This window comes from Bombina bombina, chromosome 2, assembly GCF_027579735.1.
Source record: "Bombina bombina isolate aBomBom1 chromosome 2, aBomBom1.pri, whole genome shotgun sequence".
Taxonomy (NCBI): Eukaryota; Metazoa; Chordata; class Amphibia; order Anura; family Bombinatoridae; genus Bombina; species Bombina bombina.
In genome coordinates this window covers 739,129,038-739,201,126 of record NC_069500.1, presented here as the reverse complement: position 1 = coordinate 739,201,126, position 72,089 = coordinate 739,129,038, and the positions used below count along the sequence as shown (strand labels likewise).

General features: G+C 39.5%; 1 protein-coding gene across 1 annotated transcript; it reads left to right on the top strand.

The window, feature by feature from the left end:
• Positions 1 to 41,673: 41,673 nt before the first annotated feature.
• On the top strand, positions 41,674 to 70,727 carry ATP5F1D (ATP synthase F1 subunit delta). Its single transcript, XM_053702809.1, has 5 exons — positions 41,674 to 41,859; positions 42,369 to 42,522; positions 66,825 to 66,913; positions 67,107 to 67,233; positions 70,650 to 70,727. Exons 1-4 carry the CDS (start codon positions 41,737 to 41,739, stop codon positions 67,227 to 67,229), a joined length of 489 nt encoding a protein of 162 aa, XP_053558784.1. The 5' UTR covers positions 41,674 to 41,736; the 3' UTR covers positions 67,230 to 67,233; positions 70,650 to 70,727.
• Positions 70,728 to 72,089: the final 1,362 nt, after the last annotated feature.

The window sequence follows — 72,089 nt, the reverse complement described above, 5'->3', positions numbered from 1 at the left end:
ACTGAGGATGTTGGATCACAGGAACTAATCCTTGCCCTGGTTAACCCTACAACTCTGCTGCTGCATGCTGAATTAAGGTAAACGGGCAAGGCTTTAAATGGCAATTAAAGGGACAGTCTACTCCAGAATGTTTATTGTTTAAAAAGATAGATAATCCCTTTATTACCCATTCCCCGGTTTTGCATAAACAACATGGTTATATTTATATACTCTTTACCTCTGTGATTACCTTTTATTTAAGCCTCTGCAGACTGCCCCTTTATTTCAGTTCTTTTGACAGACTTGCATTTTAGCCAATCAGTGCCCTCTCATAAGTATCTCCATGGGTGTGACCACAATGTTATCTATATGGCACACATGAACTAACGCCATTTAGCTGCAAAAAACTGTCAAACAAATTCAGATAAGAAGGCGGCCTTCAAGGGTTTAGAAATTAGCATATGAGCCAACATAATTTGGCTTTCAACTAAGAATACCAAGAGAACAACGTAAATTTGATGATAAAAGTAAATTGGACAATTGTTTAAAATGACATGCCCTATCTGAATCATAAAAGTTTAATTTTGACTAGACTGTCCCTTTAAATATAGTAGAATCACATAACCCTCAAATGCACATTTCAAAGACTGCTTTATTTGCCTGCCTACTGTATCATGTGACAGCCATTAGCCAATTCCAGACTCATATGCGTATACAATGCAAACTCTTGCAAATGCTCAGTAAGGTCTGGTGCCTCAGAAAATGTGTATATAAAAATACTGAGAACAAATTTCTAATGGACGTAAATAGTTTAAAACTGCTTGCTCTATATGAATCATGAAAGTTTTATTCTGACTTTAGTATACTGCTTCTTGTGGCAATCAAGGGGTTAAATCATTGCTGTAAGCAGTGGCAGTACTAGGGGAGTGCTGAGGAGATGGAATGCTCCCCATACATTATTGTAACATACCAATAGAATAGAACAGTTAAATCATCACTTCTTTCTGGCTCATATTTATAATGCATAGAGACTTTTTACATTTATCTGACACCCAGGGAATCTTAAAAGACTGGACATTTAAATGTACAGTATTTTTTTGTAGATTTTACTGGACAGCCTATTAAAATACTGGACAGTCCAATTGGATACTGGACAACAGGCAACCCTTTGTTAAAACACTGCTGCATATGTTTTACATAGCAATAATTCCCCACACAAGACAAGCAAGGGTGGCATAAAGAGAGATGAAAAATGCAGAGTGGGGGGCATCTCTGGGCAGAACATTGAATGGATGCAATATCAGTTGCTCTGTGTAGATCATTGATAAATTGCCTATTATAAGCGAATTGTTACATAGTAACATAGTAGATGAGGTTGAAAAAAGACTGAAGTCCATCGAGTTCAACCTATACAAATTTAAAATACCATTTAATACTAGCAATAATATCCATGAATTTTGTTTCTAGACAGAAATGTAGCCAAACAATTTTTAAATGTATCTAGGGTATTGGGATTCACTACCTCCTTTGGTAATGAGTTCCACAATTGTATTGCTCTTACATTGAAAAAACATTTCCGTTGCAGGAGATTAAATATCCTTTCCTCCAACCTTAAATTGTGACCTCTTGTGACAATTTTATTGGAATAAACAGAGCTTCTGCCATCTCTGTATATGGGCCTTGAATATATTTATACAAAGTAATCATGTCACCTCTCAAGCGACTTTTTTCTAAAGAAAACAGAAACAGTTTGGCTAGCCTCTCCTCATAGCTTAAATTCTCCATTCCCCTTATTAGCTTTGTGGCCCTTCTCTGAACTTTTTCTAGTTCTGCAATATCTTTTTTTGTGATCGGTCCCCAGAACTGCACTCCATACTCAAGGTGAGGTCTTACCAGGTATTTATATAGGGACAGAATTATGCTTTCCTACCTTGAATCAATGCCTCTTTTAATACATGCTAGTATCTTATTAGCCTTAGAAGCCACTGCCCTGCATTGTGCACCCATCTTTAGTTTCTTATCTATTACTACTCCTAAATCCCTTTCCTCCTCTGTTTGGCTAAGTCTTGTCCCATTTAAATAATATGTTGCCTGCTTATTTTCACTTCCAAAATGTAGAACCTTGCATTTTCCCGTATTTAATCTCATTTTACATTTACCTGCCCATACTTCTAATTTTTGCAAATCCCTTTGTAACCAAAGTTCATCCTGCTCTGACCTAATGACCTTACTTAACTTAGTATCATCTGCAAAAATAGAGATGTCGCTATTTAATCCTTGCTCCAAGTAATTTATAAAAATATTAAAAAGAACAGGGCCCAGTACTGATCCCTGGGGGACTCCACTGATTACCTAGTCCAATCTGAGTATGATCCATTCACTACTACTTGTTGCTCCCTATCTTTTATCCAGTTATTTATCCATGAGCTAATATTTTCAGATATTCCCAGTCCCTTAATTGTGTGCATTAATCTCTCATGTGGCACTGTTTCAAATTCCTTTGCAAAATCTAAGTATATCACATCAACTGATTCCCCTTTATCTATATTTTTACTTCCTTCCTCATAGAATCTAAATAAATTAGTTTGACATGATCTATTTCTCATAAACCCATGCTGATTTGAACTCAATATCTTGTTTACACAAATGTGCTAATCAATATAATCCATTATAATCCATTCAAAAATCTTCCCCACTATTGATGTCCGACTAACTGGTCTTTAGCTTCCTAGATCATCCCTGCTTCCCTTTTTGAAGAGTGGCACCACATCAGCTTTATGCCAATACTGGGGTACCATGCCTGAGGATAATGAGTGTATTCCATCTGGGCCTGGTGTTTTATTTACCTTAATATTATCCATTTTTTAATTACCTACACCAGATATCTGAAATTTGCAGACTATACTGAGTTGAATGATATATTATTATTGTGGGTTCTACCTCTGCTAACTGGTCCAGAGCATTGAGGTCTAAGGCAGCCCCTAAGATGAGAGGCTCTCAACACTACTATCCCCCAACTTCGTTAGAGAGTAGACAGGGTAAGCAGTGCACTGACACTGACAAAAGTAATACTTGAATCCACTGGAGATATGGCAACTACTATGCACAATTTACAAGAAGCAATATGTGCACTGTTGGAAAATAATTTTATTAGGCTGCACCAGCTAATGGACCAGTGCTTTACTGCGATGTTGATTTGGGAACAGTTGGTACTGTGTGTGACAGGGAGACAGGTAGTGTGAGGGGGCTGCATTCCGCTTAGCTGCACACTTTGCAAGAGTCTCTCAAGGAAGTGGCCTCTTCTACGAGTAGCTTTCAATCTTTGCTATTAGAGTCTTGGTGAGACTTAAGAGGCATTTTTTCATCTTGTTACAAAATGCTATGAAAAGCCTTATCTTTTCAGATAAAGATGATGAATCTATGTCTGCATCCTTTATTTTGTTTATGAGACTTTCCTACCTGGATACCAACCACAGCCATAAACCTTCAGATACATTGAGAGATGGAGGACTTCTTCCAAGATTATATTTCTAAAAATCCTCAGAATTTAAAGTTAGTTTTTTTAATTTAGACCCTTATTTAACTCTGTGACTCTTACTGTCAGTGGGAACTTTTGTTCTCCAGTACTTTAGTTGGGTTAGATTATTCTTTTATGATCTTTTTACGAACTGTGGGCCGGATTATGAATGGAGCGCTATCTCAAATTTGCCCGTTTATGGCGCATGTTAAATAATAAACTATTACAAGTGGCTGGTTAATGTGACCGCAAGATCGCAATTTCACTTTGCGCTTAGTGCAATTAACCAGAGGTCAGGCCTCTGGTTCAAAATTTTAAAATGCCTCAATTGCCTCCAAAATAAAGAGTACAGTACATTAACATTGAAAATAAAGATGAGCATTTTTTTTTAAACTGCACAAAGCAGTTATAAGGGGTTAAAGTAAAGGGATGTGAGGTGTTTGAAGAAAAAAAAAGGCACATAAAGTGCCTTTACATGGAGGTCAATGGGGAACTGTGTTTTTACTATAAATATATATGTATATGCTTATATACAAGTATATTTATGTGTTAATATGTGTATATACACATCTGTGTAAATATTTTATGATATATTTTCATGTGGCAACACTGAAGGGAATGACACTTTGCTACAATGTAAAGTAGTGAGTGTACAGCCTGTATAACAGTGTAAATTTGCTGTCCCCTCAAAATAACTCAACACACAGCCATTAATTAATGTCTAAACCGTTGGCAACAAAAGTGAGTACACCCCTAAGTGGAAATGTCCAAATTGGGCCCAAAGTGTCAATATTAATACATTATTTTCCAGCACTGCCTCAACCCTCTTGGGCATGGAGTTCACCAGAGCTTCACAGGCTGCCACTGGAGTCCTCTTCCACTCCTCCATGATGACATCATGGAGCTGGTGGATGTTAGAGACCTTGCGCTCCCTTACCTTCCATTTGAGGATGCCACACAGATGCTCAATAGGGTTTATGTCTGGAGACATGCTTGGCCAGTCCATCACCTTTACCCTCAGCTTTTTTAGAAAGGCAGTGGTCGTCTTGGAGGGGTATTTGGGGTTGTTATCATGTTGGAATACTGCCCTGCGGCCTAGTCTCTGAAGGGAGGGGATCATGCTCTGCTTCCGTATGTCACAGTACATGTTGGCATTCATGGTTCCCTCAATGAACTCTAGCTCTCCAGTGCCAGCAGCACTCATGCAGGCCCAGACCATGACACTCCCACCGCCATGCTTGACTGTAGGCAAGACACACTTGTTTTTGTACTCCTCACCTGGTTGCCACCACACACCCTTGACACCATCTGAACCAAATAAGTTTATCTTGGTCACATCGGACCACAGGACATGGTTCCTGTTATCCATGTCCTTAGTCTGCTTGTCTTCAGAAAACTATTTGTGGGCTTTTTTGTGCATCATCTTTAGAAGAGGCTTCCTTCTGGAACGACAGCCATGAAGAACAATTTGATGCAGTGTGCGGCATATGGTCTGAGCACTGACAGACTGACCCTCCACCCCTTCAACCTCTGCAGCAATGCTGGCAGCACTCATACGTCTATTTCCCAAAGACAACCTCTGGGTATGACGCTGAGCATGTGCACTCAACTTCTTTGGTCGACCATGGCGAGGCCTGTTCTGAGTGGAACCTGTCCTGTGAAACCGCTGTATGGTCTTGCCTACTGTGCTGCAGCTCAGTTTCAGGGTCTTGGCAATCTACTTATAGCCTAGGCCATCTTTATGTAGAGCAACAATTCTTTTTTTCAGATCCTCAGATAGTTCTTTGCCATGAGGTGCCATGTTGAACTTCCAGTGACAAGTATGAGAGAGTGTGGGAGTGATAACACCAAATTTTACACACCTGCTCCCCATTCACACCTGAGACCTTGTAACACTAACGAATCACATGACACCGGCGAGGGAAAATGGCTAATTGGGCCCAATTTCGACATTTCCACTTAGACATTAAAGGCTGTGTGTTGAGTTATTTTGAGGGGACAGCAAATGTACACTGTTATACAGGCTGTACACTCACTACTTTACATTGTTGCAAAGTGTCATTTCTTCAGTGTTGTCACATGAATAGATATAATAAAATATTTACAAAAATGTAAGGGGTGTACTCACTTTTGTGAGATACTGTATATATATTTATTCATTGGTGCCCAACGCTGCGCGATTTGCCCTCTGTGCTGCACTAGGTGGTTTATTGTGTCTGTCGGCATGAACACAAGGCTCCCATTAAAGCCAAAGAAAGCACGCTCTTGTGAGCGCTTGACTTCTGGGCAATGCCAATGTGAGGTCACGTTCGTATTGATTGCACCGCACTTGTAATAACAGTGCACATTTACGTGCACTGGTATTACTGAGCGGAGCGCAAATATTGCGCTCACGTAAACGCAATATTGCGCTTCACTCATTATCTGGCCCTGTATCTTTTATTACATTAATATACTGCAAAGTGTATGGCTATATCTGCAATTAGATCTACTTTGGAGGTATCTTAATATTTTGATATGTTTATGATATATTGGAGATGTGCAAACTGCTCACTCATTAATTGTGATAAAGCCTGGTGTATTGTTGATAAGGGTAATAGTATATATCTCTTGCAGGGCTCATATATAATGAGTGTTGATTTTATTTCAGACACCCCAAGTCCATAGTATGTTATATGTGCAGAGTTTTCCTATAGACGGCATGCTTACCCTGGTAATTACATCTTTACATAAAATATTGCACACAAAAGTTATAAGGGCTCAAAGATATGAGGTCTCAGCTGTTAGAAAAAAAGGCAGGCAAATGGCTTTAAAATTGAGATACATACATATACATCTCTAAAGATACATATGTATGTATATGTATTTACAGACATATATGCACATATAAACACATAAATAAATATGCACACATATATAGACATAAATTGAAGTGTATTGGAGCCCTTTGCAGTTAAGTAGATGAAAACATGTAAAAGCATATTTATGCAATATTTATTTGTAATAAAATGTTATACTGTGTATTTACTGTAAAAAAATTCACACTCCAATGTTCTGCCCATAAGGGAATATGTACTATATATTTATTCCTATATAAATATATATATATATATATATACTGTATATCTGTATATATCTATACCTATATATAATCATCTATATATATAGGTATAAATATATATTGTACCAAGATACTATCAGATATACCGGTATGTAGAAATATTTAATTATGAATAAATGGAACATATTCTGTTATTTGAAGAGCATAGGAATGTTAAATATTCATATTTTCATGTTGGGTTAGCACAAATGAGAATAAGCAATCGTGCTTGCACAAGAGTGTGGTGTGAGGTTTTTTTCACTTTTTTTTTATCCATTGACTTCTACAGGGGAATACGTGAACGCGCACTCGATATTCTAACTTCGGATTTTTGCGCTCGTGGGGTTAGCTTGCAACTCATAATACGAGCACAACCTGACAAGCGCAAAAATCCCCTGACTTTCGAATTAAGGGTGTTGACTATTTAGCAAAAATGCAAATGAGCTTTTTTACCAGGCGCAACAGAGACTTGGGCCCCAATTTATCAAGGTCTGTCGGACCTGATCCGACAGTGCGGATCAGGTCCGACAGACCTCGCTGAATACGGCGAGCAATACGCTCGCCGTATTCAGCATTGCACCAGCAGCTCACAAGAGCTGCTGGTGCAATGCCGCCCCCTGCAAACTCGCGGCCAATAGGCCGCCAGCAGGGGGGTGTCAATCAACCCGATCGTACTCGATCGGGTTGATTTCCGGCGATGTCTGTCTGCCTGCTCAGAGCAGGCGGACAGGTTATGGAGCAGCGGTCTTTGTGATCGCTGCTTCATAACTGCTGTTTCTGGTGAGCCTGCAGGCTCGCCAGAAACAAGGGGAATCAAGCTCCATTCGGAGCTTGATAGATATGCCCCCATAAGGTCTACTGGGATATTTGGGACGCCTGGCTCAATAGATAAGCTGTCTATTTTAAGATAACATATAATTATTAATCTCTTTTTTTTCTTCTTTTTCCCCTTTTCCTTTCTTTCCTTTTTCTCTCACACGCACCCAGGGAGATGTTGGATTAATGATCCATGTTAATTATTTTATTGGAAATGGGTTACGTTACTACTAGTGTTTAATATATTTTTTTGTGATACTAAATATACTATTTCTCTTAAATAACAGCTATTTACAGTAGTAATCACAAGTACAGGTTATTTGTACTTTCTTTGCATATGTAAGTTTACTATACTCTCTGTTTTCACATTCTGATGGACTTTATATGCCATGATTATTTGTTTTCTTTTTCTGATGGGCATTACTGATTAACAGCCCGTATATTAAAAAGGACAGTACAGACTTGGGTGGCCCTACACCGTGGGTCATTCCTAGCAATCTATCTCAATGAGCCTTTTTTTACTTATGTGGCAATGTTGAGTGAATGCAACTCAGTTTTTTTTGTTTCATTATTTTGCTTCTGTTTAAGAGAATGATTCATGTATTTATTTTCTGAATCTGTAATAAGTCATACGAGACAATGATTTCATCATTGATGATGTTTAATTGTGACATGTCAATGTAATCTGATAAAATAAAAAATAAATCAATTAAAAAAAATAATAATAATATACAAAACAAAAACATGCAGAATTTGATTATATGGCATTATTTATTCACCTGCATAGGGATATAGGGTGTTCTAATTACATGCTCAGACATAAAAGTGTGCATATATATAATAATATGCACAGCTGTAATGAGATGTAACAGTATATAAACAGATGCAGTATATAGAATGGTATACAGGGACAAAACACTTGTTTACATAAAATACATATTAATAAGTGTATTCTGTATCCACCTCACCAGTAACTACTTGTTCTGCTTTCTACTCTACATTAGTTATCCTTGAAATTGGAAGAGTGGGAGTAAAGCCACAAACTCTGCTCACACCTCCGCATTGTGTGCTTCACATACTAAGAGCCTGCTCAGAACAGCACACACATCTCATGTCAGGAGCTAGACCATTAGAAGAATACAGGGCAGAGTCCATGCTGCTGAGTCATTCCACCTGTGGGCTCGGACTACTCTGTGGTTAAACAGTGCTCTGCCTGACACTCTTTAAGTTCCAGATTTTTATTCTGCATATGAGGCATATTAAAGGGACATGCTAATGTAAACATTTGCATACTAATGTATTACAGCATGACATTTTTGCATTAGTGAATAATGCTAACTATGCACTAGGGTGCACTAGAGCGATATCGGCCTCACTAAGCCTTCCCTGTTTTACCATGGACTTGTAATATCAAATTGCAAGCTCATATAGGGTTAATATTTTTGTTGTTGTTCTTTATTAACAATGGTCATTGCATACATACCAAATATATAGGTGTTCCATGGGAGTAACCGTTATTATAATGGGGAAACTTTGCAGGTATGTTCTAAAGTTCTAAACAATTCATGCTGGTTTAGGGGAACAGTTTAACACATACCTATCTCACCATCATTTCAGTATTGAGATGAGTGATTGTAAGAAATCTACTACATTTAAAGCTAGATTATAAGTGAGGCACAAATTGTTTTGCGCAAGCGTTATCGTGTTTTGTGCGATCAGTTTAAATTACGCTTATATTACAATTCTTACCGCAAAACTAAAAAGTTGCACAAAACACATCCATAATTCATTACAAAGTACAGTTACACTCATAATAGTTTAACACATACCTATCTCACCATCATTTCAGTATTGAGATGAGTGATTATAAGAAATCTACTACATAGAATATGTTCTATGTATTTTTAAATAGATATTCCTATATATCTGTATATATCTATACCTATATATATATATATATATATATATATATATATATATATATATATATATATATGTATATATATATATACATATGTATATATATATATATATATATACACTGCTCAAAAAAATAAAGGGAACACTTAAACAACACAATGTATCTCCAAGTCAATCACACTTCTGTGAAATCAAACTGTCCACTTAGGAAGCAACACTGAGTGACAATCAATTTCACATGCTGTTGTGCAAATGGGATAGACAACAGGTGGAAATTATAGGCAATTAGCAAGACACCCCCAATAAAGGAGTGGTTCTGCAGGTGGTGACCACAGACCACTTCTCAGTTCCTATGCTTTCTGGCTGATGTTATGGTCACTTTTGAATGCTGGTGGTGCTTGCACTCTAGTGGTAGCATGAGACGGAGTCTACAACCCACACAAGTGGCTCAGGTAGTGCAGCTCATCCAGGATGGCACATCAGTGCGAGCTGTGGCAAGAAGGATTGCTGTGTCTGTCAGCGTAGTGTCCAGAGCATGGAGGCGCTACCAGGAGACAGGCCAGTACATCAGGAGACATGGAGGAGGCCGTAGGAGGGCAACAACCCAGCAGCAGGACCGCTACCTCCGCCTTTGTGCAAGGAGGAACAGGAGGAGCACTGCCAGAGCCCTGCAAAATGACCTCCAGCAGGCCACAAATGTGCATGTGTCTGCTCAAACGGTCAGAAACAGACTCCATGAGGGTGGTATGAGGACCCAACGTCAACAGGTGGGGGTTGTGCTTACAGTCCAACACCGTGCAGGACGTTTGACATTTGCCAGAGAACACCAAGATTGGCAAATTCGCCACTGGCGCCCTGTGCTCTTCACAGATGAAAGCAGGGGCACACTGAGCACATTTGACAGACGTGACAGTCTGGAGACGCCGTGGAGAACGTTCTGCTGCCTGCAACATCCTCCAGCATGGCCAGTTTGGCAGTGGGTCAGTAATGGTGTGGGGTGGCATTTCTTTGAGGGGCCGAACAGCCCTCCATGTGCTCGCCAGAGGTAGCCTGACTGCCATTAGGTATCAAGATGAGATCCTCAGACCCCTTGTGAGACCATATGCTGGTGCGGTTGGCCCTGGGTTCCTCCTAATGCAAGACAATGCTAGACCTCATGTGGCTGGAGTGTGTCAGCAGTTCCTGCAAGATGAAGGCATTGATGCTATGGACTGGCCCTCCCGTTCCCCAGACCTGAATCCAATTGAGCACATCTGGGACATCATGTCTCGCTCCATCCACCAACTTCACTTTGCACCACAGACTGTCCAGGAGTTGGTGGATGCTTTAGTCCAGGTCTGGGAGGAGATCCCTCAGGAGACCATCCGCCACCTCATCAGGAGCATGCACAGGCGTTGTAGGGAGGTCATACAGGCACGTGGAGGCCACACACACTACTGAGCCTCATTTTGACTTGTTTTAAGGACATTACATCAAAGTTGGATCTGCCTGTAGTGTGTTTTTCCACTTTAATTTTGAGTGTGACTCCAAATCCAGACCTCCATGGGTTGAAAATTTTGATTTCCATTTTTTAATTTTTGTGTGATTTTGTTGTCAGCACATTCAACTATGTAAAGAACAAAGTATTTAATTAGAATATTTTATTCATTCAGATCTAGGATGTGTTATTTTAGTGTTCCCTTTATTTTTTTGAGTAGTGTATATATATATATATAGGTATACATTTATATATTACCAAAATGCCATCATATATATATAGAACTATGTATTTTTTAATAAATAGAACATATTCTGCACTGTGCAGAACATTGGAATGTGAAATATTCATATTTTCATGTCGGGTTAGCGCATATGAGAATATGAGTTTGGGTTAGCGGGTGTTTTTTTCTCCATTGACTTCTACTGGGGGAAGAGGATATATTTTCCACGACAGTCCAGTTGCGCTAGAAGTAACCCGTTTGTGTGCGTCGGGTTAGCGCGAGAGCGCAAACATTTTATTTTCAACTCATAATACAAGTGCAACCCGACAAGCTCAAAAAGGTTACTTCTAGCACAATTAGCGATCTAATGCTCCATTTGTAATCTAGCCCAATATGTTTTTTAATCCCTTTATAGCCCATATGAATATGAAATGGCCTGGAGTGGAACAGAACAACCCAGGCAATATATTAATGTCCCATACAAAAACATTTTTCCTGAAAAGAAAAACTCAAAACATAAAAACATATTTTATTAAATGACAAACTTAGTTAAAAGTGACCATCCCTTTTAATATAATAATATACGATACTATTGTACATGACAATGCATATTTTGTCAAGGAGATGTGGTAAACACTGAGGGCTGGCAAAACCTTGCCGGTCTATCCAGTCTCCCGGAATAGAATTTAACCCTGGTCGCGTTCTTCTTAAAAGGGGTGCCGATCCAGCAGGGTGCAAGGGATCAAGTTGCCCTTTTAGTATGTTGTCAGCAATTTGATGAGGCACCTGGGGATACCACGTGTTTGGGAGTTCTACCTTCTGGGAGGAATGGGGACAGTTTAAAGGGACAGTTTACTTAAAAATGTTCACCCTTTAAATTTGTTCCCAATGATCCACTTTACCTGCTGGAGTGTATTACATTATTTACAAGTATTTCCATTAACCTTATATTGGCATATGAAATAGATTATTTAGCCTGTGGTATCCCCACCCATCCTGAAAGTTTTTGGCCTCAAGGCCAAGCTGTATAAACATAGCCAGTATAAGAAATTACACTCCCAGTGGGTTATAGAAGAGATAAGGTAATAAAATGTTAATTTTCCATTGTTCTCTCCAAGTACTGGTGATTGGTTTATGGACAGATATAAGATAAATAAGCAGATATATGTATACAATGTGATACAGTAATGAGATCTGATTATATCTACAAGCTCAACCCATTTTATTAGGTTGTGGTTTTATAACACAAAATCAGCTAATTCATATACACAAATAAGTCTTAAAAAAGCAAATCTCATACATTTTATACTCTGCAGCTGGTAAAAAAAGTTATTGGAAACACATTAAGGGAAAAACTATTTTATAGTATACTGTCCCTTTACGATGCGCCGGACCGGAATTGAAGTGTCCCCCTGTCAGGATTCTATAAGCTCTGTTTGTACTAAAATGCAAATCGCACAGCAGGGACGCCGCTGGTGACTCCCTTGCTACCCTCTGCCTGGGACTGAACCAGGTTAAGAGTGCAGTATGCTATGTCTGTGCCTCTTGAGGATGTTTACTTTCAGGGGTTTATGCAGGAATATTATCAGCAGTAAGTCTGTCTCCCAGCTCCTCCCTCCATGGATTCTAACCAATCAGGGAGCTGCTCTCTCACAATATATTGAATAACCTATGCCAAGTTCACACCTTGCTTTTGCATTGAAGTTCATCCTGTACCTGTTTCCTGTTTGTTGCTGGACTTCCTGCTGGTGACATTGCCTGTGTTTGGAAACTTGCTGACTGCCTTGGAAGTTTGGACTGTTCAGACCTTGTTTCTACATATGGTACAGTTAGTACTACTGCTTTGACTTTCCTTGTTGCAGTTTCCCAGATCCTGTACCTTATTGCCTGCTGTGCCTTTGTGTTTAACCTGTCTCCCTCACTGACTTTGCTGCTGCTTGCAGCTTGAATTCTGCACATTGTATTTCTTCAATCAGCCCAGGAACGGGCATTTCCTTTACTTTGCCAAGGAGTGGCATTTACTTTAACACAGAAGCTGGCATTACTTTTGCTTCGCCCAGGAGCGGCATATCCTTTGTTTAGCCCAGAACTGTGTACTACTGTCTTTGGCCCTGAAGTGGGCTTTTCAGTACCTAGTTCCTGAAACCAAGCATCTCTACTGTGATACCTGTGTATGCTTATCATGTTCCTGAAAACCAAGCATTTCTACTGTGATACCTGTGTATGCTTGCCTTGTTCTTGAAACCAAGCATCTCTACTGTGATACCTGTGTATGCTTATCATGTTCCTGAAAACCAAGCATTTCTACTGTGATACCTGTGTATGATTGCCTTGTTCTTGAAACCAAGCATCTCTACTGTGATACCTGTATAACCTTCTCCTAATAAACAGGACTGTTGTATATATATATATGTATATATAAGTCTCCAGTCTATTGCTATGCAAACTACCTACTTCCCTGCTAACGCTGCCACAGGGCTCCACCCTGATAAAGAGACCGGAATCAAGACACCCCCAATATTAAAAGGGTGAAGGAACTCAGTTCAGGAGGAGTTAGCTGGCGGGCTAGGGGGAGTAGGCTGCACTTTGTTTAGGATATACAGCCACCAGTGCAATATGTTTGAATCAGCAAAGTGCAGATTGTGAGCAGGATAGCGGCCATGTTTGTCTCGCCAGCTATACATTGTCTGAGATAGTTAGCATAAGTATTTGGAGTGTGCCTCTACGGAAACTATTTTTAGTCTCAGTGAGCGCAAGTGTCTGAGCCATGTAGGCGCACTTCAAATAGGGCCCCCCACTGGCCGCAGTAAAAGGCCTATGAGGGGTGATGTGGGTGGTGACATCATGCTCCTATTGACTTCTATGGGAGAGACATTGCTACTCAGCAACACTGCTCGCCAATGCACCTTTTCTTTGAAAATGTCGATGTTTTGAATACCGGGCCTATATGTTACAGTTAAATTTGGCCGGAGCCAAACAAGATTTTTCTCAAAAAGTAGCCCCAACTACAACAACTTCAACTTAATGCATTTCAATAGAACAATTTGGAATAAGTAACCAAGTTTTCCTGTATGAAAATAATTTTGTGTCACAAACTTTGAACTAGTGTTGCATACATTGCGCATCCCTTTATATGATACAGTTAAAGGATCACTAAATACAATAGAATTTAATAATTGACTAATAAACAATAAAAAGACAATGGAATAGCACTTACTGAAATGGACAGTAGAATGTTTCCTGGCAAATCCCCCCCCCCCAGTACCATGTGACAGCCATCAGCCAATCATAAAATGCATATAAGTATGTACTGCGTAGTAGGAGCTGGAGCCTCAGAAAGTGTGTAAATAAAAATAATGTGCATCAAAAAGTACAACCTTCAAGTCAATGCATTTCAAAAGGACAATTGTGAATTTTAAACTCAAGGCATTTCAATAGGACAATTGTGAATAAGTAACCAAGTTTTCCTGTATGAAAATCATCTTGGCTCACAAATGTTGTCCTTCTTTTGTATACATAGGGTATATCTCTAAATGAAACAGTTAAATTTGGCCTGAGCCAAACAAGATTTTTTCTCAAAAAGTTGTCCCAAATATACTAACATCTGCCAACATTAGCTGAATGCAATTCAATGGCCCTGGTGATAGAAAGTGCCACGAGGCAGCAAGCTATTCAAATGGGATTTGTCACGATATCAAGAAAGCTGGCAAAATATTAAAAAGCGCCGACAGTACTGTTTAAGGGCAGCATTGCCGAGAGGCTTCTTACCGTAAATTTCAGTGGTTGGCGATGCTCCCCTGGTACAGGCGAGATATTGAAAGCAGCATTGCCACCTACATGGAAGGTGTAATGTAAATAATCCCTTAAAACAGTTTTGTATTGTATGACAATACAATTTACGTGTCAACAGAAACTCAACCTCTGTTCGTACACTACAATAGGGAATTAAACATATTAATAATACACCTATAGGAGCTGGGGGGTTGTGGGTATGTGAAATATGTATATACATTGTTTAATGTATATGTATTGTATAATCTTAGAATATGCATGTAAACTGTAAACATGAATGTACTAATCTTATATTGTGTCTTTGGCATGTATTTTTATTACTTATTTCAAGATTGTGATTGTGCTTTATCAATATTCATATTTAGAATATACTGCGAACGTGCATTCGCGATTGCATTATTCATATTTCACAATATTGTGATCATGATTGCGCAATTGTTTTACTTATAATATTGTGATCACACTGTAGCATACTTGTTCTATAATAATGTTAATATACACTCACCGGCCACTTTATTAGGTACACCTTGCTAGTACTGGGTTGGACCCTCTTTTGCCTTCAGAACTGCCTTAATTCTTTGTGGCATAGATTCAACAAGGTGTTGGAAACATTCCTCAGAGGTTTTGGTCCATATTGACATGATAGCATCACAGACTTGCTGCAGATTTGTCGGCTGCACATCCATGATGCAAATCTCCCTTTCCACCACATCCCAAAGGTGCTCTATTGGATTGAGATCTGGGGACTGTGGAGGCCAATGGAGTACAGTGCTCAAGAAACCAGTTTGAGATGATTTGAGCTTTGTGACATGGTGCATTATCTTGTTGGAAGTAGCGATCAAAAGATGGGTACACTGTAGTCATAAAGGGATTGACATGGTCAGCAACAATACTCAGGTAGGCCGTGGTGTTTAAACGCTGCTCAATTGGTACTAAGGAGCCCAAAGTGTGTCAAGAAAATATTCCCCACACCATTACACCACGACCAGCCTGAACCATTGATACAAGCCAGGATGAACTATTGCTTTTATGTTGTTTAAACAAAATTCTGACCCTTCCATCTGAATGTTGTAGCTGAAATCGAGACTCATCAGATCAGGAAACGTTTTTCCAATCTTCTATTGTCCAAGTTTGGGCAACCTGCATGAATTGTAGCCTCAGTTACCTGTTCTTAGCGGACAGCACCCAGTATGGTCATCTGCTACTGTAGCCCATCTGCATCAAGGTTTGACATGTTGTGCGTTCAGAGATGGTATTCTGTATACCTTGGTTGTAACAAGTTGTTATTTGAGTTACTGTTGCCTTTCTATCATCTCGACCAGTCTGCCCATTCAGCTGTTTTTGAAACACTCAGACCAGCCTGTCTGGCACCAACAACCATGCCACGTTCAAAGTCACTTAAAATCCCCTTTTTTCCTCATTGTGAAGCTTGGTTTGAACTTCAGCAAGTCATCTTCACCACATCTAGATACCTGAATGCATTGAGTTGCTGCCATGTGATTGGCTGGTTAGCAATTTGTTTTACCAAGCAACTGAACAGGTGTACCTAATACATTGGCCAATGAGTGTATATCTATAGATATATATTAAAGGGACAGGAAAACCTAAATTTTTCTTTCATGACTTAGATAAAGCATACAATTGTAAACATTTTTCTAATTTACTTCTGCTATCAATTTTGCTTTATTCTCTTGGTATCCTTTTGTGAAGGAGCAGCAATGCACTACTGGGAATTAGAAGAACACATTGGTAAGCCAATCACAACAGGGAAATATGTGTAAGACACCAATCAGCAGCTAGTTCCCAGCTCCTGAGCCTATCTAGATATGCTTTTCAACAAAGGATACCAAGAGAATGAAGCAAATTAGATAAAATAATTCAATTGGAAAGTTGTTTAAAAATGAATACTCTATCTAAATCATGAAAGAAAAAAATTGTGTTTCATGTCCCATTAATATAGAACACATTTGCTACAGTGCGATCGTAATATAAGTAAAACACAATTGCGCAATCGTGATCGCAATATTATGAAATATGAATATTACAATCGCGATAACGCTATTTCAATATTGTGAAATATGAATATTGTGATTGCAAATGCACATTCTCAATATAATGTAAATATTAATATTGTGAATGCGCAATCACAATCTTAAAATAAGTAAAAATACACGCCTAAGGACACAATAGAAGATTAGTACAATCATGTTTATTGTTTACATACATATTGTAACATTATACTATAGAATCCCCCAGCACCTTTTAATAGAAAAGCTTTTTTTGTCTTAATTAACAAATTAATAAAGGCATTCCGTTGGAGTTTACTGGTCGTTCCATTGGAGTAACCAGTATTTTATTGGGGAAACATTGTTGTGAGTTTCTAATATTCAAAGCAGTGGCAATATTTCCCAGTGTGACAAATCTAGTGAATATACAGTGAAACTTAATTTACATCTGCATAATTTGAAGTGTTGCTACACATAAAACTCTTTTTATTTTTGCAAACGCACAGTCTATTTTGTGTAAACATGCTTTAAAGAAAGACCCCCTCCCCTCCTGCCGTCTACCTCGCAGCTCATTGGTGATGTTGGTGGACATTTACTATCCCACATTATATCCTAAGAGAGACACATTGTCAGCAAATCGAGGTTCATCCCACTTTTTTTAGGCTATATTAATATGTAATCAAGCTGTCCTGTATTAAAACCATCTTGGCTCAAAAATCTTGACTATAGTACCATAGTACAACCTATATAAATCGTAATTTACTTACAATAAAAGCTCCAGTTGAGCTTATATTAATCCAATTAAAAAGGTGAACCATTTAACAAAAGCAATCATATCCCTTAATTCTGTTTCTAGCCAGAATTCTATCTAAACCACTTTTAAATGTATCCTTTGTATATATTGGGTATCCCTCTATAGTATACACTTAGGGGCCGATTTATCAAGGCCCGAATGCAGCTGTTTCCGTGCGAGCCTTCAGGCTCCCCAGAAACAGGATTTAACTTAACTCCTTAACTCGTCTGCCAACTCTGAGGCGGCAGACAGCAATCCGCCTGATTGGCCGCAAATGTGCAGGGGGCGGCATTGCACAAGCATTTCACGAGTAATGCTTATACGCTGTCAAAGTCCAGGTAAATGGGAAAACAGCACCACTTATACGCTGTCGGCATTTATCGATGTGTGGCGGACATGATCCACTACAGCGGATCATGCCGCCTGCACATTGTTAAATCGGTCCCTCAAATTTGACTCAAACCAAGAAAATTGTTTTGCAAAAAGTGTCACGAAACAAGCCACCTTCAGCTCAGTGTATTTTAATGAAATATTTCTGAATAAAAGGAATAACTTTCATGTAAAAAGACCGTCTTGAGTCACAAAACGTGACCTTATTTTGAACGTTAGGCATTACTCTATATAATACCGTTTAATTTGTTCTGAGCCAAACAAGAGTTTTCTAAAAAAGTACCCCCAAATTTAACACCTTAAACTCAATGCATGTCAATACAATTCTGAATAAGTAACCAAGTTTTCCTTTATGAAAATCATCTTGTCTCACAAGTCTTGAAGTTGTCTTGCATACATTTACCATCCCTTTATATGATGCAGTTAGATTTGGCCAGAGACAAACAAGATTTTTCTCAAAAGTAGCTTCTTTTGTATTCATTGGGAATCCCTCTATATGGTGCAATATTAGCAAACAAGACTTTTCTCCTAAGGTGTGTTCAGAGTGGGAGATTTGGAGCCTCTTTACACAAAAAAACCAACCTATAGGCAACACTTGGTCAAGATTTGTAAGCTAAGATGCTTTTAATACAGTAAATCTTGCTAAATTATTAGAAATGTATGGATCTTTATGGTGGGAGATTTGAAGACTATAGACAAAACAAGGTTAAAGGGACAGTATATACACCAAGTTTCATATAACTGCATGCAATATACACTACTATAAAGAAGAATACTCACAGATACTGACATAAAAATCCAAATTAAAACCTTTTAAAAACTTACTCAGAAGCTCCCAATTTAGCACTGTTGATGAGGTTAGGCTGGGACGCCCACTGAAATGGGCTGAGAAAACAGACACTCCCCCCCCCCTACATATGAAACGACCCATTAGACAAACAGGAGCCAGCAGTAATCTGTAGACGTCAGTATACATCTAAAACTTTGGGGCTTGGTTAGGAGTCTGAAAATCAGCACAATGTTATTTAAAGGGACACTTGAGCCAAAATAAACTTTCATGATTCAGATAGAAAATGCAGTTTTAAGACACTTTCCAATTTACTTCCATTATCAAAGTTTGCACAGTCTTGTTATTTTCACATTTTATGGGGAACAAGATCCTACTGAGCATGTGTACAAGCTCACAGGGTATACATATACTAGTCTGTGATTTGCTAATGTCTGAAAAAATAAATTTGTCAGAACAAAATCTACTGCTTATTTTAAATTCAGAGCAGGTGTTATTGCATTGTCTTTTTATTATGCATTTGTTAATAATAAAATTGTACTGCGATGAGGGGTCCTTTAAAAATTAGCAGAACTATAGATTGTTAAAAACAAAATCAAACAAACAGATGGGCTATTTAAATGGATCATCTACAAAACATTTCTGCAAAGAAAATCTAGTGTTAAGAATTAGCGTAGGGCACGCATGCGCAACGAAACGCAGATAAGGGTTGGGGTTTCCCGAGCTGGGATGAATACAGGGGTTATTAGGGAGTAGGCACGCCCTGCAAAGAGGGTGGATTAGGCAGGCATTGGTCGGCAGGAGAAAGAGAAGGCGGAGCTAGCAGGAGGGTTTAGGGCGAGGCTCAAACAGAGGAACGGCATTATAACATTTTCTTTTGTTTCAACAGGACATGCGTCGGATCGTTGGAAGTTTGAAGATGCGACCAGGAACAGAAGAATTCTGAGGAGGTTTCTCGATGATGGGGAGTCTGTCTGGAGAACCAGGGCCCTGCAAGCACAAAGGAAGCTGAAAAAATTGGAGAAAGGGAAACCTGTGAGGAAAGCAACAATGGAATCGGCAGCAGAAGGAGCGGTCGGTGTGGTAGTGAGTTCCCTACAGATATTGTCCGTAAGGCCAGTTCCGGATCCGGTAAGTGAGGGGGAGATGGGGGAGGCTTCGCTCAGGCCTAGGGCTGCAGTCGCCAGCCTGGATATGGTGGAGGAAGGGCACAGCGGCCCGCTAGTGGGTTCTCAGGATAGCTGTGGGGTACCAGCAATTTTTACTTCCCCACCCATATCCCCGGGGGGGCGATATTCCACCAGCACAAGGGCAGGAGGATCACTGGGAGGCCAGTATTGCTAGGCATGGGGAGAAGTATAGGGAAAGGGGACATAGGGGAGGGGATAGTGCTGCATATGTGTTCAGGGTGGGTGGTACCCCCCTACCACGACGGAGCGATATATTGTCAATGAGAGGGGGAAGGCAGGCCCCCGGTTGCAGCGCGATCAGAGTGGGGAAGAGACAACGTAGAGCACGATAGGGGCAGCGGTGGCCACCGCAGTATGAGGATGGCAGGGCCCACAGGGGATGGTGCGAACATGGAGAAGACAGAAACCAGGGGTGGGGGAGAGGCCCATACGGGGTAACAGGCAGGCAGGAGGGTGAGGAGGCATGGTGCTGCGGTCCTGGTGGGCCGAGCGTGCCCTATATTTACAGGTGGGAAGACAGAGAGTATGGGAGGCAGAGGCCAGAATATGCAGCGAGGTATGAGGATAGGGGATTCCGGCAGCGCAGGGAAGGTGAGCAAGCAGGTTTTAGGCAAGGGGAATGGCAGGAGCTGGGCAGGCCAGTGAAAAGAAACAGACAGGAAACTGGGGGAGGCCTAGAATAATAAGGGATATGGAGGGTAACTCATATATGATAATGGAAGCCGAGGGGCAAAAAGGGGAAAACCCCGGGTGCAAACCAGGGGGGGAGGGGTCGGTATCTGTAAGGGCACATCTTCCCAGGGTAGCACCCCACAAAACGTGGTCTAAAATGTTTCAAATAATGTTTGTACTCCACAGAGCAAGGGCACACAGGGTGAGAAGGAGAGGAGCCAGAGAACGGAGGACAAGGGCGCGGAGCAAGCAGAAACAGGACAGAGGCCGGTAGGGCAGGGCCCCAGCAGAAGGAAGGAGCTGTGGCAGAAAAAAGCACGGAGGGATTGGCAAAGAAGGACAGCGCACAGAAGGGTCTAGGTAAGAGAATATTATGTCGTACTAATAGCATGTCTGAGAGTTCGTCAGAATATGATTCTGAGGAAGATATAACGAAAGCTGGTGGGTGCGAAAAAATATTAAAAATAGTCAGGAAGATTTATGCTAAACGGGGAAAAGGGCGGGATAGGGAGATGGAGAAAGACATTTCTGTAGAGGAATCGGGAGAGCTTAACACAGATGAGGAAGTCACGGGGACAATGTTACTACGACTGAGCACTCATTTGAAAGTAAAAATAGTGGCAAGGGCGCAAAAAGGGAAGTTCGTGGATGTGTTTGAAATCACGAGGGAGGCATCGAAAACAAGGGGAGATGAGGGAAAACCCAGAAAAACAAAACAGACATTCACAGAGTGGGTTAAGGGAATACTAATGTATGCAGAATGTTTTATCACAGCAAATCCAGAAAAGGTGAAGGGTATGTTGAGGTACATACAATTGATAGCTGAATGCTACACGACATACGGCGGGTTTGCATGGAAAGACTATGATGCAGAATTTAGGAGGGGCAACTTGCAGCTGGGGGATAGAGGACACAAAGATTTTGGTGTAAAAATATTAAATCTATACACAAGGATAATGAAGGTAGCGGACAATCAGTGGCGTAATGGGAACGTGGTGAAAGCATTTAAAAGTGAATTTAAAGAATGCTGGGCATTCAACGAGAAAAGGTGCGACAGGGGTAATGACTGTAAATATAGACATGCATGCAGGTACTGTAGTGGGGGACACGCAGGTGTGGAGTGCAGAAGGAACAATAATAACAATGGAGGATGGAGGGGTTCCTTTTGTGGCCAAGAAAGCATGGGTAGGGGGCAACAAGTTGGCCTGGACTCAACCCTGTTGAGGGTAGATAGGTTTACGCAGGAGCTAAGCGGATATGTGCACCAGGAAGACAGGGCATTGTTGATTGAGGGATTAAATAATGGGTTCTTTGTACCAGTGAGAAAGGAAGTAGAGGGGGCAAGCAAACCCAGGAATTTGAAATCAGCATACGAATTGCCAAAGGTTTTGAGGGAAAAGTTAGAAAAAGAAGTGCAGCTGGGGAGGATGGCAGGCCCATTTAAAGAAAAGCCATTTGCAGACATAGTAGTATCCCCGCTAGGGGTGGTCCCCAAAAAAGAAAAGGGAAAATTCAGAATGATACATCATCTTTCTTATCCCAAAGGGAAGTCAGTTAATGACGCAATCCACAAGGGGGACGCGGCGGTACAATACCAATCGTTTGATAGCACGGTAAAAATGGTCAAAGAAACAGGAGAAAGGGCAGAAATGGGAAAAACAGATATAGAAGCGGCATTTAGGCTATTACCACTGAACCCAGAAAGCTTTAAATGAATGGGATGCAAATTTCAGGCTATGTACTATGTAGACAAATGCTTGCCAATGGGGTGTTCAATATCATGCTCCATATTCGAAAAATGTAGCTCATTTCTGCATTGGTTAATGATAAAAAGAACGGGGAGGCGCTCCCTGGTGCACTACTTAGACAACTTTATGGTAGTCGGCGCGGCAGAGGCAGGGGTGTGTGGAATGATGATGAAAAAGCTGATAGAGATGTTCGGGGAGCTAGGGGTACCGGTAGCATCAGACAAAACGGAGGGCCCAGTGACAAGAATGGACTTCCTGGGGATAACCATAGACTCAGTAAAGGGGCAGTGCGAACTCCCAGAGGATAAAGTTGAGAAAGCCAGGCACGCAGTGAAGGAAGTAGCAAAGAGAAGGAAGGTAATGCTAAAGGAAATGCAAAAGCACTTTGGCACCCTAAATTTCGCTTGCAAAGTAATACCCATAGGCAGAATCTTCAAAAGACGGCTAGAGCTGGGCACAAAGCGGGCAAAGAAGCCAGGGCATTTAATCAGGGGAGATGAGGGAGGATCTAAAGATATGGGATGAGTTCCTAAAAGATTTCAATGGAGTCAGGATATGGGTGCAGGAGGTATCAGGGGAGGAGCTAGAGTTATACACAGATGCAGCAGGAGGAGCAGGTTTCGGGGCGTACTGGCAGGGTAGATGGTGCGCGGGCGAATGGTGGCTAGCATGGAAAGAGAGAGGATGGGTACAGAACCTGGTGCTACTTGAGCTATTCCCCATAATAGTGGCCATCGAATTGTGGGGCGAACTGCTAGCAAACAAGAGGATACAATGTTGGTCAGACAATAAAGGGTAAACATAATGAATAACCTATCTGCTTCATCGATTCCCATAGTAAAATACCTAAGATATTTGGTTTTGAAATGTCTCAAGCTTAATATATGTTTTAGAGCGAAGCACATACCGGGGTACAAAAATGTGGTAGCGGACTGTCATGATCCAGCCTAGAATTGAACCTGGGACCTGTTTTTATTTCTGCTGCTGTTCTTTCCAAGCCTGTTGTCTTACCTCTTTACCACCAGTTGGCTTGATCATAGGCTAAGAATATTGTTTTTTTTTTTGTTTGCTGCAACTTTGGCTCTCTGGCTCCACCTGCTTACCAGCTGAAACTAATCATATAATCAGCAGCCTGCTATATTTGGGAGGTTTGCTTGCAGTTCTGGGCCTTGACATTGAGTGTTATACTCTGACAGACCCTCTGGTCCTGTTTCCTGAGTGAAATACAGATTTGTTGGATTTCCTGTTGCCTGATTTCTGCTTCATTTACAGACTGCTCTTCTTGATTTTCCCTTGGCACTGTGTTCCATTTCTGGACTGATTTCCTGGCAATTGATCTTGGCTAATCCCCTGATATTTCCTAAGGACTGCCTCAGAGTTCCAGTCTACAGCATATGCAAGTATCCTGCCTGTTATTACAAAGATCTGCATTCCTGTCTGTTACTACAGAGTTCCAGTCTACAGCATATGCAAGTATCCTGCCTTTTATTACAAAGATCTGCATTCCTGTCTGTTACTACAGAGTTCCAGTCTACAGCATATGCAAGTATCCTGCCTGTTATTACAAAGATCTGCATTCCTGTCTGTTACTACAGAGTTCCAGTCTACAGCATATGCAAGTATCCTGCCTGTTATTACAAAGAACTGAATTCCTGCCTGTTATTACACAGTTCCAGTCTACAGCCAATAGTTCCAGTCTACAGCATATGCAAGTATCCTGCCTGTTATTACAAAGATCTGCCTTCCTGTCTGTTACTACAGAGTTCCAGTCTACAGCATATGCAAGTATCCTGCCTGTTATTACAAAGATCTGCATTCCTGTCTGTTACTACAGAGTTCCACAAAGATCTGCCTTCCTGTCTGTTACTACAGAGTTCCAGTCTACAGCATATGCAAGTATCCTGCCTGTTATTACAAAGAGCTGCATTCCTGTCTGTTACTACAGAGTTCCAGTCTACAGCATATGCAAGTATCCTGCCTGTTATTACAAAGATCTGCATTCCTGTCTGTTACTACAGAGTTCCACTCTACAGCATATGCAAGTATCCTGCCTGTTATTACAAAGATCTGCATTCCTGTCTGTTACTACAGAGTTCCAGTCTACAGCATATGCAAGTATCCTGCCTGTTATTACAAAGATCTGCATTCCTGCCTGTTATTACACAGTTCCAGTCTACAGCCTATAGTTCCAGTCTACAGCATATGCAAGTATCCTGCCTGTTATTACAAAGATCTGCCTTCCTGTCTGTTACTACAGAGTTCCAGTCTACAGCATATGTAAGTATCCTGCCTGTTATTACAAAGATCTGCATTCCTGTCTGTTACTACAGAGTTCCAGTCTACAGCATATGCAAGTATCCTGCCTGTTATTACAAAGATCTGCCTTCCTGTCTGTTACTACAGAGTTCCAGTCTACAGCATATGCAAGTATCCTGCCTGTTATTACAAAGATCTGTATTCCTGCCTGATACTACAGCCTATAGACTTTGCCTTATCTAGTTTGTATATCTCTGCATTGCTAATTATCCTATCAATAAAACCATCACCTTTATTTCCTAAAACCTTGTACCTGTTTAATTATGCCTAAAAGGAAAGACTCACGCAGACAAAACACAACTTTAACCCCAGAACCTGACACCTCTGCACAACAGCTCCCAACTCCTGAACCTGCTCCCTTGCAGAGTATGACAGAATGTCAAGGCCCTACATCGGAGCTTGGGGAGGTGATCCATTCTTTGACTGAAGTGTCAGAGAGAATTTTGTCTGTGGACTCTCATCTACTACAACTTAACCAAATTCTAGTAACTTCCGGATACATTGAAGTCACGTATACAAGTTTTCACTGCAGGATTCCAGACTTTACAGGATAGCCTGAAAGACTTTATCAATAAAAAAAAATTCTGGGTTGGGCACTCCTACTCCTGTGTCCACTACCCCAAAGGCTGTATCCTTATCAATCCAAAGGAGGATATCAAACCCTCTTACCACTCATGAAATGGCCAGAAGGAGAACTAATGGCTTATGTTTCTATTGTGGAGCTACTGGGCATGTAATATCCTTTTGTCTAGTGAGACCCCCTAAGAAGTCTGTTCCGCGGTCTCCACCTCTAAATCCTGATTCATCAAATGGACGGGCTACAGAGAGGAAGTCAAACTTTAATCCCACTTCGGATTCCTCTGGAGATGAGCTCTGCATGGGTTCTATTTTACATCCCCTATTTGATCAGCCTAGGACTGCACCTTCCAAAGACACTGATTTCTGTGAAGTACTAACATGTCATCCACAGAATCCTAGTACTACGAATCCAGAGATTTGCCTACCAAATGCAGCTACATTCTCATCTTTGTGCATTTCAGAAGAAATGTCTAACTATTCAACCATTGAAGATGATACTGATTCTGACACTGAAGGGACTGTGTTTCAAACTGCTGTTCAGTCAAAAGGTCCTTTACCTCCTCTTCCTCAGACCCACCTCTTCAGAACCTACAAGCCTAGAACTGCACAGAAACCAAAGATCAGTCCTGTTGGGGGCCTCTATACTAATTCCAGTCCACAGAATCCTCTTCTGGAGAACCCTTCAAAAAAGATAATACCCCCTGCTTGTACTTATGCCTCTGATGGCACGCTAGTATGCATTATGATCTGGAGCTATATGAGAATGCTAAGTACGCCCAGAGGTCGTCCTTGAGGAGGGGGTACTGTCATGATCCAGCCTAGAATTGAACCTGGGACCTGTTTATATTTCTGCTGCAGTTCTTTTCCAGCCTGTTGTCTTACCTCTTTGCCACCAGATGGCTTGATCACAGGCTAAGAATATTGGGTTTTTCTGTTTGCTGCAACTTTGGCTCTCTGGCTCCACCTTCTTACCAGCTGAAACAAATCATATAATCAGCAGCCTGCTATATTTGGGAGGTTTGCTTGCAGTTCTGGGCCTTGACATTGAGTGTTATACCTGACAGACCCTCTGGTCCTGTTTCCTGAGTGAAATACAGATTTGTTGTATTTCCTGGTGCCTGATTTCTGCTTTATTTACAGACTGCTCTTCTTTATTTTCCCTTGGCACTGTGTTCCGTTTCTGGACTGATTTCCTGGCAATTGATCTTGGCTAATCCCCTGATATTTCCTAGGGACTACCTCAGAGTTCCAGTCTATAGCATATGCAAGTATCCTGCCTGTTATTACAAAGATCTGCATTCCTGTCTGTTACTACAGAGTTCCAGTCTACAGCCTATAGTTCCAGTCTACAGCATATGCAAGTATCCTGCCTGTTATTACAAAGATCTGCATTCCTGTCTGTTACTACAGAGTTCCAGTCTACAGCCTATAGTTCCAGTCTACAGCATATGCAACATATGCAAGTATCCTGCCTGTTATTACAAAGATCTGCATTCCTGTCTGTTACTACAGAGTTCCAGTCTACAGCATATGCAAGTATTTCTGCCTGTTATTACAAAGATCTGCATTCCTGTCTGTTACTACAGAGTTCCAGTCTACAGCATATGCAAGTATCCTGTCTGTTATTACAAAGATCTGCATTCCTGTCTGTTACTACAGAGTTCCAGTCTACAGCATATGCAAGTATCCTGCCTGTTATTACAAAGAACTGAATTCCTGCCTGTTATTACACAGTTCCAGTCTACAGCCTATAGTTCCAGTTTACAGCATATGCAAGTATCCTGCCTGTTATTAAAAAGATCTGTATTCCTGCCTGATACTACAGCATATAGACTTTGCCTTATCTAGTTTGCATATCTCTGCATTGCTAATTATCCTATCAATAAAACCATCACCTTTATTTCCTAAAACCTTGTAACTGTTTAATTATGCCTAAAAGGAAAGACTCACGCAGACAAAACACAACTTTAACCCCAGAACCTGACACCTCTGCACAACAGCTCCCAACTCCTGAACCTGCTCCCTTGCAGAGTATGACATGGACGCACTGTCACGATTTCAGTGGGTAAAATTTAGGAATCTGGCAGATTGGCAGCGAATAGACGGGATCAAGGAATTGGTGGAGAAATATCTGGCCCCAAGAACATGGCTCGCATATAAAAAAACACTGTGGGCAATGGCAGGGTTTTAAGGCAGGCAGCACACTAGGGGAGGAAGCGGTTTTCTTGGAATGACTAATGCAGTTTAGAAGGAGAGGGATAAAAAAGGGGCAGCTGGGTACAATACTAGCAGGGATATCATACTTTGCGCAACTATACAGGGAAACAGACTGGTCCAAGAGATTCGTGGTAAGGAAGATAGCGAGGGCTTGGAGAATGGGGGAAGAGATAAGGGCAGACAGAAGGGAGCCGATAACGGAAGATAAGCTGGAGAAAATGATGCAGGCACTACAGGGGGTATGCTCTAGCAACAAGGAAATTATAATAATAATATTTAGGGTGGCTTTCGCATTCGCATTTCATGGCGCCATGAGGATAGGAGAACTACTTCCAAAAAAAACAAGATGATAGAAAAAGGGGGGCTGGAGGAAGGGGATGTCCGCATCACGGACGGGGCAGTAACAATATTGATTAAGAAATCTAAGACAGAATAGGAAAAGGGGTATGGGTTAATATGCGGGAGACAAAGGGAATAGGCTGCCCGGTGATGTGCGCAAAGAAGTACATGGAGGTAAGAAAAGGGGAAGGTAGGGCATTCCTAGGACACGGGGACGGTACAGCAGTATCAATATACCAATTTAGAAAGGTACTAAGCATGGTGGTGCAAGAATTAGGATGGGAAGAGGCGTATTTCACCCCCCATTCATTTAGGATAGGAGCGGCAACATCAGCGGCAGGCAAAGGGTGTTCGGAGGAGCAGATAAAAAAGCTGGGCAGGTGGAAGTCCACAGCGTTCAAATCATACATTAGAACATGAAAAGTAACGAGAAATGTCCAACGGGAATGACATAAATGATGCTGAACACGATTACGTTTTAAGTTGATAACATCTCAAAAATGTTCTATTGTAGACAGAGCCCTAAGAGTGTGGATAGTAGGGCATTCCTATGTGCATTGGGCGCAAGCAAGAGCAACAGCATCGGTGCTAGGCAGCCAGCTAGGCTTCTCACATCAACAGGCCAGCATATTAGGTGGTTAGGAAAGAGAGGAATGCGTTGGGATGAGCTAGTGCCATCCATACAAATAGCAAGATGGAGGTGGGGTTGCCCCGACGTGTTAATAATACACCTCGGGGGAAACGACATAGGAAGCTGCCCATTAAAAGAATTGGAAGACAAAATAAAGGAAGTATGCAAGTGGTTGAGCATAAAGGTTTAAAAGGGGAGAGAGTAAGCGCTAAAAAGCTTAAAAGGCTAGTAAAAAGTACATTTTAATACATATAAAAATTTACAAATGGCAATCAGACGCATGGATCCATGTCTGACTTAACAAAAAATATGTATAATAATAAACAAATCTAAAAGTATCTAAAAATATCCAATGGAATAAAGCATGTGACGCTGACTTAGTGAGCCAGTGATGAGGAGTTAAAAGGACATGTACATTCAATAATATAAACAACCTAGGTGAGTGATTGAGTGCACACAATAGCTGTCAACAAAGAAAAATAGCGTTCACAAAAAATAGTGTTCACAAAAATATGGCGTACATAAAAAATGTTCAAATATTCAACCAGTTATATGTAAGTGAATCCCATAGTGTTTCCTCCAAAGTGACGTGTAGAAATATAACGTGAAGACAATAATAGTAAAATGTAAACGTTGAGTGGGTCAAATTATTGTGGTTCAGCTTCTAAATTGTAAATCCGTGAGGTGTATAAAAATAAGAATAAAAATAAAAATAACTTGTGAAAAAATCCACGTGGAAAACTTGAGTTCAAATGATAAACAATGGTCAAAAATCAAAAGACAAAAATAAAAAATCAGTGATAATAATAAAAAGCACTAAAAAAGCACTAAAAATCTAGTGAAAACAGATCCTTAATTCAGATGTTTAAAAATCCTTGGTAAGATCCATAACAAACAAATGCATCGATAAAATACCTAAAAGGGAACAAAAGAGAAACAAATAGTGCAACACTGTATATAGTATATAATATAGGTAATTAAAACCAAGCTCACCAGTATGCCAACGCGTTTCAGCCTATACTAGGCCTTTCTCAAGACTATACTGTATCAGAAAATCTGGGAGCTTTAAATAGGGTCAGTGTTGAAATGATTGGTGCTGTTTTGGCGCCATTTTTTAGAGGCACCTCCCTTTCCTGTTTCACCCATTGCATCTCTGGGACATTTCCTATGTTATGTTTATGTTTTCCCATCTTAAATGTCAATTGGTTCCTATTATTGCCACAAATTCTAGTATAAATCTAAATTTTCCTACTTACTTGTTTTTTATTTTCATTATTAAGTAATAGTAGCGTTTTGTCATTGTTGTTATTATTATATTCTGTGTTAACTCCGTTAGTTTTCTGGGCGGGTTTCCCCTTTCTTTGGGCTCAAATTGCTTATTTATTTACATGAACTTGCTCTCATTTATGAATTGCCCCTGTTGATGTCAAAAACTTAATTTCCAATGCGATCTTATTTTGAAAATTGCTATGACCGGAAGTGGCCTGGTGTCGCAGCATCAACTTCCATTTTAGCTTTTGGGAGACATAGTTTCTTTGATTCACCGGTCTCTATCATGTGACCGGAAGTTCTTTGGTCCACCGGTCTGCATCATATGACCGGAAGGTGCAGCATCATATTCCCCATTGGCTTATGGGATATGTAGTGCCCTCACTTTTTGGGACTATAGATCTTTCTCAGATGTTCGGTATTACCCGATCTTACTATGGCTCATTGTCTCTATGTGTCTATAACATATATTGTCAGAGTCAATGTGCCAATATGTAATAGAATCGGTTACTGGAAATAGTCAATTATTTGAATAATGTATGTAATTTCTTACGATGCTGATCTGTCACTGCTTATAGTAATAATGCTTCTAATAAAACTCGCTATGTTAATTCTAAGCACATTCATGGATTCTAATAAAGCTCACTTTGTTAATTCTAGGCACTTTCTTGGATCCTAATATTGAATAGCTTTACAATTTACTTTAGTTTGTTCATTCTTTCGTAATGGATAGACGTTTCACTTATTCCTTCTAGTTCTTTTGAGGATAAAGCCTATGAGTATTCTAAAGGAGCCATTGAGTCATATATGACCTTGATAAAGTATAGACCTGCAATGTTTATCTAACTTAACATTGTGAGATGTTTATCGCATCCTAATGCTGTATCTCACCGCTGATGGTGGGATGACAAACTGTAATGTCTCAAGAGGGATCAAGGATCTTCCTATCTGTTCACAGTGAAGGTGTGAACTCAGATCTAATTGGGAGGGTTTCATTATATTTGTATGTGTATATAAAGGACTTTAGGTGACCATTAACCAGCAATCATCTGGTATAGGATCAGGCGTAAATAAACTCAAAGTGATGGCTTCTGTTTGACTTTGGGGCAGACGTGGGGTAGAGGATACAAGATACAAAATCTTCAAATTATTTCATTTCAGACAGTAAGTAGTCCTACATTGAATTGTTATGTATAGATCAGTGTATGAATACAGGGTTTTTTCTTTTCTATGATACTTTTTTAGTTTAATATGACAATTTTAAAGTTGTTATACTGAATGTATTCAGTTTGACAAAGCTGGGTGTGTTCAATACGACATTGTCGCAATTCTTTATGTCTATTATTCCCGTGTATGGATCTGTTGCCAGGTGTTAATTACTTGGCAAATGTACTTATGCTTGTATATTCACTCATTAGTGCTGATGTATCTCTGTGACCAAATTGTTCTATGTTTGATGTTATGTTTCTCTCTCTGATATGATTTTGTTCTTAATGGTCGACTAACATTTTGTAATGCAGAACAAGTATTATGCCCACTCTAAATTCTTACATTTCCCTTCGTTTTTATAGGAAACGGAGAGGGTTAGTATTTTCGATTTTCACTTCCATTCTAGTTTATAGTTTTCATGTATTCGATCTCCCTTTATAAGTACATAGAGAATAGTGATGAAAGCGGAGGTAAATCTTTAGTTGGGATACTGTGCGGGGTTGTTATACTGAATGTATTCAGAAGTAGAAAAGAGGGCGCCACATAGCGTAATATTGTTGACTCAAAAGCCCAAATAGGTGATTATTGTTAACGCTTACCAGAAATAAATGCACCGTATTGTAACCGGTGCTGACAGGCAGGCTAACACTTTCAGTGGTTAGCACACTGGGTGGCCTCAGGCAAGCTGTGCACAGGTGATACTCAGCGTTTGCTTGATTGATAGACGTCTGTGCAGCTAATGTGTGAGACACTGCGGTAGATCAAACACTTTGAAACCTTTACCAGGAAGGATCAAAAGAGTACAAAGGACAACTTCCGTGTATAAAATAGAAGAGTTTTTTAATCCATACAAACTGCTACGCGTTTCTAGACCTACACCGGTCTTTTCTTCAGGCATACAAACAATGAATACAAATTTTTTAAAAAATCAATCTTATATACAATTAAAAAAACGGAAGTTGTCATGGTTTCCAGCAAGGACCAATGAGATGTAGGTGGATACTCTGTATCTCATTAATGTTAATTGGGCTTGGTCACCTGTGAACATCATTAACCTTAACATTATATATCCCAAAGGACCCATGAATATATTTGAAACAATTTAAAGCGTCCCATCACAATCTGCTACAATAATCTCCAATGTATTAGAGTGTGCCCACATAAACGTTTATACTATAATGGGTGATTCGCAGATCTGGATGAAATATAAGTCATGTATGATTTTGTTAGAACCGTGTGTGACCTCATATATTCAAATATAGAAGTAAAGTTAAAATGGAATCTACTGCTAGCAAAGTAGCTCATATTTGAATTCACTGGGGAGTGTGTTGTTTCATTCTTATTTGAAAACTATAAAATGGTGCGTGTGTGAGAGTGTGTTGAGGATGTGATGTGTGTTGGGCATGAACCAGCAATGTTATTTTTAAACGAATAAATACAATGATGTGTGTATGTGAGTGAAAAGTGTGTACAATACTCAATTTGGCCAGTTGGATTATAAAAAATCGATCAATGAAATAAAATGATTGCAGAAATTGCAACATATGGATAAAATTCTGTTGTGTTCAACGCTCGATTTTGTGTGATGGACCCAAATATTTGATATACTAGAAATTGATAACTGAAATGAAGTGCGACCCACAGCTGTGGATCATAACACACAGAGGTTCTTTTGCATGCAAATTTTATAAAACGAACATACATGTTCGTAAAAATGACGTGTGTTTCTATGTGTGTGTATAGTCTAACCCATCTGTAATCAGTGATTCTGGCGAAGACATTTTATTGTTTAGCTGATTTTGATCCTGTGGTGTCTGAGCTTTTGTAATCAAAACAAAAGAGTAAAAATGTCGATTGGATAAATATTCTTTGTTTATATTCTTTGTTTAAGGAATTAATTTGTGGATTTAAATTTCAAAAAGTTAAAGGGAATCTGATGTACCTGATGTAGCCAGTACATCAGAATTGATCAGACAATGATAATGCCCAATGTGATCTGAGACTGATGTTAGTAAAATGTTAGTGTCAATAATTTGCTTGTGTTGTTCTGTGCAAAGTGTTTACGATGTTTATGCAAGAGATTGGGCAATTTTCTAGTACTATTTGATCAGCGAATTAGTTTGTGGATTTGTGGAATCGATTATGGGGTATAAAAATTGATCTGATGTATTAAAAGTGACCAGTACATCAATGTTATTCAGACAAGTTCAATATCTAATGGAATAAAATTATAACTGCTGCTATTCATATAATGGTAATCAATCTTATTCGGACAAGTTCAATATCTGATGGAGTCAAATTGTAACTGCTGCTATTCATATGATGGTAATGTTGGAAACTTGATTGTATTTGATCTGATGTGTCTGGTGTAACCAGTGTATCAATATTGTTGTAATGTCTGATGGAATATAACATTTGCGGCTACTATCTATAATTTGATTTGTTAGTCTGTAGAATATATTTCAAGTTTGGTGATAAAGTACATAGAGAATAGTGATGAAAGCGGAGGTAAATCTTTAGTTGGAATACTGTGCGGGGTAACCAACTTAGCGGTCGCATGTTGGGATCCTATCTCTCTAACTTAGGTCTTATCATATTTGAGCATTCAGAGATGGAAGGTGGTTGTTATTTAATAGATGTTATTTAATGGAGATCAGGTGTGCAAGGTCTTCTTTCTGATTTAGACCTCTCCGGTATAGACAGTCCATCATAAATATCCATCTTGACTCATTGAATGGTAGTTTTTGCTCATGGTTTGCTCCTCTCCAGTCTTTTTTGACCTTCTGTATCCCAAAATAACTAAAATATTTCAAATTTCCCTTGTGGGTAGTTGCAAAATGCTTGTAGAGTGGGGTATCTATTCTGCCTTTCTCTATGCATAGGATGTGTTCCCTGATCCTATCTTTGAGGGCCCTTGATGTCTGCCCTATATATTGTAATCCGCAGGAACAGGAAACTAGATAGATCACATTTTTGTCGCTACATCTGATCAACTCTTTGATCCTATGTTTCTCGTTTCTCTGATGTGATGAGAAAGTATCCGTTTTTCGTCCGTTCTTACAAGCTTTACATCTTGGACATGGGTAGAAGCCTTTAATGCTTTTTCCTTGGTGATTGGTTGTGTCGTTAGTATTTCCTTTCCTAGGTATGCTAGGAGCTATCATCGTTTTCAGGTTCCTAGTTCTCCTATCAATGAATCTCGGTTGTAGATTCAGCCTTTCCCCAATCACGTCATCATCTTTGAGTATCGCCCAATGTTTCCTAATAATCTTTTCCAGGATGGATCAGTTCTCACAGTACTCGGATATCATAGGTACGTCGATTGTTTCATCATCCCAGGTTTTTCTTGGTTTGTTTTTATAACTCAGGAGGTTCTCTCTCTTGATCTTACTTACTTCTTCAATTTTATCATCCAACGACTTATTGTCATACCCTCTTTCCAAGAAACGTTGTTTCAGTATGTCAGCCTGTGCAGTCTATTGTTCTATAGTAGAACAATTTTTCTTGACCCTCAAAAATTGGCCCTTGAGTATATTTGACTTCCAGGTGGGATGATGGCAGCTTGTGTTATGGATATAGTTGTTACAGTCAACCTCCTTGAAGAAGGTTGACGTCTCGAGCTTCCCATCTTTCACTTCAATTCTCAGATCCAGAAAGTCCAGTTTCTCTTGGCTGTATTGGTATGTAAACTTAAGATTCTTTTCGTTGTGGTTCATTACATTGATAGTATGTAGCAGATCTTCCAATGTTCCACTCCAGATCAAAAAGATGTCATCTATATATCTTGAATATAGGACCAGGTCTGCGCCAGCTGGACATGAGTCCCAGAAGATGTTTTCCCATAGGCCCATGTAGAGATTGGCGTAGCTTGGCGCGAACCTGGTCCCCATTGCTGTGCCGCACAATTGCCTGTAAAACTGATTATTGTTACAGAAATAGTTGTGATTCAAGATATATTTAATACAGTCCAAAATGAATATCCTCTGTTCTTCTGGTATTTCCTCATCCTTTACTAGGAATGAGTTTACTGCTTCAATCCCTAGGTCATGTGGGATACTTGTATAAAGTGACGTGACGTCACATGTGGCCATTATATAGTTGTTCTTCCAGGTAATTGAATTTAGCAGTGACAGAATTTGTGTGGAGTCTCTGAGATGTGATGGTAATGATATTACATATTTCTGTAACATCTTATCCACATATTCAGATAAGTTGCTTGTCAAAGATCCTATCCCAGATATAATGGGCCTTCCTGGTGGATTGTTTAAGGATTTATGGACTTTCGGTAGTTGATAAAATACGGGTGTTTTTGGGTATGGTATTCTTATGTAACTATATTCCCTTTCACTGAGTATCCCTTCGGTTTTAGCTGTGGTATTCTTATGTAACTCCATCCATACAAATAGCAAGACGAAGGTGGGGTTGCCCCGACGTGTTAATAATACACCTCGGGGGAAACGACATAGGAAGCTGCCCATTAAAAGAATTGGAAGACAAAATAAAGGAAGTATGCAAGTGGTTGAGCATAGCCTGGCCTTCGGTAAAGCTAGTGTGGTCCAACATAATTTCAAGGATACACTGCAGAAACTTGCACACCAGTAGGGCCGGATATAGATCCAGGAGAAAGCTAAACCAAGTAGCAGCAAAAGCGGTAAGGGAAGCAGGAGGGATAGTGTGATGAGAGCAGGATGTGATGTCACTAGTTTGTGTGCGGGGCTTAGGTCCGGTGTCTATGTCGCAGTTAGTTTAGTACAATCAACCTGACTAGATGTGTATTGCTATGCTCTGCAATAAAATAGAGTTGTACCATCATTGCTGTGTCCTGCATATGTCCTGCATCTCATGACATGGTGTCAGAAGTTCTGGACTGCGCTTCTGTTCCTAATCGATTGCAATGTCAAAGTTTACCCCACCTGAGCCTTTTGACTTCTCTCAGCCTGCAGCTTGGCCCACATGGCGTCAGCGGTTTCAGCGCTTCAGGATTGCATCCAAACTGAACAAGGAGAGTGGTGAAGTACAAGTTAATTCTCTGTTATACTCTATGGGGAAAGATGTGGAGCCAGTGTTCAATGCTTTTACTTTCCAAGAAGGGGAAGAATTTAACTTTGATATAGTTATGGATAAACTCAGTGCCCACTTTGTGCCCAAAAGAAATGTGATTCATGAGAGAGCTTGTTTTCACAAACGTAATCAGCGTGTGGGAGAATCTGTGGAGTCATTTGTGCGCAGCCTGTATGAACTAGCTGAATTCTATGAGTTTGGTGTTGCTAAAGAAGAGCAAATCAGAGACAGAATAGTTATTGGAATTGCAGATGCTGAAGTCTCACTGAAGCTGCAGTTAGAGCCTGATTTAACGTTAGATGGGGCTATTAGGATGGCCCGCCAGAGTGAACTGGTGAAAAAGCAAAGTGCTGATCTGAGGTCTGAGAGTATTGTGGATGAAGTGCAACAGTCTAGGAAAACTGCTAGTGAAAGGCACAGTGTGAGCGGTAGATCTAAAGTACTGGAAAGGCCTAGAAGTGGATGGGCGCAACATGCCCGATGCACACGGTGCTACCGGGCCCATGATCAGAGTGTTATATGCCCGGCCAGAGATAAAAGATGCAGAAAATGTAACAGAATGGGCCATTTTGAAGTGGTGTGTAAAACTGAATACATTAAGGAGATGCAAGTGGACGGTGACCAGGAGGGTCAGGAAGTGTCTTTTGTGGGGTCCGTTGTGGAACGGCCAAGCTCAAAGGAAGATTGGAAAGTTACTTTTACTGTAATGGAAGACAATGTTGATTTTAAGATTGACACAGGAGCAGATATCACTGTAATGTCTTTTGCTGAATTTATGAAACTGCCTCGACAGCCCCAGCTGGCGAAGGTTACTACAAATGTCCATAGTCCAAGTGGCCGCATTGATTGTGTGGGGAAATTTCTTGCCAGCTGTGAGTACAAGCAAAGAAAGTTCACCATGTGGGTGCATGTGATTCGAGGTCAGTGTGTTAACAATTTATTGAGCAGAAAAGCAGCCTGCGACTTGGGCCTCGTGGCCAGAGTGAATGAGATTTCCGAAGATATGTTTGGCGAATTGGGCCTACTGAATTGCAAACTAGTCCGTATAGCACTTAAAAGTGACGCAGTCCCATACAGTATTTCTACTCCTCGTAGAATTCCGTTCCCGCTCATGCCTCAAGTGGAGAAAGAGCTTATGCGCATGAAGTCTATGGGGGTTATTGAAGAGGTTGTTGAAGCGACTGATTGGTGTGCCCCCATTGTTCCAGTTGCAAAGAAAAACGGAAAGGTGCGCATCTGTGTGGACCTGAAAAGGTTGAATGAGGCGGTGAAGAGAGAGAGATTTGTGCTGCCGACATTAGAAGATATAGCCCTGAAGTTGGCTGGGGCGAAGTTCTTTTCCACATTAGACGCTTCTAGCGGCTTTTGGCAGATCCCCCTGGATCCAAAGTGCCGCAAACTGACTACCTTTATCACACCGGTAGGTCGGTTCTGCTTCTGCAGACTCCCCTTTGGGATATCCTCCGCTCCTGAAATCTTTCAAAGGGAAATGAGTTCTCTCCTGAGTGACCACGTGGGCACAGCGGTCGTCATGGACGACATTCTAGTGTATGGGTCTACAGTGGAGGAGCATGATCAGCGTTTGAGTTGTGTGCTACAGGCTATCAAAGAGTCTGGGCTGAAGCTGAATAAAGAAAAATGTCATTTTAGGAAAACTGAATTATGCTACTTTGGGCATATCATCAACGGGGATGGCATCAAGCCAGACCCCGAGAAAATTTGTGCTATTGAACAGATGAAAAGCCCTTCTGATGTACATGAGCTGAGACAGATATTGGGCCTTGTAAATTACGTGGGCAAGTTTCTTCCAGATTTATCAACAGTTTTACACCCTATCACAGAGTTGCTTAAGAAAGACGTTGCCTGGGTCTGGGGACGTTCACAAGAAAAAGCTTTCCTGCATGCCAAGTCCCTGCTGGGGTCTGCCCCAGTGCTGGGGTTCTACTACCCTTCAAAAAAGACTGTGGTTAGTGCCGATGCAAGCAGTTATGGGTTGGGGGCTGCACTCTTGCAGCTGAACGAAAATAAACTACAGCCCATCGCCTACTGTTCCCGCACACTGACGGCTGCGGAGTCAAAATACGCTCAAATTGAGAAAGAGTGCCTGGCTGCAGTTTGGGCCTGTGAGCGCTTCCAGCGCTATCTAGTGGGTTTGGAGAAATTTAGTCTGGAAACTGACCACAAACCGCTAGTCCCTCTAATCAACTCTTATGACATTGACAAAACACCCTTGAGATGCCAGAGACTTTTAATGAGACTGCTCAGGTTCAATGTTCAGGCAGTGCATGTGCCGGGGAAACAACTGGTTGTGGCGGATACACTATCCAGGCTCCCGCTGGCTGCTGCTGAAGAATCCTCCACAGAATCGGATGTGAAAGTGTATGTTGATTCAGTTCTGGCATCTAAGTCCATTTCTTCAAGGAAACTGGAAGAGATAAAGAAAGAGACATATTTGGACACAGATCTGCAAGAAGTTATAAGGTACATAAAAGAAGGCTGGCCCGAGAGCCGGGCAGCCTGGATGTCTTTAAATGCTTACCAGCCAGAGAGGTCGCAGCTCACGGAGCTGGAGGGGTTGGTGTTGTTCCAAGATTGCATTGTAATTCCTGTCAGCATGAGGAAGGAGATGTTAAACAGGATTCACGACGGCCACTTAGGCATTACAAAGTGCAGAGAAAGGGCAGCTACAGCTGTGTGGTGGCCTGGGATCAGCTCCGACATTGCAAATCACGTGTCTAAATGTGCCTTTTGCCGGGAACGCCGGCCTACTCAGAGAAGGGAGCCCTTGATGTCTACTCCGCTGCCTGCGGGGCCGTGGCAGAAAATAGCTGCTGATTTGTGCGAACTGCACGGGAAAAAGTTCCTTGTTGTGATCGACTACTATTCCAGGTATTTGGAGATTACACCCCTGAATGATATCACAAGTCAGGCCGTTATCATTCGCCTGAAGAGCTTGTTCGCCCGCTGGGGCATTCCAATGGAGCTAGTGAGTGATAATGGTATGCAGTTCGCTTCTACAGAGTTCAGTGCTTTCAGCAGGGAGTATGATTTTGTACATTCCACGTCAAGTCCACATTATCCGCAGGCCAACGGAATGGCTGAAAGGGCAGTTCAAACAACAAAATTCATTCTAAAGCAATCTGAGCCGTACCTAGCCCTCTTGTCATACAGGGCGACGCCCATTCAAGCCACCGGTTTTAGCCCGGCACAGCTGATGCTAGGACGCCAGATTCGCACCACTTTACCCTCAGTGGGTGTCTTCAAGCCGCCTGGCCCTGTTCCTCGGGACGAAGTCCTTAGGAGGGATGAAGAGGCCAAAAAGGGTTATCGTTTCTTCTACGACAGGAGACATTCTGTCAGGCCCTTAAAGGAACTGAAAGCGGGCCAAAGTGTCAGAATTAAACTGGATGATGAGAAGAAATGGAAGACGCCTGCTACGGTAGTTGGCTGCTATCCAGAACCAAGGTCTTATACAGTCCTTACGGAGTGAGGGACGGTTACACACCGTAACCGAAGACATCCTCAGTCTGTACCTGAGAGTCTGGAACTGGATGCCTCAGTACCACCGCCGGTGGGATCCCCTGTTCTAAGAGAGGTGCCTTCCCCTCAGCAAGACCACAACGGGGATATATCTTTGCCTCCAGCGGACTCTTGTTCACCATCTTCTGTATCAGAGGACAGTTCATGCAAAGTTACATCAAGCGGAAGAGTGGTGAAACTTCCGGCCCGATATAGGGACTGACTTTAGCTAGAACAGTGACCGGAAGTATGGGCAGAATAATCCCATGGTCACTGTGGACTAGGGTAGTCTACCCCGATGTCCAAGTCAGGATGTAATTTATTTGTTCATGTTTTCTAACCTATTTGTTTATATAATGTTCAAAAACAAAAATGTTGTTGTATACTCTGTTTGTGTATCTTGTTATTTGTTATATGCAAATGTATGCTTCGCCTTTGAAAAAGGGGAAGATGTGATGAGAGCAGGATGTGATGTCACTAGTTTGTGGGCGGGGCTTAGGTCCGGTGTCTGTGTCGCAGTTAGTTTAGTACAATCAACCTGACTAGATGTGTATTGCTATGCTCTGCAATAAAATAGAGTTGTACCATCATTGCTGTGTCCTGCATATGTCCTGCATCTCATGACAGATAGTAATGGAGCATCCGTTGCTAGCGGCAAAACGGGAAGAGATCTTCCATAGGGATGGGGTGCACCTCACGGACGAAGGAAACGATCAGCTGTTGGAGGACATGCTGAGGGTGATACAGAGCATAAGAAAGGTAAGGAAAGGTCATGGAGGGATGAGAGGGGGAATGGCAGAAAGAGAAGGCTCTTTTGTTGGCGGTGAAATTAGGGTCCTGCACGCGGGCGGGGCAGGAGGGGGTGGTAGGGTCCCGCGGCATACACTAGCGTAGAGTGGTGATCCGGTCGTCTATCTAATGGGCGGGCTATGCCGTGGGTCTCCTTATCCCCCCTTGTCCCGCCAGGGGTGGGAAGTGTGGTATCCCCCCCAATGCGTGGGACTCCAAGTTCAGGTGATATGCAAATGATGGTGCAACATTTTTTGAGTTAAGTTAAAGTGCAATGGCAAATTTTGCTCTGCAGCAAAAATTCAATAAATAAATAGTGACCTTTCCATTTTCGCCATAACTAAAGTGTCTGTGTGGTTATTTCAGGTCATAGAATTAAAAAATGTGGGAGTTGATTGTGTTGTTGGTGTGTTTATGGTTAATGCGAGGAGAATGGATTCCTCCAAGCCCTTATAGTGTCTCTTTAAGATTTGTAAGCAAATATGCTACATAAAAAAGGGACAGGGAGGGATGGGGCAGCTACACTACAGAAAAGGGGTTGTTACAGAAAAAAAGGGACAGGGAGGGATGGGGCAGCTACACTACAGAAAAGGGGTTTGGAGGTACGGGGGGGGGGGGTACCTAAATGGCAATCGCGGTGGGGGGGGGGGGTGGGGGGGCACTACACTACAAAAAAATAAAAGGGGTCTTTAGATGCTGGCAGACAGCTGCCAGTACCTAAGATTGCGGAAATAGTTAAAGGGGGGAGGGTTAGAGAGCTGTTTTAGGGGGACGCAGTGAGGTTGGAGGGTTAGGGGGATCCTACACTGCAGAAAAATAAAGATATAGGGATAGATAGATAAATGGATAGGGATAGGAGGGATTAGGGATAAGGATAGAGGGAGAGGAATAGATGTATAAGGATAGATGGCTAGGGATAAGGATAAATGGATAGGTATAACATTTTAGCTTTTGAATATGATGCTGGAAGAATAAGATGCTAACTTCTAGTAGAGAATAATAAGATGCTGGCTGAATAAGATGCTAACTTCAGAATCATGGTATAACGATAGTTTTATTTCACGTATTGTATTTTACGTCAGTATTGTAAACTGTAAAACAATCTGCATCTGAGAGGTTATATACTGGTCTACATTTGATTAAGAAATAAGATCTATACTATGGCACGTCATTATTACACAAGTGCAATAGTGCATATCTCTCCTAAGAGCCAGGCCAGTACACGGTCAACGCAATGAACGCATGACAGTCAGACAGAGAGCGGGGTCACGTAGTCTTCACCCAGGGGGCGTGGCTTTTTGTCTTTCACTGCACTACATTTCCCATGATGCTCTGGTAACCGGGCCTGTGCTGCATCCGGTGTCCTTGTCCTTGGTCTCACACTCTACGGCTTCATCATGCTGTCTGCTCGCTGTCTCTTCGGTCTCCGCCGCTGTGTTCTTAGTCAAGTTCGTAACTATGCTGAGGCCGCACCAGCCGGGAGTCCCGCTTTGAGCTTCACCTTCGCCTCCCCTACACAGGTCACCAGACTGTATTCTTGAGTGTGTGTGTACTTGCTTGCTGGTTTGTCAGAGGAAATTTATACTACAACTTTTTGAACGATGAGTGAATTTAATGTTGTATACCTCAAGCTTTTATTAATAATTTCTTGGGATGTTACCGATATAACTGAAAATAGTTGTTTGTTTCGAATTGTCAACATTTCATGTTAAATAATACATGTATATCAAAACGCCCACTAGGTAGTAATGAGACCCAATAATAGTAGTAAAAAAACAATAATTTATTAGTAGTTTCAAAAAAGGTAAACTGTGTACTGGGCAAGGTCAGTTATACTTGACCCCAAAAATAATCTTTTACAAACATGTCATGGCTGCAATATATATATATATATATATATATATATATATATATATATATATATATATATAAACAAATCAATATATTAATAACCAGGAAACTGTTACTAATATGGTGAGGGAACAGTATTACAGCCTTGAGTTTACATTAAATTATTCTGTCTCCACAGGTATTTTATAATGAAGCTAGTGTGAAGCAGGTGGATGTCCCCACCTTAACAGGTGTATTCGGTATTCTTGCATCCCATGTCCCAACGCTACAAGTTCTCAGACCAGGCCTAGTCACAGTGTTCAGTGATGATGGGTCTTCAACTAAATATTTTGGTGAGTGTGCCCATAAATAGTGATACTCAAGTACCTAGTTCTGCCAATGTCACCCCTTCCCTTTCTGGCATTAACAATGTATACAACATGGTTGCTTATGCTGATTGTTTGTACACCTATCCACTTTTGCTTCCTAACCTTTTCAGGTCTTGCAACCTTTTTTGAGATCTGTTCTAAAGTAATACTATACCGTGACCATGTGTGCCAGACTTACCTTTTGTATAAAGCTTGGACATAACAAATTAATAATAAAGATCAGATATCAGGGGCGCAATCCGATATAGATCGTAGTTTGCAGCACAAGCGAGGGAACCCCCGCCGCCCGTAGTTTCAGCTCGCAACTCGAGCTATCCAATATACGGCGCCGTCAGATGCTAAAGTGCCGTAAGTCTGATAAACCAGCGATGTCCAGAAATCTGCGTAAGTACAAATTTCTGGAGTCGCCAGTGACTTACGGCACTTTAGAAACTGCCGGCGCCTACAAAACCTGACTAAGTTATAAAATCTCCCGTACTGTCTAACACGCCTCCCAAACATAGCCCGACACGTATACCCCTCTATCCGCTATCCCCCCTCACTCTCCTAATAATAAAAAATGTATTAACCCCTAAACCGCCGCTCCCGGACCCTGCCGCCACCTACATTAACTACCCCCTGATGTGAGCCCCTTATACCGCCGCCACCTACATTAACTACCCCCTAATGTGAGCTCCTACCCCGCCGCCAGCTATATTAAAATTATTAACCCTTAATTTAATCCCCCTACTACGCTGCCAGCTATATTAAATGAATTAACCCCTAATCTAATCTCCCTATACCGCCACCTATATTAAATTAATTAACCCCTAATCTAATCCCCCTACACCGCCGCCACCTATATTAAATTAATTAACCCCTAAAATACTAAACTATCCCTACCACTAAACCTAAGTCTAACCCTACAAATAGCCCTGAAAAGGGCTTTTTGCGTGGCATTACCCCAAAGTAAACAGCTCTATTGCCAGCCCTTAAAAGGGCTTTTTGCAGGGTTTTGCCCCAAAGTAATCAGCTTTTTTACCAGCCCTTAAAAGAGCTTTTGGCGGGGCATTGTCACAAAGAAATCAGCTCTTTTGCCTATAATCTAAATCCCCCTACACCGCCGCCACCTATAATAAATGTATTACCCCCTAATCTAATCCCCCTATACCGCCGCCACCTATATTAAATAGATTAACCCCTAATATAATCCCCCTACACCGCCGCCACCTATATTAACCCTAATTATATTAGGGTTAATATAGTTAATATCGTTATATATATATATATATATATATATATATATATATATATATATATATATATATATATATATATATATATATTAACCCTATCTAACTCTATCTAACTCTAACACCCCTAACTAAATTCTTATTAAAATAAATCTAATTAATATTGTTAATTAAAATATTCCTATTTAAATCTAAATATTTACCTATAAAATAATTACATTGTAGCTATTTTAGGGTTTATATTTATTTTACAGGTAACTTGGTATTTATTTTAACTAGGTACAATAGCTATTAAATAGTAACTATTTAATAGCTACCTAGTTAAAATAATTACCTATTTACCTGTAAAATCCTAACCTAAGTTACAAATACACCTACACTATCAATAAATTAAACTACAAATATCTCAACTAAAATACAATTAAATAAACTAAACTAAATTACAAAAAAGATTACAAGAATTTTAAGCTAATTACACCTATTCTAAGCCCCCTAATAAAATAAAGCCCCCCCAAAATAAAAAAAAATGTCCCTACCCTAAACTAAATTACAAAAGTTAACAGCTCTATTACCAGCCCTTAAAAGGGCTTTTTTCGGGGCATGCCCCAAAGAAATCATCTCTTTTGCCTGTAAAAAAAAAAAACACAATACCACCCCCAACATTACAACCCACCACCCACATACCCCTACTCTAAACCCACCCAAACCCCCCTTAAAAAAACCTAACACTAAGCCCCAGAAGATCTCCCTACCTTGAGTCGTCTTCACCCAGCCTGGCCGAACTCTTCATCCAATCCGGGCGATGTCTTCATCCAAGCGGCAAAGAAGAGGTCCTCCATCGGGCCAAGTTTTCTTCCAAGCGGAATCTTCTTTCTGACACGGAACATCCATCTGGCCCGACGAATGAAGTTTCCTTTAAATGACGTCATCCAAGATGGCGTGCGTCGAATTCCGATTGGCTGATAGGATTCTATCAGCCAATCGGAATTAAGGTAAGAAAATCTGAATCAGCCAATCAGATTCAAGTTCAATCCGATTGGCTGATCCAATCAGATTGAGCTTGCATTCTATTGGCTTTTCCGATCAGCCAATAGAATGCAAGCTCAATCTGATTGGATCAGCCAATCTGATTGAACTTGAATCTGGCTGATTGAATCAGCCAATCGGATTTTCTTACCTTAATTCCGATTGGCTGATAGGATTCTATCAGCCAGTCGGAATTCGACGGACGCCATCTTGGATGACGTCATTGAAAGGAAACTTAATTCGTCGTTCAGTCGTCGGGCCAGATGGATGTTCCACGTCGGAGGGCTGAAGAAAGAAGATTGAAGATGCCGCTTGGAAGAAAACTTCGCCCCGATGGAGGACCTCTTCTGTGTCGCTTGGATGAAGACATCGCCGGATGGAAGACTTCTTTGCCGCTTGGATGAAGACATCGCCGGAGGGAAGACTTCTTCTTTGCCGCTTGGATGAAGACATCGCCCCGATTGGATGAAGAGTTTGGCCCGGCTGGGTGAAGACGACTCAAGGTAGGGAGATCTTCTGGGGCTTAGTGTTAGGTTTTTTTTTTAAGAGGGGTTTGGGTGGGTTTAGAGTAGGGATATGTGGGTGGTGGGTTGTAATGTTGGGGGGGGGGGTATTGTGGTTTTTTTTTTTTTTTTTTACAGGCAAATGAGCTGATTTCTTTGGGGCATGCCCCGCAAAAAGCCCTTTTAAGGGCTGGTAATAGAGCTGTTAACTTTTGTAATTTAGTTTAGGGTAGGGAATTTTTTATTTTGGGGGGCTTTGTTATTTTATTAGGGGGCTTAGAATGGGTGTAATTAGCTTAAAATTCTTTTATTTTTTTATTTTTTGTAGTTTAGTTTGTTTAATTGTATTTTAGTTTAGATATTTGTAGTTTATTTAATTTATTGATAGTGTAGGTGTATTTGTAACTTAGGTTAGGATTTATTTTACAGGTAAATTGGTAATTATTTTAACTAGGTAGCTATTAAATAGTTCTTAACTATTTAATAGCGATTGTACCTAGTTAAAATAAATACCAAGTTACCTGTAAAATAAATATAAACCCTAAAATAGCTACAATGTAATTATTAATTACATTGTAGCTATCTTAGGGTTTATTTTATAGGTAAGTATTTATTTAGATTTAAATAGGAATATTTTAATTAATATTAATTAGATTTATTTTAATAAGAATTTAGTTAGGGGTGTTAGAGTTAGATAGGGTTATTATACTTAATATATATATAATATAATAACGATATTAACTATTAACCATAATATAATTAGGGTTAATATATATAATATAATAACTATTAACTATATTAATCCTAATATAATCAGAGTTAATATAGGTGGCAGCGGTGTAGGGGGATTAGATTAGGGGTTAATGTATTTTAATATAGGTGTAGGGGGATTAGATTAGGGGGTAATACATTTATTATAGGTGGCGGCGGTGTAGGGGGATTTAGATTAGATGCAAAAGAGCTGATTACTTTGTGACAATACCCCGCAAAAAGCCTTTTTAAGGGCTGGTAAAAGAGCTGATTACTTTGGGGAAATGCCCCGCAAAAAGCCCTTTTAAGGGCTGGCAATAGAGCTGTTACTTTGGGGCAATGTCACGCAAAAGGCCCTTTTAAGGGCTGGTAATAGAGGTGATTACTTTAGGGGGATTAGATTAGGGTTTAATGTATTTAATATCGCTGGCGCCGAGGTAGGGGGATTAGATTAGGGGTTAATAATTTTAATATAGCTGGCGGGGTAGGAGCTCACATTAGGGGGTATGTAATGTAGATGGCGGCGGTGTAAGGGGCTCACATTAAGGGGTATGTAATGTAGGGGGATCACATTAGGGGGTTATACATTTAATGTAGGCGGCGGCGGGGTCCGGGAGCACCGGTTTAGGGGTTAAATACTTTATTATGGATTGCGGCGGGGGATCGCGGTTGACAGGTAGATAGACATTGCGCATGCGTTAGGTGTTTAGTTTTATTTTCTAGCTAGTTTAGGGAGTTACGGGGCTCCAATAGACAGTGTAAGGCTTACTACGCTTGCATTTTGTGGTGAGGTGAAAATGGAGTAAGATTTCTCCATTTTCGCCACGTAAGTCCTTACGCTGTATATTGGATACCAAACTGCGCGGGTTTGGTATACCTGTCTATGGCAAAAAACTACGGGCGAAGGCAGAAATATACGAGCGTAACTTCTAGGTTACGCCGTATATAGGATACCAAACCCGCGCAAAATTCGGCGTCGCTGGCTTTTGCGGGCGACGCTGCATATCGGATCGGGCCCCAGATTGGTCTCCTGGCTCGGCAACCATTGTGATAGCCACGTCAGATCAGACCCTTGGCACTACAGCCATATCAGACCTCTTGTCTTGGTTACTTGTCCCTAAAGTTCCTCTGTCAGTACCAAACTTTAATTTCCTTCAAGCCATCCCAGTTACAGCCTGTTGCTTTGGGTTCCTTCCCTATGATGTAGTGTGTTGTTTATCAAGTACTGTGTATGATTCTTGTGTGGAGGGTAAACTGCGTCTGGCTGCCCCCCTACATGGCAGAAAGTTACAAGTGTGAAACCAAAGGTTGTGCCAGTCCCCAGTTAACCACTCCAAGTGGTGTTAAAAATTACTTGGTGCCGCGCACTGCACACAATCAATAGGTTGCTGACCCCTGCTGTAGATTCCATTAAAGGGATACAAAACCCAATTTTTCTTTTTTTTTCTTTCAGAGAGAGCAGGCAATTTTTAAGGAACTTTCTGATTTACTGCTATTAGCAAATTTTCTTTGTTCTCTTGCTATCTTTAGTTGAAAAATCATGAATATAAGCTAAGGAGCAGGCCTATTTGATTCAGAACCCTGGATAGCACTTGCTGATTGGTGGCTACACTTAGCTTTCAATCAGCAAGCGCAACCCAAGTGCTGAAACAAAAATGGGCCGACTCCTAAGCTTTCATTCTTGCTTTTCAATAAAGATATCAAGAGAACAAATGAAATTTGATAATAGGAGTAAACTTTGAGTCATAATTTAATTTTTTGCTAAAGGACATTTTGGCAATAATTATCTGCTCACATTTGTTAAAGCATTTAAAGTGAGAGTAAATTTTTCACCTGTGCATCTCATCTATGTAATATTTATAAGTATTATTAATGTTTCGCTAGGTTGTGGTTTTTTTTTTTTTTCTTTTCTTTTTTCCAAATCAGACTTTATATTTTAATACTTTATTTCCCAAACGTTATCGTCGTCGCTCCTCCCACCCTCATCTTCCGGTATTTTCTAGCCATTACGTATAGAGGTCACACCCACTCTATACAGTCTAAATGCGTGTTCATGATACATGCAATGATTGCGCATGCGCGAATCGCCGATCCGGATTAAAACTTTCTCGGCTTAAAAAGACAAGTAGCTGCGCGAATTGTGCCCACGCAACCGATAGGATCTTGTTTTTATTAGATTTGGCGCATGCGCACTAGATTATATAGCCTAGTATGACGTAGGTTCACGGCCGCCGATCAGCCAGAAAGTCAATTGGCGGATAAGAAAAACGTGACCAGGAAGTCCATTATGTTCTCAAACGGGTTGAATTCAAAATAACAAAATTATTAGTTTATATGCTTCGAAAAAGGTATTTATATATTACTGTGAGCAAAACGATGAATGAAACTCCCATTATTTTGAGATTGACTATGTAAATGTGCATAGCTGACCAACGAACTTTACTTTTACTTTAATTACTGCGTTTGAGTGTCACAGGAGAAGATGGTTACCCAGAACTCCCTTTCTATCTGACTGAGTGAAATAATTAAATGTATAGTACTAGCAAACTGATTGGAGCTGCTGGGGCAACAAATACATCTGTCTGTTTATATATTGGTGCCTTATTCTTGTGGAGTTACCATTACTTTTGTTATTGATTCTTTGTTTTCAGCTGTTTGCCTTGTATATCTGAAGAATGAAGTGAATTGGAATGTTTAAAATTGTATTCTCTATCTGAATTGTGAAAGAAAAATTTGGGGTTTCATGGCACTTTAAACTATAGCTTTGACACATGCACACATACACTTTCTTTACAGGACCCAAAGTATTTAGATTATTTAATTTAGCTATTTTCATAACTCCCACTGCTGATACGTCTATAAAATCAAGTATACAACCTGCAGACATTCAGTAGTAGAATGGCTTGTGTTGCCGAGCTTAGTGACTTTCTGTATGGCGTCATACAAGTCTATTCATCACATTTTGACCCTTCTTGAGTTGCCCTGGTCAACCATAAATGCTGTTGTTGGAAAGTGCATGAGCAATAAGAACTATTCCTCAGGGTGGGTGGCCATACAAACTCACAGAATTGGACCAATGACTGTGGAAGCATATTACAAATGAGGAGTGACTATTTTATTATTAGTTACAAACCGCTCATAGAAATAAAACATGTGAACTGCTTATTGTGTGTTTTGTGAAGCGAGTGTTAATGGCCAAGACGCTACTTTCAAGATCAACAAAGCCAATGCTGAGGAGTTGCTGCTGTAACACAGTGATTGGGTTATTGGAAATGTGTTCTCTGAAATGGTGATTCACTTAACAGCTGGCATTCTGGGATACTGATGGACAATTTTAGTGTTGGCAAATGTCAGGAGTAAACTACTTACCTGACAATAATGGTCTGGGGCTTTATTATGGTTCAGTCTAGGTGTCTCAGACTTGGTTTAACATACACAATGCCAAGGCTTTCTTTTTTATATTTTACATCTTTCAAAGAACTTGACTGTCCTGACCTCAGCCATTTGGGATGAATTGAAACACCACCTGTGAGCTATGCCGGTTCACCCAACAGTGCCCAACCTTACTAATGCTTGGTGGCTCAATCTAATTAATTTCTGCAGTAATAATGTTCCAACTTCTTGTGGAAAGTCTTAATTATAATAAGCACTTGGCACACTTACATGAAGGCCAGGATTACTGCATAATTGGTTTGGTCCTAAATATTTTAATAATCCTTAATGTTCTGCTGTGTTGTATTCATTTTCTCAGTAGAGCTCTACCATTTGTCCTTCGATTGCTCTGTCTTTGATGTTGTAAATGTCTGGAACTGATCTTAAATTGTGCTGACTGAGCCATGTTCTTTTACTATGTTGGTACTATTTATTTTCTCATGAGAACATGACAGTTTACACACCATTAGTGCAGCCCTTGGAGGATATGTAGCATCCAGTACATATACTTGATACACACACTTGACGTGAATGGTATAAATGCACCAATCGGAAGCCTACTATGCTTTGGGAGTGACTATGTGACTTATGTTTCCTTGCTCTAAGGACTACTCATAATTTAGGAGCCAGGTTGCAAATTGTTAATAATATAGATTTCTTTTCTATTTTATAATGTACTCAGTGGAAATAGATTTTAATGTTTTCCTACTCTAAATTATGTTTTAACTTCTTGGCGGCCAGAGATATAGCAATTGGTTGCAGCCATAAAGTAAATTTTGTCTTGTATAATTGATTTTTGATCACCTTGTTTTTCTCTACAGCAGCACTATTGAGACTACCGCAATGATGTAGCCAGGATATCTCTAGGGATGTAATGTTTTGACTGTAATGTTGCCAGCGGAACAGTATTGCAAGAGACTTTGCAGATGGATGTATAAACTCCTGTTGGAATTAAATGTGATATCCATAGCCCCTTTTCCATTAATGTTGACTCTGACCTGTCTTCAAGTTGAATTGTAATGTTCTCAGTATACAAGATGACTGCTCAGACTTGTATAAAGGCATTGTAGGTATTTCATACTGCCAGCTGCCCACTGGCTGCAATCTAGTGTTATAGGGCTGCAATTGTGTTGTGTAGCCTAATATCTCCTCTAGCCTGCTCATAGATACTACAGTCCTAGCAAGCTTTGTCCTGATGAGCTAAATAAATATGGAGGAAGTGGAAAGTTTCTCATCTAAGGTTATTTGGTAGCTGTTTCTTCTATTCTGGTCTTCACCTGGGTCCCTCTTGTTGTAAAAATCTTTGCAGACGGAAAATCTGTCTGGGCCTGATAGGCGGTGCCTGTCAAGGGGATAGATAGCTGTGGTACAGAGCCAACCATCAGGAGGTGGGAGAGCGAAGGAGCTGTACTGGCACCTGTCCAGCGTGCTGTATATAGATTTCTGTCAGATGCAGCAGTCACTGTTCAGAGCTCCGGTGCACAAGACCCATTGGGATAAACGTTTATACTCCTCAAGGATTTATCTGGTGGCAACAAATCAATTACTTGTGTTTTAAAATGTGCTACAAATGATTTCCTCTGTGCATTGTTCTGGGTAATAAGCACATAAAACCCTGGTGGAGTCAACCCAGTCCCCATAAAATGTTTAAGCACAGAGAAAAAATTGTAGTTTATATAATGTTGCCCCCCCCCCCCCCCCATATTCCTGTAAATTCATTCTGATAATTGAGTGTTTTTTCTACCTGTTTACCTCCCCCTGCAGAGGCTGGAGTACATGTGCTTTACTTAAAGGGACATTGTACACTAGATTTTTCTTTGCATTATCCTTTTCCAGTACTGGTTTGGCTATATGTGGATGGGTGTCTTTTAGTAAGTATGTTTTCATTACTTAAGACACTCTCGGCTATGGTTTGTCACTTTATGTATTTATATAAAGTTCTAAATATATGTATTGTACTTATATTTGCCATGATTCAGGTTTCAGTATATTTCCTTTTGCAGACTGTCAGTTTCACATTTGGGAAATGCATTTTTTAGGAAAATTATTTCTTACCTAGGGTATAGTCTTTTTTCAATTGACTCATTTTAAATTCGCGGGCAGAATTAAGCTCGCGAGGGCGCACAATGCCAAACTATATTGCGTCAGTTTTGGCACAAAGATTTTTTTTTTTGCGCAAAGTTACGTTCGATGACGCAAATTTGTAATTTCCGGCGTCTATGACGCAGTCATTTCACAAGGTTGCGTCTTCAGTGACGCGAGTGTGTCATTTCCGGATGTTAGCGCCAAAAAATTTTTCTCTGTTTGTGCGTCATACTTGCCGCCAAATATTTTCATTATTTTAAACCCCATTCCTATATGCCTCTTGCCTTTTTTTTTTTCTATCAGAGGGCTATGCTGTTTGCATTTTTTTCCCCAATCATGAAACTGCCATATAAGGAAATTGATAATTTTGCTTTATGTTTTTTTCTCTTACATTTTCAAGATGTCTCAATCTGATCCTGTTTCAGAAATCACTGTTGGAATCCTGCTGACTGATAACAGTTCTACCAAAGCTAAGTACATATTGTTGTAATTTTGTGGAGATTATATCTCCAGCTGTGGTTTGTAATAAGTTATCATGATAAGCTTTTACATGCAGAGAATATGTCCATCAGTAATAGTACATTGCCTTGTGCTGTTCTTTTAACATCTAATGTACAAGATATACCTGTGAATTTATAACAATGTATTGCTGTTTCTATTCAGAAGGCTTTGTCTGCCATCCTTCTAATAAATGTAAAGGTCTTTTAAAACTTCTCATAAAGTTGATGAAATTTCAAATGACCGACAACATACTGAATTATCATTCTCTGATGAGGATCTATCTGATTCAGAAGATCCTTCCTCAGATATTGACACTGACAAATCTACTTATTTATTTAAAATGGAGTACATTTGTTCTTTGTTAAGGAAGTATTGATTATATTGGATATTGAGGAGACTAGTCCTCTTGATATTAAAACTAGTTAACGTTTAAATTCTGTTTATAAACCTCCTGTGGTTATTCCAGAGGTTTTTCCAGTTCCTGATGCTATTTCTGATATTTCTAGGAAAGGAATAGGCCTGGTACTTCTTTTATTCCTTCTTTAAGGTTTTAAAAATTGTATCATTTGCCAGCAGTTAGATTGGAGTTTTGGGAAAAAATCCCCAAAGTTGGGGGTTATCTCTACTCTTGCTAAACGTACTACTATTCCTATGGAAGATAGTATTTCTTTTAAGATCCTTTAGATAGGACACCTGTATCTTATCTAAGGAAACTTTATTTTAAGGTCTTTTTCTTAGGTCTGCAATTTCTTTGGCTGTTGTTGCAGCTGCTTCAACCTTTTGGTTGGAATCTTTAGTGCAACAAGTATCATGATTTATCTAGCATTGTTAATTTGATTCAGCATGCTAATAATTTCATTTGTGATGCCATTTTTTGATACTATCAAAATTGATGTTAAATCTAGGTCTTTAGCTATTTTAGCTAGAAGAGCTTTGGGGCTTAAATCTATAAATGCTGATATGACTATGTCGAAATTGCTATTTCTTTCCTTCCAAGGTAAATAAATTATTTGGTTCAGTTGGATTCAATAATTTCAATTGTCACTGGGGGGGAAGGGAGTTTTTTGCCTCAAGATTAAGATCTAAGGGTAAATTTAAAGCTTCTAACCATTTTTCGTTCTTTAATAAGGAACAGAAATCTAATTCTTCCCCAAGGAATCTTTTTCCAATTGCAAGCCTTCTTCAAATTGGAATAAATCCAAGCCATTTAAGAGATCATTGCCAGACCCCAAATTCGCATGAAGGTGCGGCTCTTATTCCAGCTCAGCTGGTAGGGAGCAGCTTACGTTTTTTTTCTAAGATGTTTGGATCAATTCGGTCCAAAATCATTGCATTCAGAGAATTGTATCTCAGGGGTACAGAATAGGATTCAGAGTAAGACCGCTTGTGAGAAGTTTTTTCTCTCACGCATTCCAGCAAACCCGGTTAAGGCTCAGGCTTTTCTGAAGTGTGTTTCAGCCCTGCAGTTATCTGGGGTAATCATGCCAGTTCAGTTTCAGGAACAGGGTCTGGGGTTTTTATTCAAATCTATTCATTTGTCCCAAAGAAAGAAAATTCATTCAGACCAGTTTTGGATCTGAAAATTTTGAATCGATATGTAAGAGTATCAATTTTCAAAATGGTGAATATAAGGTCTATTCTGCCTTTTTGTTCAGCAAGGGCATTATATGCCCACAATAGACTTACAGGATGCGTATCTTCATATTTCGATTTATACAGATTGCTATCAGTTTCTGAGATTCTCTTTTTTAGACAAGCATTACCAATTGTTGCTCTTCCTTTTTGGCCTAGCGACAGCTCTAGGAATCTTTTCAAGGTTCTTGGTGTCCTACCTTATCAGAGAGTGGGGTATTGCAGTGTCTCCTTATTTGGACTATATCTTGGTACTTGCTCAGTCTTTAAGTTCTGCAGAATTTCACACAAATTAACTACTGTTGTTTCTTCATAGACATGGTTGGAGGATCAATTTACCAAAAAGTTCCTTGATTCCTCAGACAAGGGTCACCTTTTTAGGTTTCCAATTAGATTCAGTATCCATGACTGTCTTTATCAGACAAGAGACAATTTAAATTGGTTTCAGCTTGTCGGAACCTTCAGTCTCTATTTCCTTCAGTAGCTATGTGCATGGAAGTTTAAAGTTCCATGACTGCAGCATCAGACGTACTTCCCTTTGCTCGTTTTCATGTGAGACCTCTCCAGCTTTGTATGCTGAATCAATGGTGCTGGGATTATACAAAGATATCACAATTAATATCATTAAATCCCAATGTTTGATTATCTCTGACTTGGTGGTTAGATCACCATCGTATAGTTCTAGGGGTCTCTTTGGTTCGTCCAACCTGGGCTGTGATCCCAACAGATGCGAGTCTTTTCAGGTTGGAGAGCTGTTTGGGGACCTCTGACAGCACAAGGGGTTTGGAAATCTCGAGGCGAGATTACCAATCAATATTTTGGAACTCCATGCAATTTTCAAGGTTCTTCAGGCTTGGCCTCTGTTAAAGAGAGAACTGTTCATTTGTTCTCAGACAGACGATATCACAGCTGCGGCATATGTCAATCATCAGGGTGGGACTCAGTCCCCTATGAAGAAGTATCTTGAATACTTTCTTGGACGGAATCCAGCTCTTGTCTAATTTCTGTGGTTCATATCCCAGGTGTAGACAATTGGGAAGCGGATTATCTCAGCCGTCAGACTTTACATCCGGGGGAGTGGTCTCTCCATCCAGATGTGTTTTCTCAGATTGTTCAGATGTGGGTTCCTTCCAGAAATAGATCTGATGGCTTTTCATCTAAACAAGAAACTTCCCAGGTACCTGTCCAGGTACAGGGTTCTTCAGGCGGAAGCAGTGGATGTGTTGTCACTTCCTTGGTGTTGCCAACCTGCTTATATTTTTCCGCCTCTAGTTCCTCTTCCAAGAGTGATATCCAAAATCTTCATGGAACAGTCATTGTATTGCTGGTAGCTCCAGCATGGCCTCACAGGTTTTGGTATGCAGATCTTGTTCGGATGCCCAGTTGCCAACCTTGGCCTCTAACATCAGGATTTCAAATCATTAAATTTGAAGGTATGGAAATTGAACGCTTAGTGCTTAATCATAGAGGTTTCTCTGACTCAGTGATTAATACTATGTTACAGGCTCCTAAATCTGTTTATAGGAAGATTTATTATCGAGTTTGGAAGACTTCTATTCTTGGTGTTCTTCTCATAAATTTGTTTGACATTCTTTTAGAATTTTGCAGTTTCTTCAGGATGGTTTGGATAAGGTTTTGTCTGCAAGTTCCTTGAAGGGACAAATCTCTGCTCTTTCTGTCTTATTTCATAGAAAGATTGCTTAAGCTTCCCGATATTCACTGTTTTGTACAGGCTTTGGTTTGTATCAAGCCTGTCATTAATTCATTCTCTCCTCCTTGTAGTCTTAATTGGTTTTGAAGGTTTTACAGGCGCCTTCATTTGAGCCTATGCATTCTTTGGACATTAAACTACTTTCTTGGAAAGTGTTGTTCCTTTTGGCCATCTCTTCTGCTAGAAGAGTTTCTGATTTATCTGCTCTTTCTTGTGAATCTCCTTTTCTGATTTTTCATCAGGATTAGGTGGTTTTGCGGACTTCATTTAAATTCTTACCTAAGGTTGTGAATTTTAACATAAATTGTTGTCCTTTCCTTGTGTCCTAATCCTAAGAATTCTTTGGAGAAATCCTTACATTCTTTGGATGTGGTAAGAGTTTGAAATATTATGTTGAAGCTACTAAAGATTTCAGGAAGACTTCTAGTCTATTTGTTATCTTTTATGGTTCTAGGAAAGGTCAGAAGGCTTCTGCCATTTCCTTGGCTTTGTGGTTAAGCTTTTTAATTCATTCAGCTTCTTTGGGGTCGGGTTAAGCCCCACCTCAGAGATTACAGCTCATTCTATTAGAACAGTCTCCACTTTGTGGGCTTTTAAGAATGAAGCTCAGTTGATCAGATTTGCAAAGCCGTAACCTGGTTTTCTTTGCATATATTTACTAAATTCTACCATTTTGATGTATTCGCTTTTTCGGAAGCAGTTTTTGGTAGAAAAGTTTCAGACAGCTGTTTCAGTTTGATTCTTCTGCTTATATTAAGTTTTTTCTTTTCATTTATGAGAATAAACTTATATTTTGGGTTGTGGATTAATTTTTCAGCGAAAAATGGCAGTTTTTATTTTTATCCCTCCCTCTCTAGTGACTCTTGCGTTGAGTTCCACATCTTGGGTATTGCTATCCCATACGTCAGTAGCTCATGGACTCTTGCCAATTACATGAAAGAAAACATAATTTATGTAAGAACTTACCTGATAAATTCATTTCTTTCATGAGGCCCACCCTTTTTATGGTGGTTATGATTTATACAAAAAAAAGCACAATTATTTCCAAATTTCTTTGATGCTTTTTACTCCTTTCTTTATCACCCCACTACTTGGCTATTCGTTAAACTGATTTGTGGGTGTGGTGAGGGTGTATTTATAGGCATTTTGAGGTTTGGGAAACTTTGCCCCTCCTGGTAGGATTGTATATCCCATACGTCACTAGCTCATGGACTCTTGCCAATATGAAAGAAATGAATTTAGCAGGTAAGTTCTTACATAAATTATGTTTTTTGTTCTGTTTTTTGTGTTTAGTGTCCCTTTTAACATTGGTGTGCACTCTCCCTTTAAAGCGAATGTAAATTTTGATGATAAAGTGCCCGTTTTTAAAAAAAATTCAATTTAAAAGCAGATGTACTTTAATTCATAAAAAAATTACATTTCACTTGTGTTGTGGAAACATTTACCTTTTAATCCTGACAGCCGCTCCAGCTTCCCCCGGTCGTCACAAGCCTCTTCCTACGTCAGAAATGACGGATCGGTCATCCTCCAATCACTGCTTCCCCCGGGGGAATCGGTGTCTGATTCAACGCCGTGATTGGAGGAAGCCGGATTCCTCTCTTTAGACCCAGGAAGAGGCTTAGCGACGGGCGGAGGAAGCAATGCAGCAGCTGTATTTTCACAACACGAGTGAAATGTAAATTTTGATGAATTAAAGTGCCCATGTTTTAAATTGAATTTTTTTTAAAAACGGGAACTTTAGCATCAAAATTTAAATTCACTTTAAGTGTGATGCTAATTGAGAAAGTGCTACATAGTAAATTGTTTAGGGCATGAGCTCATTTACACCTTTCTATAAATGACCAAAGTAAAGAGAAAATACACGCTGTGAAAAGCTTCTTGATTGTTTATTATTGAAGTGTTCTGAAATTGCTAGCAAATATTTTTGCCAAGAATAGCCATTTTCATTATTTAAAAAAAATGTTATGCCTTTCTTTTGCATTGCAGTGCTTAATTTCTGATGCATTAATATATATAGTTTAATTTAATGTATAACACCCTGTTCTGTCCTCCCTTAGGGGGCTGGGGGTTTACACATTAATGTTGGCACCAAATAAAATAAAAAAATGTAAAGGATATAAGCTTATATAGATGTAGGAAAAAATAGTTTTGTTTTTTCACGCATACAAGGCATGCTCCTGACCTCGTGTTTATATGTACTGCACAGTATATGTACTCCTGCTCCCTCTTCTGGTCTAAGGCAAAATAACACTAGTGATGGAAAAGGGAAAGTGAGGCTTTTGACAAGAATTGGTATGAAGGAAAGGGATGTCCTATTTCAAGTAAATGAGAGAGAACCCCAATGCTTCTCATGATTCCACAGAAGACTATGAAATGTTTTTTTGAGGGGGGGAGGTTCTCTACCCCTGCCTATAACAAGCAATTGTACTGCTAAATCTGGCAGAGTTGAAAGGCTAACATTAAAGGGACATTACCAATATGCTAAATTACTTTAAAGTGATGCAGCATAACTGTAATAAAGTTATTACGTTGAAATGATCAGGTGATAAATTCTAAAGGAAGTATTTCACCTCAAAAAGTCTTCAACTCACCAGAGTAATTGCTTTGTCATAATTTATATTTCACCTACTCTTCTGTCATCTGTGTGAGTAAGAAAACAGCCAATCAGCATCAATGGGACTTCACCATGATCTTTTGAGAGTTCATAATTAAAGGACCAGTAAATACAGTAGACTTTCATAACCAACAAATGCACAGTAAAAAGACAATGCAATAGCATTTAGTCTAAACTCCAAATGAGTAGTAGATTTTTATTTATTTTTTTCTGACAAATTTCAGTTATGTCTATTTCCACTCCCCCCTGTATCATGTGACAGCCATTAGCCAATCACAAATGCATATAGATATATTCTGTGAATTCTTGCACATGCTCAGTAGGAGCTAGTGACTCAAAGTGCACATTTTTATAAACGGAAGTAAATTGTAATGTTTAAAATTGCTGCTCCATCTGAATCATGAAAATGTATTTATGACTTGAGTGCACCTTTCACTGAGGAGGAAAGGGAGTGACTGTGCTTGCACGTCATATGCACGCTTCCTTGCAAGTCCCCGGACAAGCATCCATATTGGATTTAATGGGACAGTCTACACTAAAATAGTTATTGTTTAAAAAGATAGATAACGTCTTTACTACCCATTCCCCAGCTTTGCACAACCAATGGAACACAGTTCTATTAAAGGGACATGAAACCCAAAATTTTTTTAAACAACTTTCTAATGTACTTCTATTGTCTATTTTGCTTCATTCTCTTGATATCCTTTGCTGAAAATCATATCTTAGCAGCTGCTGATTGGTGGCTGCACATAGATGCTGCTTATGATTGGCTGACCCATGTGCTTTGCTATTTCTTCAGCAAAGAATATCTAAAGAATGAAGCAAATTAGATAATAGAACTAAATTGGAAAGTTGTTTAAAATTGTATTCTCTACCCGAATCATGAAAGAAAAAATTTGGGTTTAGTGTCCCTTTAATATACTTTATAACATTTTAAACCTCTACATTTCTGTCTGTTTCTAAACCACTGCAGACAGCTTCTTATCACATGCTTTTGTATTAGCTTTTCACAACAGGTGACTGCTGATTCATGTGAGCCCTATAGATAACATTGTGCTCACGCCCGTGGAGTTATTTAAGAGTTGGCACAACACAGTACTAAATGCAACTCAATAGATAATAGTGATGTGATCAGGGGGCTGTCAGAAGATGCTTAGATACAAGGTAATCAGAGGTTATAAAGTATATTAACTGTTGGTTATGCAAAACTTGGGAATGGGTAATAAAGGGATTATCTTTTAAAACAATAAAAAATTCTATTGTAGACTCTCCCTTTAAGGTTTTAAATCCCTTTACAATAGGATGAGGTCAAATCTCTTCCCTTTTACATAGATATTCGTGTAATATTTTCTAGTCAGCATTTTACAGATATGCTGCATCACTTTAAAGAAACTTGCAAGAAGCAATATCTGATAAGTGTGTTAAAGATTGTCATTAAAGCATTTGTTAAAATGTATAGCATAACGGTGTAAGTAAAAGCTCCATAAAAATAATTTAAATGTATTGTAGCTAGAGAATAGTAAACAACACTACACTGAAGCTAATGAATTGTGAAGATGCACCCTGAAACTTTATTCTTTTTAGATATATATATTTTTTTTCTTTGCACTCCATTAGACTAATTAAGCATTTATTTTAGGTAGTTCATGACTCTAATTTGCATATTAATTGTTTTGTCTACCTTGAAAATACATTTTAAAAATTGAAAACTAAACTGCTGACTGTAACACACACCATTAAGTACAGTTAAATGTTTTCAGCCTTTTTAATCATTTGGCTGCACAGTGCGATAACGTTATTTAGCTTTGTATTGAAGCTTTCTGCAAGTGCTAAAGGGAGAGGCCATGTTTTAATATGAACTGACAATGAGAGGGCTAGGAGTTTTGTGCTGTTAAATGTTTTTATTTATTTTTTAAAAACACGCAAAATAAACATTTTAAATAATGTAAATTGGTTTTGAATTTGTATAAAATGAAGAACCCACATAACTTTACATAACCTTTTATATTTCTGTAGGTAATGTGTGCGGGTTATTTTGGGGGCATTTCCTTCAGTGACACATAGGATTACTGTCCACATTTTTCCTGTACTTATTCACCTTGTCCTCAATGATAAGAGGTGCAGCCGCTAGCTCTCAGTGCGCCGCTGCTTATGAGCCTACATAGGTATGCCTTTCAACAAAGAATACCAAGAGATCAAAGCTAATTAGATTATAGAAGTAAATTGTAATGTTGTTCAATATTGCATGCTCTGTCTGAATTATGAAAGTTTCACTTTGACTTTACTGTCATTTTTATGCTTATAGTTTTTATTTTTAAGATGAGGAAGCATTTCTTCTGTTATGTCAAATTATTTTTAAGAGTAAGGCCTTAAAGGGACACTGAACCCATTTTTTTTCCTTTTGTGGTTCGGCTAGAGCATGCAATTTTAAGCAACTTTCTAATTTACTCCTATTATCAAATTTTCTTCATTCTCTTGCTATCTTTATTTGAAAAAGAAGGCATCTAAGCTATTTTTTGGTGCCGAACACTAGGCAGCACATGTTTATTGGTAGTTGAATTTATACACCAATCAGCAAGAACAACCCATGTTGTTCGCCAAAAATGGGCTGGTATATAAACTTAGTAAAATTAGAAATTTGCTTAAAATTGCATGCTCGCGAAAGAAAAAAATTGGGTTCAGTGTCCCTTTAAAATATAACAGATGGCTTGTTATAGAACCAAGTCAGTCACTGCCTCCAGAAGTGAGACCGTATTCCATGTTTTACAGAAGTGCCAGAATGTTACTGTCTAGGCTATTTAGCATGACGTTTATTTTGTCTGTTTTTTCTTATTGATGAAAAATATATAAATAAATCAATTTGATGAAAACACAGACAATATTGAAAGTTAAGTCAGATTAAAGCTTATGTGGCCTGTTTTTTTATATCACAATTGCTGCTCTTATGGTTCCAGGAATCTGGGATTCTATTCTGCGTGATTTCTGTTCATTAGATATACTTTTGCAGTACTGGATCTGAATTGTGTGCAAGTTTATGAAAGTCGACAGATACAAGACTGGAAACTTGCAGACCGTTATTACAGTGGTTAAACAAGTATTTCATGAGCCATATCGACTTAAAGGGCCATGAAACTCAAATGTTTTAACACTTGAAAGTGATGCAGCATAGCTGTTAATAGCCGACTAGAAAATATCACCTGAACATCTCTATGTAAAAAAGAAAGATATTTGACCTCAAAATGTCCTAAGTAGTCAAACCCCATTACAAAGGACTTTAAGCAGCAAATCAGTATGTCTGTCCCAGGACAGCCAAGGGAGTGAGCTTTATTTATTTCCTTATTCAGTTTAAGGAAGTTTACTATGAAATCTCATGAGATCACAGTAAAGGAGTTCATGACCTCAGAACTGCTGATGCTGATTGGCTGCAGTTCATTTGTTTTTTACCTGCAGCTAAGCAGCAGCTGAAGTATAACTTTTTTTTACACAGCACTTACTCTGCTGAGCTAGGAGATTGTGAGGTAAAATATCTTCCTTTTTTACATAGGTGATATTTTCCTGTCGGCTTTTTACAGTTATACTGCATTAGTTTCAAGTGATTTAGCACATGAGTATTATGTCCCTTTAAGGGTTACATACTTTAAAGAACAGTTTTAACTGATTTTTATTTTCGTGGAAAGTCATACTTGCCAATCAGACGGTTTCTCTTGTGTGGTGACCTCAAACTGACTTTCATTAATGTTCAAGTCTTTCCTTTAGCTGTGTGAGCATCCCATGATGAAGAGCTAGGTATGTTTAACCCCTTAACGACCGAGGACGTGCAGGGTACGTCCTCTAAAAAAAATACCATTAACGACCAAGGACGTACCCTGCACGTCCTCGGTCTGGAAAGCAGCTGGAAGCGATCCTGCTCGCTTCCAGCTGCTTTCCGGTTATTGCAGTGATGCCTCGATATCGAGGCATCCTGCAATAACCTTTTTAAGCCATCCGGTGCAGAGAGAGCCACTCTGTGGCCCTCTCTGCACTGGGGATTGTTGGCTTACCGCGTTGGTGGGTGGGAGGCGGGTGGTGGCCATCAATGGCCTTGGTGACGTGCAGAGGGGGCGGGATCGTGGGCGTGGATGATCGGGGGCGCGCACGGAAGGGCGGGCGGGCGCGTGCACGGGGAGGGAGCGGGTGGGAACCCCTACACTAAAGAAAAAAGTTAAACAAAAAAAAGGGAATAAAAGTTTTTTTTTTTTTTATAAATCAATTAAGGTGTTGTGGTTTGTCTGTGGGGGGGGGGGGGAGCTACACTACAGCATTTCTAATTTTTTTTAAAAAAAACAACGTTTTTTTCTTGAAACTGGGTACTGGCAGACAGCTGCCAGTACCCAAGATGGCCCCCAATAATGCAGAGGGGGGGGGGGTAAGAGAGCTGTTTTGGGGGTGGATCAGGGAGGTTGGGGGCTAAGGGGGGATTCTACAAAGCAGCATATGTAAATATGCTAAAAAAAAATTAAAAAAATGTTTTATTTTAGTACTGGCAGACTTTCTGCCAGTACTTAAGATGGCGGGGACAATTGTGGGGTGGGGGAGGGAAGGGAGCTGTTTGGGAGGGATCAGGGGGTGGGATGTGTCAGGTGGGAGGCTGATCTCTACACTAAAGCTAAAATTAACCCTGCAAGCTCCCTACAAACTACCTAATTAACCCCTTCACTGCTAGCCATAATACACGTGTGATGCGCAGCAGCATTTAGCGGCCTTCTAATTACCAGAAAGCAACGCCAAAGTCATATATGTCTGCTATTTCTGAACAAAGGGGATCCCAGAGAAGCATTTACAACCATTTGTGCCATAATTGCACAAGCTGTTTGTAAATAATTTCAGTGAGAAACCTAAAATTGTGAAAAATTTAACTTTTTTTTAAATTTGATCGCATATGGTGGCATGAAATTTACCAAAATGGGCCTAGATCAATACTTGGGGATGTCTACTACACTACACTAAAGCTAAAATTAACCATACAAGCTCCCTAATTAACCCCTTCACTGCTGGGCATAAAACACGTGTGGTGCGCAGTGGCATTTAGCAGCCTTCTAATTACCAAAAAGCAACGCCAAAGCCATATATGTCTATTTATGAACAAAGGGGATCCCAGAGAAGAATTTACAACCATTTATGCTATAATTGCACAAGCTGTTTGTAAATGATTTCAGTGAGAAACCTAAAGTTTGTGAAAAAGTGAACAATTTTTTTTATTTGATCGCATTTGGCGGTGAAATGGTGGCATGAAATATACCAAAATGGGCCTAGATCAATACTTTGGGATGTCTTCTAAAAAAAAATTATATATATGTCAATGGATATTCAGGGATTCCTGAAAGATATCAGTGTCCCAATGTAACTAGCACTCATTTTGAAAAAAAGTGGTTTGGAAATAGCAAAGTGCTACTTGTATTTATGGACCTATAACTTGCAAAGAACATGTAAACATTGAGTATTTCTAAACTCAGAACAAAATTTAGAAACTATTTAGCATGGGATTTTTTTGGTGGTTGTAGATGTGTAACAGATTTTGGGGGTCAAAAAAATTTTTTCCTCATATTTTATAAAAAAAATTAGAGTAAATTATAAGGTATGATAAAAATAATGGTATCTTTAGAAAGTCCATTTAATGGCGAGAAAAACCGTATATAATATGTGTGGGTACAGTAAATGAGTAAGAGGAAAATTACAGCTAAACACAAACACCGCAAAAATGTAAAAATAGCCTTGGTCCCAAACGGACAGAAAATGGAAAAGTGCTGTGGTCATTAAGGGGTTAAACCACCAGGGAATTATTATATATGTATTTTGCTACAAGTTAGCACCCTGGAGTCATACTTATATATTTTGTGAAAGTTTGACCTGGACAATGTCTTGATCCGGACAATGTCTTGATCCTGGCCCAAACCAAAATCCTTATCTCTACATGTAGGAAGTATCCTCCATCCCATGGATATCAGATCTGTTGGGATACAGTCTATACCCCTATGTCAGCAATTAATTTTTTTTCGTCCCTGTTTATGTATCTCTGCCACTTTAGTCGTTCATATGCTTTCTGGAGGACAAATTTGCCTATGTGGTACTAAAAATCCAAAAGGTTGTCACCAGTAAGTTCATTGAATTGACACATTTAATGCAAAAGTAATTCTAAGCACTTTTTAGAGCTATTTATTTTATTATCTGTCATTATTTCCTTGTTCAACAGTTTCATTGGTCTTGGCATTGATTGGAAAAAAAAATCCTTTTCTCTAGCCTTGAAGGAACACTAACGCATTTCACGCACCGCCCTCTAATTATGGGTGCCGGCATTTGGAACCTAGGTTATACTGCAGGTTACTGCACATGCGCACATACAGCAGCACTGGAATGCAGTGAAAGCTAGATTTCTACATGCTGAAATTAAATAGAAAAGTTGGTTAAAATGTATGTTCTATCTAAATCATGAAAGAAAAATGTTGGGTTTCTTTTTCCTCCCTTTGTACCATGTGACAGCTATCAACCAGTCACAAAATGAATTTACATATACACAGTGCACTTGATCAGTAGGCTCCAGAGCCTCAGTGCATATAAAAAGAATGTGCACTTTTTGAAAATGAAAGTATATTGGAAAGCTGTGGTAAATTGTGTGTGTTCTATCTAGATCATAACAAATTCATTTTAAACTGTGACCTTTATTACAGTTTTCTTGCAATAAACAGGACTCCTGACAACGCTTTCAGTGGGCCATATATACATTTGTTCATATCAACTCCCATTAGCAGTCCCAGTTGGTCTAAGTTCTTAGCACTTTTGCCCTTTTTATAAACATGCTAATATCTTATTTGCTGCCTGGACTACTTTTTTAGTTTTCAAGAATCCGTTAAAGGGACAGTCTACATCAGAATATTTGTTTTAAAAGATAATCCCTTTATTACCCATTCCCTAGTTTGGCATAACCAACAGTTTATATTTTACCTCTGATTATCTTTTATCTAAGCCTCTGCAAACTTCCCCCTTATTTCAGTTGTTTTTACAGACTTGCATTTTAGCCAATCAGTGCTGGCTCCTAGGAACTCCACGTTTTGTGAGCAGTGTTATCTATATGAAACGTATAAACTAACACCCTCTAGTGGTGAAAAACTGTCAAAAAGCCCTGAGATGAGAGGCGGCCTTCAAGGGCTTAGAAATTAGCTTTCAACTAAGAATACCAAGAGAACAAAACAAAATTGGTGATAGATGTAAATTTGAAAATTGTTTAAAATGACATGCCCTGAATAATGAAAGTTTGTTTTGTACTAGACTGTACAATTGTTGTTTTGTGAATCAGACAGAACATGCAATTTTAAAAAAGTTTCCAATTTACTTCAGTTATCAAATTGGCTTTGTTCCCATAATATTCTGTGTTGAAGGGATACCTAGGTAGGCATCTGGAGCAATACAAGGCAGGAAATAAAATAGTGCTGCCATCTACTGATCATGCAAAACTGCCATAATTCCTGCTTTTCAACAAAAGATACTAAGAGAATGAAGACTATTTGATAAGAGAAATGTGTAAAGTTGTTTAAAATCACATGCCCTATCTGAACCATGAAAGAACATTTGGGGTTTTATATCCCAATAAGGGGAGCTGCATGAAATGTGGTGAATGTCCCTTTTTTAAAAACAATATTAGTGGCTGCTATGTAAAATAAAGCAATTCCCCTGTCCTCTGTATATTTTGTAGATCGATGTGCACTTTTAGAAATCCAGATCTTTGTGTGTTGCACTGTTAGACAAATTAATCTGTGGCCATATTTCTAAAAGTGCACGTCTAATATTTTGTCCCACAAAAGCTTCAGTAGACTAATGCACCTGAATATTTGTACTGAGTGTCACTTTTGTTTGAATGCCCCCCCCCCCCCCCAGTAGCAACACTATTTTTTTAATTTATTTCTTATAGACTTAAATTAAAAGGACATGAATTCCCATTTTTTTTATTTCACGATTCAGATTTTAAATAACTTTCCAATTTCCTTCTGTTAAATTTTCTACATTCTCTTGGTATCCTTTGTTGAAGTAGCAATGAACTGGAGCTAGCTGAACACATTGGATTAGCCAATGACAAGATACATATCTCTGTAACCACCAATCTAGAGCTAGCTCATTATGCTTTTGAGCCAACCTAGATATACCTTTCAACAGAGAATACCAAGAGAAAGAAGCAAATTAAATAGAAGTATATTGGAACTTTAACAGCACGCGCTTTATCTGAATCATAAAAAAAATATTTTTACTTTACTGTCCCTTTATTTGCAAGACCATAACTAATGCTTGGTTTCTAATTTTGCATTCTGTTTTAAAGGGACATTGCATTTCAATAGGTTTATGTTCACATAAATTTTACATTAACAGCAATGCATGTTTGTGCACAACGGGTCTTAATGGAAAAATGTGCCCTGATCCATTCCCACAGCAATTTTTTTTTTTTTTTTTGTCATTTGTGGCAAAGCTCGACAAACAAAACGGTAGTTTTATTCAGGATAGGGGAATAGTTTCCTTTTGTATACTGCAAATGTAGTATATGTGTGATAGATATTATTATAATATTAAAGGGACACAGCACCTTTATTCAGAGCATGCATGTTGCATACTGGTGAATGCTTGGCAGTTCTAATGCACAATTAGTGTTATTATTAAACTTAACTTTTCCAATACCTCAAGCTCCCACACCCTTTTTTATTATTTCATTGTCTTGTTTTGGGGGTTTTTTTCTCATGTGTTTTGCTTTTCTTCTTCAGTGAGCAGTGGATCTGTGACAGTGAATGCAGATTCCTCGGTGCAACTTCTCGCTGAAGAAGCAGTGACCCTGGACATGCTGGACATAGGCGTGAGTCTTTGTTATCCCTGCTTTCCTTTCTTATTAAACTATAACATCTGCTTGGCAATGAGATGGTGTGTGTGTGTAAAATATATATCTGCATTACTTGCCCACATTGTGTACGGAGGCATTAAATTTATTCATATCTTAAAATGACGCAACAGCATGCAAGGATTCATCATAAGGAAACTTCTTCCAATAGGCTGCAAAGGCAAATCTGGAGAAAGCACAAGCTGAGCTGTTAAGCGCAGGAGACGAAGTGGCGAAAGCAGAGGCACAAATTAATTTCGAGGCCAGTGACGCTATTGTCAAAGCTTTGGAGTGATCAGGTTTGTATCCTGTGTTCTGATCTGGGCATTCTTCACTTTTATATACACGGTGCTTGGCCTCCTGGTTCATGTTTCCTACCAGTATATCTGCATACATTCTCCTTGTTGTAAATGTGTATGGGAAATTGATCCTATATTTATTTTTGTATTTGAAAAAATCTGGGAATTTTACAGTTTGTTGAAACAACCCGTTCAAGTGAGCTAAGCTTGCAGAAATAGCAGACATCCTTATTTTAATGTTCCCTCTTTTCACAAATGCCTGCTTATCATATCTGTTATATTCAAAGGCCAATACTTAGAGCAAATGGAAATTTAGCATTTTAGTTCCTTTCTCTTATACCTCCACTGAGTTTTCTTCTGGTAATTGTTTACATAGCTTTTCTGTACAGAAATGTACCCTTCAGGTTGCAGTTTCAGCTAGCAAATGACAAAAAATAGTGTACATTTGTAAACAAAATACTACAGCAAGTAAAAATTGATCCCCGGCAGCTCAGTAAAAGGGGGGGAAATGTACAGTACGCTGTCCCTTTAAATGTTAATTTACGTTTGAATCAGGAAAATTTTAATAGCACATTTTCACAGGTCAGTGAAACTTCTATATGTTCTTAGTATATAAAGTACTAGCGGCTAGATTACGAGTTTTGCGTTATGAGGGGTGCGGTACTAACTTGCACGTTGTCACCGCTCACTTTCCTACAGCGCTGGTATTACAGGTTTATATAAACCTGGCGTTAAAAGACAAGAAGTGAGCGTAGAGCAAAACTGAGCTCCATACCCGCACTCCAATACCAGTGCTGCTTAAGTCAGCGGCAAGCTGGTTGTACGTGCTCGTGCACGATTTCCCCATAGATTTCAATGGACAGAGCCGGCTGAGAAAAAGTCTAACACCTGCAAAAAAGCAGCGTTTAGCTCAGTAACGCAGCCCCATTGATTCCTATGGGGAAACAAAATTTATGTTTACACCTAACACCCTAACATGAACCCCGAGTCTAAACACCCCTAATATTACACTTATTAACCCCTAATCTGCCGCTCCCGACAACGCCAACACCTACATTACTCTTATTAACCCCTAATCTGCCGTCCCCAACGTCGCCGCCACTATATTAAATTTATTAACCCTTAAACCTAAGTCTAACCCTAACACCCCCTAACTTAAATATAATTAAAATAAATCTAAATTAAACCTACAATTAATAACTAAATTATTCCTATTTAAAACTAAATACTTGCCTGTAAAATAAACCCTAAGCTAGCTACAATATAACTAATAGTTACATTGTAGCTATCTTAGGTTTTATTTTTATTTCACAGGTAATTTTGTATTTATTTTAACTAGGTAGAATAGTTATTAGTTAACTATTTACGAACTACCTAGCTAAAATAAATACAAATTTATCTGTAAAATAAAACCTAACCTAAGTTACACTAACACTACAATTAAATACAATTGCCTAAATTACAAAAAACAAACCCTAAATTACACAAAATAAAAAACAAATTACAAGATATTTAAACTAATTACACCTAATCTAATAGCCCTATCAAAATAAAAAAAAAACCCTAGCCTAAACTACCAATAGCCCTTAAAAGGGCCTTTTGTGGGGCATTGCCCCAAATAAATCGTCTTTTACCTGAAAAAAGAAATACAACCAACCCCCAAATAAAACCCTAACTAAAAAAAACCTAAGCTTCCCATTGCCCTGAAAATGGCATTTGTATGGGCATTGCCCTGAAAAGGACATTTAGCTCTATTGCGGCCCAAATCCTAACCTAAAAATAAAACCCACCCAATAAACCCTTAAAAAAAGCGAACGCTAACCCCTGAAGATTCACTTAGTTTTGAAGACCAGACAGTTTTCAGGGCAATGGGGAGCTTAGGTTTTTTTTCGTTGGGGTTTTATTTGGGGGGTTGGTTGTGTGGGTGGTGGGTTTTACTTTTGGGGGTGGGGGTTGTTTGTATTTTTTTTTTTTTCCAGGTAAAAAAGCTGATTTCTTTGGGGCAATGCCTGCAAAAGGCCCTTTTAAGGGCTATTGATAGTTTAGTTTATGCTAGGGTTTTTTTTATTTTTGGGGGGATTTTTTTTTTATTTTGATAGGGCTATTAGATTAGGTGTAATTTAGTTTAAATATCTTGTTATATTTTTAATTTTGTGTAATTTAGTGTTTGTTTTTGTAATTTAGGTAATTTTATTTAATTTATTTAATTGTAGTGTTAGTGTAACTTAGGTTAGGTTTTATTTTACAGGTAAATTTGTATTTATTTTAGCTAGGTATTTAGTAAATAGTTAATAACTATTTAGTAACTATTCTACCTAGTTAAAATAATTACAAACTTCCCTGTAAAATAAAAATAAACCCTAAGCTAGCTACAATGTAACTATTAGTTTTAAATGGGCATTATTTAGGTAATGATAGTAATTTTTATTTAGATTTGTTTTAATTATATTTAAGTTAGGGGGTGTTAGGGTTAGACTTAGGTTTAGGGGTTAATAAATATAGTATAGTGGCGGCGACGTTGGGGCGGCAGATTAGGGGTTAATAAATTTAGGTGGCGGCGATGTTAGGGACAGCAGATTAGGGTTTAATAATTAACTGTTTGCGAGGCGGGAGTGCAGCGGTTTAGGGGTTAATATGTTTATTATATTGGCGGCGATGTCGGGAGCGGCAGATTAGGGGTTAATAATTTTATTTTAGTGTTTGCGATGCGGGAGGGCCTTGGTTTAGGGGTTAATAGGTAGTTTATGGGCGTTAGTGTACTTTTTAGCACTTTAGTTATGAGTTTTATGCTACAGCTTTGTAGTGTTAAACTCATAACTACTGAATTTAGAATGCGTTACGAATCTTGCGGGATAGGCTGTACCGCTCACTTTTTGGCCTAAAAAAAAAAAAAGCTTGTAATACCGGCGCAATGGAAGTCGCATTGAAAATAGACTATACGCAAATTGCGTAAGTTGATTTGCGGTAAGGCCAAAAAAGTGTGCAGGACTGCTGTACCTACAAGACTTGTAATAGCAGCGGTAGTAAGACTCGTAATCTAGCCATAAGTTTACTATAGTCTCCCCAACGTAGTCAAACAGCCTTACCATTCAAGCCTGCGTGGCAATGTATTCTGGGTACTCATTTTGAATGTATTTCATGTTTATTTCAGTGTTGTTGTTCAGGCTGCTGTGTAGTCACACCTACATCTCTCTTGCAATGACCTAAATCTTTTTCACACTTGGGCAGTTTCATCTTCCTTCATGTTTTTATGTCTGTAGTACAGAACTTTTAGCACTGGGTGGCAGTATCACACTAATTCTGAGTATCTGCAAAATTCTGCCTAGGAGAGAGAGAATTTAATTACTGCTTTTTAAACTGTGCCCGTCAGGTCTACTTGTTCATCAACTAATATATACATTTTATTTTTCCCCCAGGGCTGTATGTCTAGTGTGGAGTATCAAACTACTGTGTCTCCGTGTCCATTCCCACAATAAAAAACTAGAAAGGACAAATGTTGTAGCTGTGTGTTTTTTTTTTTTCTCTCCTCATTGCATATGAGTATCATAACATGGTGTGTGGTAATGAGCCCTCTGTCTCCACTTCTTTGCAAATTTTGTAACATATTCCTATTTTAGATAAAGTTTTTCTCTTTGTATTTTCAGTTTTAAAGGTCAGTAACTCCAGATGTGTTGCTGAAATAACCGACACAAGTACAGCTAGATCACTGGTTTTCAAACCTGTCCTCCCCAACAGGCCAGATTTTGTGGATACCTGAACTAGAGCACGTGAAATAATCAGCTGCTTGGTAAATATGGTTATTTTGCTTGCTCTCCTCCAAAGGTAATCCTGAAAATCTGGCCTTTTAGGGAGGCCTGATGACAGCTTTGAAAACCAGTGTTCTAGAGCGATAAATAGGGTATTTTATGTCAATACACTAGATGCGTATATAATGGATTAAAATAATGGCACAGTGCAATACTGATCTACTCGCATGTATTTCAACTAGGAATGGTATGTAATTTTTTTTTTATTTTTTTTGGTGGGGGTGGGTTCTTTTTAAATGCTAAAGTTCTGTATGTGTCTTACTTATCACTACAAACTGTTATAGCCAGCTTGAATTGTGGGTCATTGTGTCATCGGTTACTGATTTGCTGTTGCCCCATACACTCCATGGAATTGTCACATCCTGAGCAGTTGGGAAATAAGTGTCATAATCTAAGTTGTTGACGCAGCTTTGCTATAAACCTTATACGCAGACATATCACATTCACTGTTGGATGCAGAGTAGGGAAAGGAACAAAGTGACGCAACCTGGCAGACATCTTGCAAGTGGCCTCTCAGAACTTGTCTGGTGGGGGGTAGTTTTGTAGAGTGGTTTATCAAGGGAGGGTGGAGGAGAGTCTCCAGCAAGCGACGGTTGGCAGTTATTGTAAAGGCTGTTCCCAACGTTCTGTGGCAGATGGAGTTCAGAAGTCTTTCCTGTGTTTAGTGGGAAGAAGAATCATGTTGCTTGTCTCCATTTTATCTTCTCTGCCTACTGGATCCCTTTCTGTCATGCTGCCCCTAGCTAATGTGTTATGTATGGGGCTTTACCATAAGCAAAGGTCACAGACAATAATTTTAGTTATTAAAAAAAAATGGAACACCTGTATTGAATATCAAACCATTTTTCTACAAAACCTCTGGGACGTGTGTGTGTGGTATGTATGTGTATGTTGGTCTAAAGAGTTGTTCTTTATTATAGAACGTACAGTGAAAATGCTGACACAGGAACTTATTACTTTGTGCTTTCTGCCAAGACAAACATCGGATTCGCTCCCTTTATATCTGCTCTTCTAGCTTCCAGGTGCAGGTAGTCTGCTCTCTGCTGCTGC

Coding starts and splice junctions, on each gene's coding strand:
- ATP5F1D (XM_053702809.1), top strand. CDS start 41,737: ATGCTGTCTGCTCGCTGTCTCTTCGGTCTCCGCCGCTGTGTTCTTAGT. Junction 42,523..66,824: donor GTCTTCAACTAAATATTTTG/GTGAGTGTGCCC, acceptor TTTCTTCTTCAG/TGAGCAGTGGATCTGTGACA. Junction 66,914..67,106: donor TGGACATGCTGGACATAGGC/GTGAGTCTTTGT, acceptor TTCTTCCAATAG/GCTGCAAAGGCAAATCTGGA.